General features: G+C 36.8%; 2 protein-coding genes across 2 annotated transcripts; one reads left to right on the forward strand and one right to left on the reverse strand.

Annotated features, from left to right (window-relative positions):
- Positions 1-11,612: 11,612 nt before the first annotated feature.
- On the reverse strand, positions 11,613-16,885 carry LOC124643731 (40S ribosomal protein S3a). Its single transcript, XM_047182787.1, has 7 exons — positions 16,726-16,885; positions 16,326-16,422; positions 15,615-15,700; positions 14,487-14,582; positions 13,607-13,754; positions 12,313-12,474; positions 11,613-11,779 (listed from the first exon to the last, which is right to left on the reverse strand). Exons 1-7 carry the CDS (start codon positions 16,785-16,787, stop codon positions 11,636-11,638), a joined length of 795 nt encoding a protein of 264 aa, XP_047038743.1. The 5' UTR covers positions 16,788-16,885; the 3' UTR covers positions 11,613-11,635.
- A 3,378-nt stretch (positions 16,886-20,263) lies between these two features.
- On the forward strand, positions 20,264-54,651 carry LOC124643657 (sphingolipid delta(4)-desaturase DES1). Its single transcript, XM_047182675.1, has 7 exons — positions 20,264-20,545; positions 34,030-34,206; positions 41,932-42,071; positions 44,867-45,080; positions 50,328-50,393; positions 52,247-52,392; positions 53,286-54,651. Exons 1-7 carry the CDS (start codon positions 20,464-20,466, stop codon positions 53,424-53,426), a joined length of 966 nt encoding a protein of 321 aa, XP_047038631.1. The 5' UTR covers positions 20,264-20,463; the 3' UTR covers positions 53,427-54,651.
- Positions 54,652-54,859: the final 208 nt, after the last annotated feature.

Raw genomic sequence — 54,859 nt, forward strand, 5'->3', positions numbered from 1 at the left:
TAAAGGTCGCTGGAAGACGCTGGATGCAGGTCGCCTCCAACAGGTATCTGTGGAGATCTAAGAGAGAGGCCTATGCTCAGCAGTGGACGTCCTACGGCTGAGATGATGATGATGATGATGACGGCTAAAGCCTTTTTCCTTGATATAAAATAGTGAACATATTTTACCAAATGATGCCTTAAAATCAAAATGTCCTAAAGATAATTTCATTGTTTTGTCAGTTTACATGTTAATTAATCATTTTTGGGACAATAAGATAAAGATAAACAACAAACAAAATACGCGGTTGTTGTGACCTTTCGGTGACCAGATGAATAGGTAAGTCTATTCATGAAATCGGACCATGGTTTTTAATAGAAAAATACACAGATTTGGAACGTTATTTCAGGAAATGTTATAGCATTAGATGTTATGTGCATGATATGATTACACCATCATATTGATGGTGTAATTTTTCATGCTATGTGACTGAAAGCATTGATCATAAATGTCCGCCTTTTATATTCATGACGACTTTTAATGACAAGTTTGTTAATGAACTATATATAAATACATATTATTTTATATTATGTCAATATTGCATATTGTATACAGCAATACACTCTTAGTATACCAATATTAAGGTTCTTCTAGCCTAGATACAGACAGGCATGTGTTGCTGGGGAGTTTGTTGCACCACTTCTTCTCAGCAAAAACACATAGAAAGTGGTGAAGGGTGGGCGTTTTGGGGGCTGTCTCTTGTGAATTAGGTACCTGACGTTCAAAAAAATTACGACTCCAAACAAACTATCGGCCGACTAATAAGTAGTTGCCTAGATTCACACATGAGACGTTTCTTAACTTGAAGAATTGATCTAGGTGCATTTCCAGATATTAGTGGTTAGAACCGACTGACAGGATGTAACAATTTATCCTAGTGCATTGCAATAGACCAATGCGTGGCTGTGGTCATTAGGGCATTGACCGCTACTTGAGTTTGTTATACCGTCCCGGCTGATTGTCGGCCAATGCGGCTCATCATCATCGGTCTAGCCTTTTCCCAACTATGTTGGGGTCGGCTTCCAGTCTAACCAGATGCAGTTGAGTGTCAGTGTTTCACAAAGATTGACTGTCTATCTGATCTCCTCAACCCAGTTACCCGGGCAAATCAATACCCCTTGGTAAGACTGATTGTCAGACTTACTGGCCTCTGACTACCCGTAACGACTGCCAAAGATGTTCAAATGTCAGCCGGGACCTATGTACAGTTTATCGTGCTTCCGGAAACATGGATCCTGACCAATCCTGCAATCCAAATTTGTGTGTTTTAGATACTTTTAAAAAGCAGGCTGGAGTTTAGAACTTGGCGATGCTACACCCCCGTGCCTGGGAGGGTTCGTAAAGCCGGAGTCTTCGATCGTCGTTGTTACAATTCCACGTAAGAGGCCGTCAGGCGGATTTGAGAACACTGTGACACCATGACTTGTTGGGTGATTAAACCTGCAGCTCACTCGATAAGAAGACTGTGGTGTCCTTGGGAATTCCTATAAAGTCCTGCGTAGTGAAGTTATCTAAGCTATTTAACGTAACATTTGTGCCAAATTTCACGGTTTTAGACCTATATTTAGGCTTAGTTGTTCGGTAATCAATGTCATGCCCAGTTCCTTTAAACAATACCCAGATGATTTATTTTGTTTATGAATAATAGTTTTTTGAGATTACGATGTATGTACACACATCAAAAGTGTCTAGGGATCAAGCATTTTTATGCGGATTTCTTGAGATTGAGATGTGGCTTTGTAATAAATTTATGATTTTATAAATTTATATGGATCCTTTTTGGTGCATTTCATAATTTGAATCAGGAACTGTGAATCAAATTCGAGTAAAAGATGAAAATCAGCTGTCAATATTTTCCCTATAAACACATACAACGCATTGAAGACATTATTAGTGCTACTGTTTCCCTACTACTGATTAAAACCAACGTTATTATGGAGCGGCGACGTCATTTAAGCAGGGAAGAAATGCTCAGAGCCGTGGGAATGATAGAAGCTGGTTCCCGGCAACGTACTGTGGCTTTAGCTCTGAATACAAGTCAGAGTGTTATCAGTCGACTTTGGACACGTTACCGAAGCACTGGTACCGTAGCTGAGCGCCATGGAGGACGGTATCGCTGCACCACACGGAGACAAGACCGATACATTCAAATCTTAACTCGAAGAGCTCCAACAATAACCGCCATGATGTTAGCCGTGAGGCTTCATCACTCTTCAGGGAACTTAATTAGCGACCAAACAGTCAGAAACCGCTTGCATGAAGTGAACCTTCATTCCCGAAGACCGCTACGGGTACCACCTATAGCAATGCACAATCGTAGGATTCGATATCAATGGGCTCTTGAACACAGAAATTGGGCAGAAGAACAATGGCGTTTCGTGTGCTTTTCTGATGAGTCTCGTTTTGGTATGAGACCGGATACAAGACGTATACGACACTGGAGAACCCCTGGACGCCAACAGCGATTAAAATCCTGCCAGGAAGTCCATCCTTATAGTGGTGGAACCATCATGGTATGGGCGGGTATTTGGATCGGCGGAAGAACTGAGTTGATTTGGATCAGAAGCAACCTCAACGCTCAAATTTATGCTGAGACGATTGTATCAGACGTCATCGTTCCTCTACAAGTGCAAATCGGTCCCTTATTTCAGTTAATGCATGATAATGCACGACCGCACACCGCAAGAGTTGTAAGACAGACTCTCGCGGCAGCTAACATCAATGTCCTGCCCTGGCCTGCTCAGTCGCCAGACTTGAACCCGATTGAGCATGCATGGGATATGCTACAGAGAAGAGCTCTGCCGAATATGGAGGGTATCCAGTCGCAAGAAGACCTTTTTTTGTTGTTGCAACGAACATGGGCGGCCATTCCACATCGTGATTTGGATGAACTCATTTTGAGTATGCCAAACCGATGTTCTTGTGTTGTTAGTGTTCGCGGTAGAAACACGGATTATTAATTGTTTAAGTTACCCAATAAACTTTTAAAGAAAACTGTTATTTCAGTCTTTTTTTTCGAACTTTTGTGTTAGTGTTTCAAATGTCAAAAATCCCTTTATTAGGAAAATGGCAAATTTCTTTATTAGTGCAAAGGTGACTTGGTTTATCGTTACTGTGACAAACGAAAACACTTTATTTGATGAATCCTTAAAGAAAATTTTAATTAATATCAATCAGGAGAAAAGTTATTGCAAAAATATATGTTGATCCCTAGACACTTTTGATGTGTGTATTTATATTGTGTATATTTAAGGCCGATTTTTCAATTGAAGGTTAACTTCTATCTGCGGAATAAATAAGGCGGTTTGACATATTTTCTATACAAAAGCTTTCAAACGTCAAACAATCGGCCCTTAATTTACTAATACTCAGCACTACTCGCACCCGACAAATATATTAAAATATAGCCTCTATTACTTTGTAATAATATCGCTTTCCAACTGTGAAATAATTTTTGAAATCGGTTCAATCATTTCGGAACAATTCAGGCACAAACAAACAAAAAGTTCCTCTTTATTATATCAGTATAGAAGTATAGATTATTTATTAACTCTTACAATTTCAACATATTAGTTTATAATAACAATTCTATCTTGTTTACACATTAAGTAGCAAACGCCCTGACATCGACTGGGAGAGGGGCTACTTCCGAACTCTTATCTAATCATTTGTCGGTTTGTCCGTCATTCATTCATCGGATGATTATGTTCACGCTGTTTTAAAAGGGTACAAAACTTTTGTAGGGCTTAATTTGTTTGTTTTGTGCCTAAAAATACTCAAAAAGGTTGGTATAGGTCGTACTTTTGTGAATACATCATCATCTGTCTAGCGTTTTCCAACTACATGTTGGGGTCGGCTACCAGTCTAACTGGATAAAGCTGAGTACCAGTGTTTTACAAGAAGCGACTGCCTATTAGACCTCCTCAACCCAGTTACCCGGGCAACTCAATGCCCCTAGGTAAGACTGGCTGTCAGACATACTGGTTTCTGACTACCCGTAACGACTGCCAAAGATGTTTAATGACAGTCGATCGAAATGTTCTTTAATTCGTCTCAAAACAGTGAGACAGATTACATAAGTGCTTATTTGTCATACTTAACTATTAATAGCGGTGTAATTTTTACAATGTCCAGTAAATTTGTATCGTCATATCCGCTTATTAAGTTAAGTCAGTCTTTGTAAGTAGTTATCACGTAGAACGGATTATTTTCCATCATTCATCGTTCAAAACTGAAGATTTGCAACATTGATTGCTATAGCAATTATTCCTTTTCCTTTGCAGCTTCGGCTCTCGCTGAAAATCAGCGCTGAGGCTTTTGTCCCGTATAGGGTCTCAGCATTATGCTGAGCGAGGGCCGTTTCACGTGGGGTGTGACACATATTTCCCGTTATTGTATTTCTTATTGTAATTCGTCTTTTTTATGTCAATTTTTAGTACATTTTTTTTGTAAGTCCATGTGTCACACTTGTGAATAAACGTATTTCTTCTTCTTCCTTTTTTTTAATCTCCTTCTTATCGAGTTAGCTGCAGGTTTAATCAAGTAATAAGCCCTAGTGTCAGCCTCACTAACGCTTATCGGGTTGTCTTGGTAACTGGGTTGAGTAGGTCAGATAGGCAGTCGCTCCTTGTAAAACACTGGTACTTAACTGCAGCCTTTTAGACTGGAAGCCGATGCCAACATAGTTGGGAAAAGGCTCGGGAGATGATGATCGTATTATTTATTCTAATGTAAATAACGGTTGAAAACTCAACACAATATTAGATATTACCTAAAATAGGTTGTAGGTTAAATACGTCATCATCTTTCTTATCCCAATTTTATTCGTGGTCGGCGCAGCATGTTTTCCCCTTCCATACTCTTCTATCTGCCGTCATCTCACAAGTAACATTTTTTCTAACTATGTCTACTTTCAGAGAATCCATCCATCGTTTCTTTGGTCGTGGTCTTCCACGTTTATGCTCATCACCTTCAACTCTTGAAGGTCAAATACGTCAGATACAAGAAAATGTGGTCTATTATTAGTGAATAGTTCTTACTAACGTACGTATTAACTATTGTGTATTTCTTATGTCGTGTTTGTGTACTTGAAGTTGTTATTTTTTGGGGTTCCGTCGGATTCATCTTGTCCCCTATACTTACTCTATTTGAGTAAGCACTTAATTTAAGACAAACAATACTGATCGATTTTTACATAAATACTAAACAAATAATCTGCTGCTCGAACCCAAGTGTATAACCTTCGTGGTTGATTTTTTTTTAAACAACTGTTATAGTGCTATGCATTTTCACGTTTTTCATAGTAGGTAAACAGTTGTTTTAAGAAAAACAGACGTTATTGAGGATGAAAATGGGCCTTAATGTAGTGATTCAATTCATTAAGTTATTGTTGTTAAGTATTACATAAACATAATTTTTTTGCCACATTTTATTTTTACGCTGAGTTCTTAAGTCGTATTAAAGTTGGTTATTTTTACATAGGTAGATTTTTAATTTAGTGACCTATCTATCTTTATTTAGTGACCTATCTATCTTTATTTTTAAGATTTTTTGCTTAAACTTATTTTATCTGATTTATGTTAATTCGTTGGGATCTTTCGAAGTCGTGCAAAACAATAAATAAATAAAAGTTGAATCTTCAGATCCCTAAATACGAAATCCGACTCGCTCTTGGTCGCTTTTTAAACCGAGACGTAATTCTTCTACTATGACGCGGACAAAACCAATACACTTAACTTAAGTATTAATAATATGACATAATGAATGAAAAACGTTTAGGTAATCATTTTAAGATGATTTTATATTGTAACCTCGGGCCGTGTCCGGGCTTTTATGAAATTCTAAAGACGGGCGTCGTTTGTGGCCCGAACGGGTCACGGATCATGCACGGTGTAATATAAACTGCTTCATACAAAATGTATGTAACGTTTCACATCCGTGCCCCGTACGAGCCACGTACACGGCACGCCCCGGACACGGCCCGGCCTAATATAAATCATCCCTAAGGCCTCTATATAGTTTTACAGGGAGTAGCATAAACTGTTTCCGCGGGAACTATTTGCTGCATATCGATAAAATATAGCCTTTATACCTAAATATAAATATGTTATCGTCAAATGAGTACTGAATAATAAAAATGGCCTCCAAGGCCGATTTCAACCACGGCGGCTGTTCTAATATAAGAAGATCAGCCAGGACATATTAAAGAGCACGCACATTTGCTTGGACACAGGTGAACTCACTATTCCTTCACTCTCATAGCACGATGGGACGACAATCCGACACCACCGGAGAGAGATCAGGACCGACATAAACATGATCTCCTATGCACAGGTGTATCAATCACACACTTCCAGGCCCCGAGCTGTTTTGCGAAAGTTTCTTAAACCAACTGACTCGGGAATCGAACCGAGACCTCGTGCACAAGCGACCGCGATTGCGACAGTTAGACCAACGAGGCAGTTACGATAGCTAATCCAATAGGGATTACGGAGCCATGAGCCAAAAGGTAAACGAACCATAAAAAAGATTCTTTATAAGTCACGATTGAAGTAGTGAACATATTTAAAAAAAATAACTACGGAAGTAACACACTGATAACATTAGAAATGATATTATCTTAGAACTTATGTAAACCTTTCAGACTTATTTGAAATCAAATATCATAAATGCCGTAAATTATTTTCTTAATTTTAATTAAATATGCATTAAATCGTTTTACATGTAAAAGAACCTAAAAAGACTTGACTGTCAAACATAGAACCCTACTAAATTGTAGACCACAGATACTGCGAACATTTTGCATAAAAATGTAACGTTTTGTCATCGGTCGGGTTATACCCGCCATCTTGAAAGTGTTGTTCTTTGTTTACATTTTGGCTCACGGCTCGGCGAATAGGATGTAGACCAATGTAATGTAAACGCAGCTTTAACAATCACGTTCCTAAGTTTAACGTTCGGAAAACTAACTTACCTATACCTACTTTTTGTTTTCACTACTACGAATAACTAATTAGTATTTACGTGCTATTTTCGCTAATTTATTATTAACAGAGGTCGTAACAAAGGACAATAATAAAGGAAACTAGAAAAACATTGTTTTTGTCTATTTTTTTGACAGTTCACGTGTCACCACGTGAGTTTAGAAATAGATAAGAAATACCTGCGCAAAATGATGTCCTGACGACATATGTTTTTGGCACTAGTTTGTTCCCTTAATTATCTGCCTAGCCTTTTTCCAACTCTGTTGGGGTCGGCCTCCAGTCTAACCAGATGCAGCTGAGTACCAGTGTGCCGCATGGAGCGACTGCTTATCTGGGCTACTCAACCCAGTTACCCGGGCAACTAAACTCCTTGGTAGGACTGGTTGTCAAATTTACTGGCTTCTGACAATCCGTAACGACTGCCAAGGATGTTTAATGACAGCCGGGACCTACAGTTTAACGTGCCATTCGAAACACAGTCAATGGTGTCTAAGATTTTCTTAGAAAGTATATATGTTACCGGAAATGTACGAAGTCTAGGAATTGTATACAGCTCCTAAGAAATGTATACAATTCCGAAGCTATGTAGGAAATGTATAAAATATTATTTCAATAATTATTTTATGAAATTACTTAGTTAACGATTCTATAAATAATTAGGTACCTACATGACAAATACCGAGGTATTATACTGCTTATGATCATCATGGAATTCACAGTTCTACAGCTCTCCAATTAAGTTTTGTAAATAGAGAATTTATAAATAAAAACTTCTGATAGTATTAATATAGGTACATTGAATACCCGTCGTGTTCCGTCGTAGGCCTTTTATGTACCAGGGCTGCGGTAACTTTTTCGAACAATCCCGCAGCCCCGGCAGGCCTTGACTCTGCTGGGCCCCGCTGGGGTTGCTGTTATTAGGTATCCTGAATTTTATCTAAACTTCAGTAATTGTGTCGCCCAAAAATGGCTCAGTTAACTTATTATACGATATTTTTTATTCTTTTTTTTTTCAGGTTACCAAGGATACGTTATTCGCGGAGTACCTAGTCCGTTTGTAGGTATAAGCCCTAGGGTTCGGCAGTGGACGGCAATTGGCTGATGTGATGATTTTGAAAAGGGGCATGACATAACATTTCAACCATAGTGATATATTTTTCTTTTTGTCTCTAATTGACTACCGCAGAAAAAAATAGTTTAATAACCTATTAAGTATCTTTCGTTTCGTTAGAAAACAAAAAAAAAATAGGAAACGTGATTTCCTAAAAAAATACTTCTTCGAATTGTCAGATATAATAGTTTTTACAAACGACAGATTATAATTGCGTGGAACAGATAAATTAATGATAAATAAGTTGACCTCCTTCGACCCGGTGATATGCGACAATTTTGTAATATATGTCTGTCTTAGCAAAACGCGGATAATTCACAATTAGGTACTTGTTTGACAAATCGTTATTATTTTTTTAATAACATAATAACTTGTTCTTATTATAGTACCTATTATTTTGTTTATTGAGTCGATGAATTTAGGACTCGTAATTTTATTTTTCTTCTTCTTCCCAGCAAAAACACACAGTAGATAGGTGGGTACATAAGCGGTGAAAGGCGGGCGTTTTGGGGGCTGGCTTTTGTAAATTCCTGACGTTCAAATTTTGCAGCCAAGTTTGAATAAACGATTTTGGTGGGCTCTTCAGGTGGCTGTCTTTCGTTTTTGACGGTTGTAAAGTGTTGATTTACCAGCCCGATTGGAATAGACGTCTTTGAATGAGCTTGAATTTTATCTGACTGTCTTCCTCAGATTAAATGAGTTAACCATACACTCCATTTGAGTACGTACTTAACTGAATTTAAACAATTTTGACAAAACTTTTTATTTCTAACACAATTCAAAAATAAATTGCGGCAAAAAATTATCGAAATCGGAAATGCAGTAATAACAAATGCAGCAAAATTCCTAAAACAATTGAATGATTATTTTAAGCAATAATTTATTTGTTTAATATGTATTTGTGTAAAAGTCGTATCAAGATTGTTTAATCTACTCAAATGTAGTGTAGGGTTGTTTTTATAAGCTAATGCGTGATGAGCATTAAGTTCAATTATACGCTTAAGTTAACCAATTAAAACCTGACAACTAGCAACTTCTTATTAATGACATACTTATGTTAATATCAAGTTCTTATCAGTGGACCACAATGGAATACACACTTGCAAAGATATAATTATTAGCTATTGTATTTAATAATTGAAAACACGGAAAGCTGACAATCAATTTATTTTCTATAAAAGTGTTTGAATTACATAAACTGAAATTAAACCAAGCAATAACTAGTTACCTATTTGCATGCAGATAATTATTTAATGGAGGTTGGTAATTAATTATTCGGAACACGGAAAACTGGGATTGACATTGATATAACATGTTTTCTATAAATAATATTTAGCCCATGAAGAAAATAAACCATGGAAAACTTATTATAACATACAAATATGCAGAGATACCGAACTTTAAGAAGCGAGTGAAAAATATATCTTACAGCGCCATCTATTGTCGAGTAGCTAATCTACTATTTTAGACATTGACGCTTGATCGCACACCTATTTATTTTACTTTGCCTGCCCTTAATCTAAACAAATACGACTACATACTCCAGTTACCTATGTATTTATTCCTGCAGCATTAAAGGTCTCTGCACACAGCGGGCGCGGCGCGGCGCGACGGGACGGCGACGCGACACTGAGCAGTTGTAATGTACTAGATATTACGGACGACGCCACACAGAGCCGTCCCGCTAACGGTAAAAATTTCAAAAGATAGTATAATGTTCTGCGTTTTCGCTTTTTCGAAACCACCAAAACTTGGTCGGGTTACCACGGTCATTCTTATATATAATGACTTTATAATCGTATTATCTCATTAATTATCCAGTGTACTGAGCTGAAATTTTACTGACATACACCTGATCTATATAACTAATTATTGAGATAACATTCAGTTCATATATCCAATCCTGTGGCCAAATAACACCGCGCGCATCAAGACCGTGCTCGTGAAAAACTGAATATCATCATAACTTGTTAACCTTTTCACCGCCACGCCATATCGGTATTCCTATGCCCTGTACGCCAAGCCCGAAAATCTTAATTAAATATCTACTAAAAAATACATAAAAGTAATGATTTAATAGGTTTATTTTGTATTTTTCTGCGACCTGTTTTTTGTCGAGTATAGCCGTCGTTGGCGCACAGGGCACGCTTGCTCATGTCGGCTATAGCCGACATTGGCGTTCAAAAGGTTATATAAATACTTACAGGATGCTAATGAAACTTCATATACATTTGAAGGCAGTTACAAGCTTTAAAATGACGTTTAAAATAAGTCTTTTAGACTTCTTATTGAGGGTGCTGGGACCAATTGAAACGTTTTTCCATTTAATGAAATAACCTTTAAGATATGCATTATTTTGGTTTTATTATTGACGAACAAATTTAAACTAATTCCTAGGAAGTCATGTACAAAATTTGATAAGAATTCGCTTAACCATTTCAAAGATCTAGCAAAACTGAAAACGTTACCCCAGCAAAATCTCGAATAAATAAATACAAAATATGGCACAACATTTACAACTAATTTTATAGGTAATATTTATTTAAATATTCCCATCAGAAAGAAAAAGGTCTGGCTGGGGTAACATTACTCCAGCAAGAAATGTTTTTGTGAAATAATCAAAAAACTATAAGCGCAACAAATTTAAAAATGTGCGCAACAATTACAGAAGCCGCACAACTAATTATCTATAAGATTAAAATTACCATCAATTGACAACATCTGGCCAGGGTAACGCACACGAAAATTAAAGTTTAGACGAAGACTAATCTCAGTCTCCTACAAATAGAAAAAGGGCACATTTTTGTGGTTGAAAAGGGCTTGCCACCGACGCCGAAATATTTACACAATAAACCAACCCCTATTTAGACGCTGAAAATAGTTTATTATCTAATCGTTCTCTAGGTGTAAGTTAAATAAAAATGCAGTGTTTTAATTTTAAAATTATATTCATTTAAAAACTGAAGGTATGACATATGCAACCGAGATACAACGATGCGTTGCGGTAGCTGCTTTGGCACCAAATCCTCCTGCAAAACAAAATACCTACATTAGTAAAAATTATATTTAAACAATATCAATTATGTATTATTGGAATAATTTCAGTCAAAATATCAAAAGGGAACAAGATTTTTCATCAGGTATGTATCATTGCGAGCTAGGTGGATCATCATTACAAACATTTCATATAAAAAACATATTTGATATTTTAATTGCCACCAGAATTTTACAAATAGTAGTATAACAATAGTTTCAAACTAGCAATAAAAAATAGCATTTTTTCCTAGGAATCATGGAGTTACAATAAAAAATTGTCTATTGCAAAGCTAATTAGAACTTTTTAGTAGCGGATACTTGAAGTCACAAAATTCTGGTGGCAAAATTCAAAAAAAGAACAACAAAAAAAACAAACGCTCACCTTTTCCAACATGGCCGCCTATACGACTACAGATAGCAAATAGTGAAATAAAACGCATAAATTCAGTTTTTAACGTATATTAACTTAAACGCTCTCTTGGACCGGAGGTTCGTAGCCCTCAGGGCGTTCTGACTTGTCACCAGCTTCGCCCCTCTTGCCACCACCACCTTCTCCGTGAAGCTCCATCAACTTGGAGATCTCGAAGCGAGGCCTCTTCAGTACTTTGACCTGGTGATTAAGGGTTACTTTAGACTGGTGATTGGTGGTAGTGGTGATTATAAGTTGGGTGGTTGTTTTCAGATAGAATATCAAAAGGGAACAAGATTTTTCATCAGGTGTGTATCATTGCGAGCTAGGTGGATCATCATTGTGGTTGAATATGGTGTTGGTTGAGTTAATAAGTCTTGCAGATTCCAAAACAAGTATCTACTTATGCAAAATAGATGTTTTACCTCACAAAAGCAGGTGAGTCGTATTGTGTGTGTATATATATGCACATAGTTATTGTATGACGCGACCACTACTGAGCTACTACTGAGCTCTCCCAAGTTTATGCTCTTAAAACTATCTGCCAAATATATTGCTATCTGAGACCTGTGATCCCAAACGTTTTAGTTTATCTTATTTAGAACAAACGTCAGTTATGTTCCTGACAATCTATGAGAGACTTCATCAGTATCCAGTGAATTTAGCCTTCAAAACACCAACTTATCAACCCAACTCAACCTTCAAATAAACTCCAAACAGTTACTGCAACCTACCTTCCTAATGCAGACATCCCTCAGTGGGTAGATGCCGTGACAAGCCTTCTCGATATCCTTGGCAATGGAGTCGGGGATGAGCTTGTTGACAACCTCACGGAGCTCAGAGTTGGTCACGTCCCGGGTGATGATCTCGCACATCTTCTTCCTGATGGCACGGACCTGGGTAGAACGGGATAAATATGCTTTAATACTTGGGGTTTTGGTATTCCATAGTATTATTTCATCATGTCAAGAGTGTTTATATAGAATTAGAAACGTTATGTACATCTAGTGTGCTACAATTTTAATTGATTTTAAGTAGTAATTAAGTATGTGAGTAAGTATGCAGTCTCATCGCGAATTTTACATTTGTAGATGTCTTCAAAATCTAGTTACAAATAAACTCTTATGTTGTAATGTAAAAACCCTTTATAATTTCGAGCTCAATTCAGATACCTCTTTTTAGTACTTTATAAAAATTGAAAAACTCAACAAAAATACAACTTATTAGTTTGTTTAGGTAATGTGGTGTAGAAAAATATAAAGAAAAAAACACATAAGGACAGGAAAATAATATAACACAGTATATTTGAGGGTGTTTGTACCAAGACCACGAATAGCCAACAGACAGACAGACCCGAAAGCCGCGATCGTGGTCTTGCAAGCCCCAATAATGTACGCAGCGGCGGGATGCAGTTATAAAGAGCAAGAATGCGACCTAGGCCCTTTATAGTGCAGACTGCGATAATATCCTCCTAAAATAGTATAGTTAGCTTCAATGCGCGCTAACCTCAAATACTGGACAGATTTGAAAAAATATTTCAGTATTAACCTCATGAATGCCGCTAAGGAGAGAACAATAGAAAATCCATTGCCTCGCGTAGATCTGCGCACCGACATACAGGGGGTTAAATAGCCTCAACTCTATACGGGTGAAACCATTGGCGGAAGGTATACTCCAGTTTAGTAACATCTAAAGTAAAAAATCTTTATATGAATTTTTATTAACTCAGTTGAAACATAAGATGTAGCTAAAAATCTATGTAAATACAATAACAACAATTATTTAACTAATTGAATCATTACTTAAAGCAGTATTTATTTGTTTAATATATGTATTTGTGTAAAAAGTTCTGCCAAGATTGTCAACCTTAAGATAAATGCCTACTCAGTGGATTGGTGATTCTAGTTACCCCATTTGAGCATAAACTACGCCTCGAAAATGTAATGGTCAACACTAATTCCTTCTCTATAAGAGAAGAAGCCTGATCCCAGCAGTGGGATAGTAAAATAGGCATGATGTTCAACCTACCTGAGTGTGCTGAGCATAGCAGGTCTTGCGCTGGCTCAGAGAGTCCTTGTTGGTGAAACCGATGCAGAAGACACGCAGCAGGTAGCCGTCGGTGGTCTTCACGTCGATGTTGGCCTCCACGAGGGTCTGCCATTTCTTGACCATCCATCTGTTGAAGAGGACTTGTTAATATTGTTGTAAAGAGGTAAAGTTTATAAGCATAGCCGGTATGCCGTGAGAAATAGCTCCGAAAGTATTTATACTATGCCTTGTTATTGAGGTATATGCATGGTTATTGAGGAGGCTGAAATTTATCTAAGGCCTTGTTTTAAAAGTGTCTATGGAGGTTTTCACTGAGTCTTCTCCATGAGACCAACTTTTTAGAACTGTGCACCTAGCTTTTGACTTTTCATAAGAAAAAGCTAATTTAAGAAAATAATGTTTGTAGCAACGACACAAGATACCAAAGTATATGAAATACAGAGGCGCTTTCGTGCGGCAGCATATGCTCTCTGCAGACTAAAACGATATGAAGACCATATGGTGTTCCTTCATATAGCTGGACTGCAGTATACACGCCAAACTTAATGGCGACTACGAATAACTTCCGAGCAGCGACTTGCGCGAATTTCTGAGCTGTCATTGGCATATGGAAATAGTCTACTTTGTCCATTACAACTCGTTCAAAGAACCATATCAAACTATACTAATATAACAGAAAACTATTCTTTTGTACATCCCTAAAGGCTCCAAAACATGTGAACTGCTTTGAAAAATAATTTCAATGAAGCTACACAATCCCCAAGTAACATAGGCTATTTTGTCCAAGTACAGGAAGTAGTTCCCTCAGAAAGCGGATGAAACCGCTGGTGGTAGCTAGGAGGACAAAAATGGTACATACCTGAGCTTGTCAGTGGTGAGGTCCATACCGTGGAAGTTGCAGAGCACATTGCGTCCCTGAACATCCTCAGCAATCAGACGGAACTTGCGGAAAGACCTGACAAACAATAATGTAACATTATAGTACATAGTTATTGTTGTATACATATAGACATCATAATATATATGTATACTATACATATATATTTGTTGTATACAGGACTTAATTTTATCCAGTGCGCAAACTTTGTCAACATAGAGTTAAATAAGTTTTATAGATACATATATTTTTTTAAGTTTTAATACCAAAAATAATAGTTATTGATTGTGAAAGATGTTTATTTTGTAACCGATTGTATGGTCACAGTCATCATAGTAGGCAACTGCGAAACCGGTTTACTGACGCGAGCCCTGCTCCAAGCGTTAAGAATAGTTAGTATCCATATTTTGCTGTTTTTGGGGAGGATAAAAAATATTTTTTTTTTAAATTACTGATGATGCAGATATGTTCCGTTAATGATTCTGGACCACCAGTTTTTTTTTTGTGCACTGCTTAAAATTAATTCCTGTATAGATGCTGCATAAATAATAATAATTGCATCTTATCCTGGCCTATTGTCAGCCATGGCGGTCTTGAATGTTATTTTGTAGCAACGACACGAGGTACCAAAGTATATAAAATACAGAGGCGCTTTAGTGCGGCAGCATATGCTTTCTGCAGACTAAAACGATATGAAGACCATATGGTATTCCTTCATATAGCTGGACTGCAGTAATTTTAACTCAAGAAGTTGTAAGTAATAGCAATTTTAGACTTGAATCTCATCTGTTGCTCTTATTGCAAATAAATAATACACTATAATATACTCTTATTTTGTGAGTAATACAAGCATAGTTTTCCTCTATGTATTTTATTAATGACTGAAACATATTAGTCAATCAGTAGCGTTCGTCTAAACTGAAAATCATTCATTCAAACTAGGCTACTAAACAGCACTATTTACACATAGAACTCTTCCTGTGTTTTTACTGGGGAGATATGGTGCAAAAAACTCCCCAGCAACACATGTCAGGCTAGGTTAGAAGGACCCTTCAACAAATGCTCAAAAAGACCAAAAAGTTAAAGATATGGTAACAAATAAGTACCTACCTCTCCGCATCAGTATCAGCTTGAAGATCAGCCAGCGAGACTTCAAAAACACGGCCCTTCAAACCCTCAGAGGCGATTTTGGTTCCCTAAAACAAAATTAATACACGCTTCAGTACATTTTTTACAATATTATAATTTGGGGAGAGTATTATTAGAATTTTCAGAAGTAAATCAAAAGGGAACATAAGTTTTCATCAGATATTTATCATTGCGAGCTAGGTGGATCATCATTATAGTTTCATATTGTATTTTTTGTATTTAAGAAGTACATGTTTGAGCTGTTACACTGGTATTTTGAGGTTTCTATTAATTATATTGTTACTTGTTGTACCGAAATGTTAAATACCACATATTTAGGTTGATAAAACAATAACAAGTACCTACCCGTTTGTCTAATAAATTAATGGACACACCTCTTTTCCGGTTATTCTTGAGAACCTTGGTCATCCACTTTCTATTCAGTAAGCTTTATAGATTTGGGGACTATGCACTGTAAAAGGATGAGGTTATACCTTGATTTTGAGGTATATATGAACCATTTCAAAAGTTTCAAGCACATGTGGTATTAAATACACTCAAAAATAATAGTTTTACAGCATGAAAAATGGATTTTGCCGCCGAAACGACCACAGCTTAGCACTTTCATCACCGGTAACAGCACAAGGCATGAACTTATACATCCTAGGTCAGAGGTTAGAAAAGTTTACATACCTGAGTACGGTTGACAAGGGTGGTTCCCACTTGTCTCTTGGTGAACATAGACGGTGCCTTGACATCGTACCAGTCTTTACGGGTGAAGGGATCGACACTGAAAATGAAAAACAATTTAACATAACCTCAAACTATACCACTACAAAACTCACCACAATGTACAAGAAATATATATTGCTGCATGCCATTTTCTTTACAACACGAGGAATAACTCAAGAAATACACTGTAATGAGTGCACCACTAATAAAATCACGGTGTAGTATGAAAACATCCTGACACGAGACATGGAACTTATATCCGAAAATATTTGTAACATCACATTTAACACAAGTCTGGAAATATTTTTAACCGAAAGATTGATATATTGCGTGCTTAATTTGAGGTTTATTGTAGACTTACATCTTCTTCTTAACACCCTTTTTACCGCCTTTCGAGAGGCCTTTATTTTTACCAACCGCCATGTTCACTATCTAACTTTAGAAAGACTTTATTTTGTTTATGGATGCGCGAATGCGAGTCCTAGAGCACCAAAGATAATATAGAGTGCTCAATGGTTTTAGTCGATTTAGTTTTGTTCAACTTCTATTTTTCAAAGTTATAGTCGAGTTAATATTCTTTGGGTGGAAAATAAATTATTTTCGTGACAACGGAGAACTAGAAGTACAAATAGTTAAATGTTAAATATACAAAATGGTTTAAAAATTAAAATAATATTTTTTCAAACAAGTTCAGGATTACAAAATTCACAATAGTCTTAAAACTAATAACAACATCTCATCTTGCTCCTCACTCTTGAAAATCTACCAGAACTTGTTATAAATAAGAAAATCTTACAGAATTTAGGTTTTCACTTGGTTTTCATAGTATTTTTCGCACAATGAATCAATGAATCCCATCAATGATTGACGTAATGTAATGACGACTGTTATTTCAAAACAGTAGAATGTATACCTACAAAAGAGGATTTAAGGGCTTATTACACTTGACTAATGCCTGTAGCACACCTCCGCTGCGAAACCCAAAAGGCGAAACCGCCATAGTTTCGCTGTGAGTTGTGAGTTGTTGGGCGGCGAAACAATAGCGGAATTCCCTGCTCTAACGTACAAAACTGACTATGACGTTGTCTCTTTCTAACATGATTTCGCTCATTTGCTTAGGCGCCGTCTACATCTCCGCTCGTTGTCCGCCAGTTGTCCGCCAGGGCGGAGATGTAGACGGCGCCTAAGCAAATGAGCGAAATCATGTTAGAAAGAGACAACGTCATAGTCAGTTTAGTACGTTAGAGCAGGGACTTCCGCTATTGTTTCGCCGCCCAACAACTCACAACTCACAGCGAAACTATGGCGGTTTCGCCCTTTGGGTTTCGCAGCGGAGGTGTGCTACAGGCATAAATTCAGTCGTCTAAATGATTCAGTCACTGAATTCAGACAAATGTAATTGCATTTAGGAAGGTATGTTTCATTAAATCATATACAGCCAGTTTCTTCATCAAAAGTTAAAGCCAAAGTAATGTCTAAAGTAAAAGTAACGGTCAAATTCAATTTTTCTATTAGTTTTGCTGTCACTTTAGCCTTGAAAAAACGTATTTGACCGTTACTTTTACTTTAGACATTACTTTAACTTTAACTTTTGATGAAGAAACTGGCCGTTAGAAACCTAATTAGACAAACCTAATTATTATAGACGACTGAATTTAGTCAAGTGTAATAAGCTCTTTAATTACAACGTTTATATATTTTCGATAATGTATCAAACTTTTACCGACTTTAAAAAAGGAGGTTTGCAGTTTGAAATCCATGTATTGTTTATTGTGTAGGTACGTGATTATCTCGTTGGGGTGAATCAATTTTTGTTTTAAACAACACAGTAACTATTTGTCAGGAGAAAGTTTTATAGGTAGCTATATTAACCGACTATAAAAGCTAACAATTTTAAAAAACGTCTTTTAAAAGCACTGAAAAGCAAAACGAAAAAGGGTATGATTTAAGCTGTCACCAATTTAATTCATTTTGTGTTTCTTAAATAATAGGGTTTGCCCTCAAAATAGTAGATTTGTCACCAAAATGTAGTCACCAAACAATATAAAATCAATTCCACAATAAATTACCGAAAATCATGGAGATATGGGGTCAAGTACCAAATAAATGGTTTTCTATGTATTATAATAGATTTGTCCTAATAGTATTTAAGCAAACTAATTTAAAGAGATCACCAATAAATCATATATTTGTCGGAGACGGTCAATAGTACGGACACTAAACGAGACGCAAGCGCGCCATCTGGTGGTGCTTTTAGTGAAACAACATTTTGGCGCGCTTGGCAGAGTCGTGGTGGTCAGCGTGGCGTCGACGGAGCTCAGTGTTCGTTGAGTCGTCGTGTTGCACACATCTCGAAACTGCCCTACGTCACGTCTAGTGTACCTAGTGTTATTGCCTAGTGTTGTAGTACCGTTGTAGATCCATATTGTAAAGTGTGTAAAGTGTCTTTTGAAATTAAAGTGTAAAGGTTCTTCTAACCTAACAGACAGACATGTATTGCTGGGGAGTTTGTTCCGCCACTTCTTCTCCCCAGCCAAAACACATAGGAAGTGGCGAAGGGCGGGCGTTTTGGGGGCTGTCTTTTGTTCTGACTAATTTGAATAAACGTTTTTGAGTTTTGAGTCCTTTTTAGTTATCTCTTTGTGCGATTACCCTAGCTGATGTCGGGCAATAGTGCCATCCTGATGTTTCGCCTATCCGACATATTATATCACTAGAAAATTTCATGAAGGTCTAAAAATGTAGGGTGGTCGTCATCATCCTTTCAACTAAAAGAGTCTACTACTTAACCGGCCATGTGCCGCCCCAAGGGTCTTAATTTCCACAGGTAGGTAGTATAAATATATTTAAATTAAATCTCTAGCTGAATACTAAATAAAACACTTAATTAAAGTCAAAATAATCAATATTTATTGTTAAAAATAACAATCATTGAATAATCAGCGCTAGTTTGGATTTTGAAGGGCTACAACCTACAACCCATTCGTTGAGGCCCGAAAGCGCGCCAATTTGTCTCCCTTCCCTTCCTCTTCCATTTGAACATATTTTCATTAAAATTATAAACTGATGTATTAAATTGGTAACGAATACATTATTTTAATAATTGAACGAAATAAAATGTAACTACTGTATTGGTGACAAATTAACAAATAAAAAGGAGTCGCAGTCAGGGATCGATTAATCGATTTATTTGGTGACAGATCTACTATTTTGAGCACCAAGCTATTATTTATTATTATAAAAACGAAGTTTATATTCATGTAATGCACTACAATTTTATTGGTAATCCATCTCATATTTTACACATTATATTAACAATAATTTGGTAATTCATACCTGGGAACACTCCTTGTTTATCTGAGAACGAAAATATTTCGTGGCGATAGATCTATTTATTAGGTGATACAACTTGATGACAAATATAAAATTTGGTGACAAAAAATATAGTTCCCAAAGAAAAATACCTTTACTTGCATCGGTCTAGAAGTCGGTGGCAAAATAAACATAGCTGCATCCACTAGACACCAACTTTTAGACCGATGCACCTAAAAGTTTCCTTTTGCAAAGGAAAGTTCTTGTTTTACGGTAAAACGTGAAAAGTAACGGATCGTATCCAGGGTCATCGACCTATTGACACAAAACCATACCCATGGCACCGTTGTCAAGGTTGTCAATGTCAACTACCAATTTCTATTTCTCTTGATAAAGACATCGTTTTTAATGTGTTTTGTCTTCTTCTAAACGAAATTATAAGCTTTCGTTTATATCGTGGATAGGATAAACTAAAATATAGACTTATCGATGATTCATTTCCCAATCAACACCTCCTTGCGATGATCGGTCGCTCTCGCTCTTCACAGTTCATTCATTTCCGCATATCATTCTTGTACTATTCAACTATTCAATCAATCAATTCATTCAATCAATCAACCGCGGCGACAGAGAGCTGTCGTGTCGCATGAATTTAATTCGCTAAAAAGCTATAATTTCGTGTTAAACCGTCTCCTTATAAATTTATAGGGAGTGACCCTTAAAATCGTGCGCGGTGTGATGTTAAACTAAAGTTCTAGAAGTAACAGTATCTAATAGTGTATCAAAAATGGGTGCCCGGGTTTCCAGAACAGATTTCGAGTGGGTTTACACGGAGGAACCTCATGCGAGCCGCCGGAAAATAATCCTAGGTACGTTATTACGTCACGTATCATATATAGAAACTCTTTGAATGCACGTACATGTAGTAATGAGCGACTTTACTGGGCTGCCCGGCGTTGTCTTGTGCAGTAGACGAAATCTATGAAAAAAAAGGTCACGGCCTAAAATTTTGGTCGGCAACAGTTTTTACTATAAATATTTCGTAGTTTATTTACTTCTAATGAGTTTGAAATTAGAAACTGAACCTTCAATAACAATTTATGAACGGTAGCTACGCCCCTTTACTGAAATGTGAACAAAAATTAGTTCCATACGATGTTTAATTTGATAAAACATTGTGTAATATTGACATAATAGTTCGCATACAATTATATTCTTTATCACTTTGACCCTGAATTCATGTTTAACAAATAAATAAATATGTAGATGTTAATATGTCCTGCTTTATAAATACATTTTGGATAGCAACAAAATATCAAAAAGTGATAGCATGTATTTGTATTAACCATCAAATAGAGATGATGACTAATAGTCATTCCCAATTTTCAACCTATCGATTGATTAACTAACTGTAGATAGAATTTTGGAATTAGTCCCATATAAGTAATGTCTATAGTCCCTTATAAAGGTCGCCGGAAGACGCTGGATGCAGGTCGCTTCCAACAGGTATCTGTGGAGATCAAAGGGGGAGGCCTATGTTTAGCAGTGGACGTCCTATGGCTGAGATGATGATGATGATGATGATGAAGTAATGTCTAATTCCTATTCCTTAGTAAGCAAGATAACAGATAGAATATTTTGAACGGCAATAAGTGTATATAAATTGTATATATCAAAATAATGACAATATATAAAGTTATTAGAATGTCTTTTACCAATAATTTTTGATACACTTTTTTATGTATTTTTATGAAATTAATTTAATGAACCCATCTTACTATCTCAATAGTCTATAGATGATTTAAAGTTACCAAACAGGTTTGTTGTACCATAGAGGCGAGACAAACATCATTTGCATTTTATCTACTACTTCATAAATATATTAGATACTTATCAGACTTCCATATCAAATTCTATAATTATTATCTTCTTTTAAATGATTCTCAAATGTCAAATTTTGGTATACATCTTTTATAGCAGTTTTTCCCGCGGTTTCACCCCTGTCCTAGGAACTACTGCCCGTACTGGGATAAAATATAGCCTATGTTACTCAAGAAGAGTCTTTCTAATAGTGAAAGAATTTGGAAATCAGTCCAGTAGTTTTGGAGACAAACAAAAAATGTTTCCTCTTTACTAGTAAAGTTATTTCTTTAGCATTAAATAATAATACTCCTGTATTATTATTTAATGCTAAAGAAATATTATATAATATATATTTATTAAATAATAATACAGTAGTATTATTATTTAATGCTAAAGAAATAACTTTATATATATTAATGCTATAATTCCTCCATGTCTGTCTGATCTGAACTACAGAACTGATTTTCTGTAATGTTTTCATATACTTACAAAATGTAGTGATTCACAACTTATGTAATTAGTTATAGATTCAACCTAATTAAGACCTGTATTATCAAATTACATCAAAACCCGTTCAACAATTAAACTTGAACTTGTAAAAAACAGATAAACATAATTTCACTCTACAGTGAAGATATGGCTGCATGCCAGGCAATTCTATGCAAATATATTAATTAACAATAAAGAATGATAGCTCTATATTATCCAAGTAATTTACATACAATTTGATTGTGGGTGGCTACAATACGAGATTAGATTAAAGGAAATATTGCTTTCTGAACACATAGGTAATTATCTATTATATAAAAATAAGTCGGGTTTTCCTTCCTGACGCTATAACTCCAGAACGCAGGAACCGATTTCCACGGTTTTGCATGTGTTGGAAAGGTCTTGGGCTCGTGAGGTTTATAGCAAAGAAAATTTCAAATATAAAACAAAAAAAATATATTTCTACCATTATTTTATACTAACATTATTCTATCAAACAAAATGTAACATAACACGAAACCATCTGGTGGCGAAACGGAGTTCGCCAGGTTGGCTAGTGTTAACATATTTCAGTATGTAAAAATAATTTTAGTGGATATTGATTTCTGACACTTACGCGAATATTAGACATTTAAATAAAACTACTTTTACGGATTTTATCGCGATCCTTTACAGCATCCAAGGTCACGAGCACACAGTCTGCCCGTGACCATGGATGCTGTAAAGGATCCGAAACGTCGGGATTAAATAATATTAATAAAACGCGATAAAATCCGTAAAAGTAGTTTTATTCAAATTTTAGTGGATTTTTGTCATCATAATTACCACAAAAACTTTTAAACGTCTGTTGAACACATGGAAAAAAAAATACAGATTATGACGTTGAAATAAGGTCCATTTTGCAGTAACCCTTTTTGTTGTGTGTTCAACAGATGTTTAAGTTTTTGTAGTCAGGCTGTTAGATATTAATTCTTTATTCAGCAATTTCAGCTTTAAAGTCACACATTTAACCTCTCTATAAAATAAGTAAAGATAAAGGTAATATTTGGTAGGTAGTTCATTTTAATTCCACACACAGAAAAAATATTTATCATTAGCGTCAAGTTTGGTTATATCGCGTTTCTCAGAGAATTCTTCAAAAGTCCGAGGTAAAAACTATCCTATTTTCTTTCTCAAGGTCAACTCTATCTCTCTGCCAAATTTTATTAAAATCAGTTCAGCGGTTTAGAAGTGAAAGTGTAACAGACAGACAGAGTTACTTTCGCATTTATTTAACCTCTCTATAAAATAAGTAAAGATTAGGATGATATTTGGAAGTTTATTTCATACACAGAAAGACTATTCATAATTCAGTATTTTCAGAAATGACAGCCATAGGAATGAAGTAAAAAAAATATGAATCATGTAGTTTTTCTCACAATTGATACTGTACATAAAATTCTTTAGAAATCTCAAGTTTATTCAGTGTTTACTTTTTCAATAGATAGATAGTCTCCGTATAGATGTTTTATTTCATGATAGTAGGTGAGCCATACTTTATTTATTTATTTATATTTATTTAAATAGAACTGCCAAAGCCAATTGCACTATTTAACTTATAACTAATTTTAACTCAGTCATGCCTCCTTCTCACAAAAATTCTAACATTATCACCTGTGTGTGTAAATGTACATGCACGTTGAGTTTGTATGCAGTTTGGATGCATAAGCTCGGGAGTAGTGGTTGAGTTTCCTATTCATACAAAGATAGTATGCATGTGCAGACACCAACAAGTCAACCTACCCGAATATGCAATTTTACCAATATGAACATTAACAGCCCTACTTATAAAAATCTCCAATCATCTTCTAAGCATAAAATCAAAAAAAAACAAAATCAAAAGTCATTTATTCAAACTTGGCTGCAAAACAGTACTTTTCGAACGTCAAAAAAAAAAAAAAATTACAAAAGACAGCCCCCAAAACGCCCACCCTTCACCACTTCCTATGTGTTTTTGCTGGGAAGAAGAAGTGGCGCAACAAACTCCCCAGCAACACATGTCTGTCTGTTCGGTTAGAAGAACCTTAAACATTGTTTGATATGTACATTTGTATACAATTTAATTTGTATACAAAAGAGGACAATACAGTAAAAATAATGTATACACCACATGCTAGCTAGCACTCACCCTACATACCTTAACTAACTCAAGCATTGAATATGTTTGATGAACAGAAAATTATAGCCTCCAAATATTTACACTTAATAGAATATCAGGGAGTGCCCACCTACATGTGCTATTCTTTTGTAAACTAGTAAATTAGACCGCTCAGCCAGAACATATGTAAAATAAAAAGAGTTTACAAATAAAAACAAAAAAACTAATAGATAGTCAGTAAGACGACCTGGCACCACAAGCAGCACCCGTTCACGAGCATAACGCGAGGATCAGCCATCGCCCCCCTCGCACATTTTTGAGGGAGGGAGGCAACCCGACCGCCGACGCTACCGCAAGCAGTGCCGTCTAAGGGAGCATGACGTACTCACTGCTACACAACTCAATATCAAGATTAAATTATCAGTTCCCGCTAAGTAGTATTATTTACTAAAATCCAAAACATAATTTTAACTAGTCACTGACCTTGAGTATTGATTAAATGTTAGTTAAGACATGCTTAAGCAACGCTTATAAGTAAGAATTTTCTTAAACAAACCCTAAGTATTACTTCAAAATCAATCAAATCAAAAATCATTTATTCAAACTTGGCTGCAAAGCAGCACTTTTCGAACGTCAAAAAATTTACAAAAGACATCCCCCAAAACGCCCGCCCTTCACCACTTCTTATGTGTTTTTACTGGTAAGAAGGAGTGGTGGAACAAACTCCCCAGCAACATTAACCTTCCACTATTGTGATAAGATTGAAAATCTAATGAAATGTTTGACAAATTTAGGTAGGTTGATGTACTGTTGTCTGTAAATTTACACACATGAGTATGGCTTGCCCACTTTCGTGAGGTAAAATGTGTATAACTGTGAATCATCATCCTCCGAGATGTTGGGGTTGGCTTCCAGTCTAACCGGATATATATAGCTGAGTACCAGTGCTTTACAAGGAGCGACTGCCCTATCTGACCCCCCCTCAACCCAGTTACCCGGGCAACCCAATACCCCTTGGTTAGACTGTTGTCAGACTTACTGGCTTCTGACTACCTGTAACGACTGCCAACGATGTTCAATGACAGCCGGGACCTACAGTTTAACGTGCCATCCGAAACACAGTCATAAACATTTCAACTCATGTGTATAACTGTGAATAATGCTCTTAATTAGCTTTTGGCTTCTAATTGTCTTATATTAACTTGTTACAAGCAGCTAACTAGTTAGTAAGTGCTTAGTAAATGTGGAGTAGTAGCATTAGTCATGCTATTCGAGGCTTGGGGGTACATTGACTCTTAGTAATACATATTATGTTCAATTTATCTTTATCTTTAGACTATTAAATACTGGTTCTCTCGGTTTCTTGGGGGAACTACTGCTCGTACCGGGATAAAATATAGCCTATTTTACTAGGGAATAGTGTAGCTTCCTAACAGTGAAATAATTTTTCAATTTTGTTTACCTAGAGGACATAAAATGTTTCCTCTTTACTATACTAGTATAGATTTAGGGATCTGTAACTCGAAGGGAAGAAACAAAACAACAAACTCCTTCGCCACGACTGTTCGCGTGACTCAAAAACTGCTGTATAGCTTTCCATGCCTTTTATCACAATTTATAACTAAGTATTTATATTCACTCAAATTCAGGGAAAACCCGGTATCTCCAGTCATTGTTGTCACAGCTTAAAAAGTCCAATGCTAGAGCTAAGGCTACCTTCGTTTTGCCCATACTCACCGCGCTGGGCATGCGTGGTTCTTATTGCTGTATGGACTTCATCATCTCCCGAGTCCTTTCCCAACTATGTTGGGGTCGGCTTCCTGTCTAACCGCATTCAGCTGAGTGCCAGTGTTTTACAATGTGCGACTGCCTATCTGACCTCAACCCAGTTACTCGGGCAATCGGTCTTGTAGTGTGGACTTGTTCTGTATAAATTTGGTTCTTCCAACCTAACAGACAGACATGTGTTGCTGGGGAGTTTGTTGCGCCACTTCTTCCCAGCAAAACACATAGGAAGTGGTGAGGGGTGGGCGTTCTGGGGACTGTCATTTGTTTTTGACGTTCGAAGTTTGCAAACCCAACCAACCCAACTGCAATTTGCAGTTCAAGGGCAGTTTGAATGCCACGTGTCGACGGCGCGCGTTGTTCCACGCGCTCCTCAAAAAGATGTCAGCAACCCCAGCGGGGTCCAGCAGGGCCAAGGCCTGCCGGGGCTGCGGGTTGTTCGAAAGAGATACCGCAGCCCTGGTACATAAAAGGCCTATGACGGAACACGACGGTTTTTAGTCAGTAATAGTCTGACACTCCCTCATCGGTGCTAACCCACAGCGGGAGGGGTCATTTGATGATTTTTGACTTCGGTAAAAAAAAGGGCAGTTTGAATGCAGTTGACACGACTGCAATCAAACGTGCAGTCCGATTGCAGTTGGATTGCAGTCGAAATGCAGTCCGTCAGTCTAGGGCCTAAGCCTAATTTCAATAAATGTTTTTGAGTTTTGTGTATCATGAGTCATGAGCGCAGTGCGGGATATATTTAAGTATTCCTAGTACCTATCCACTTACCTATCTCAATAGATAATTATCAGGTGGTATTTAATTGTTGTAGAAAAGCTCTATCGAAACGTGACTGCATATCTTCTGTATCAATAATTAATCACGCGTTTGATAAGCCTGGCGCATAAATGACGATTATTGGTTTTACGTGGTCTAATTTATTATCCTTATCCCACTATCGAACGTGACTGTCTCGTTGGTCTCAGTAATACCAAAACTTTTGGCCCTTCCACTGCTATTTCTCCATCACCCAAAGGTAGACTGACAGAAAACACCTAAGGCGCTAAGTCCGCCATAGTAAAAAATGTGCAGAAAGTATTAAATAAATAAATGAATGTTCGAGAAATCCTTTTGCAGCCCTCTCAATAAAAAAAAGAATGTCGGGCAAAGCTACATTACCGGCTGACGCATATTATATAGAGAACCAGGACTTCTCATACTAGAACTGTTATAGACATTATTTTTGTTGGTATAGGGTCCAAAATCAATTACACATTTTGGCATACATACTTGCTTAAATCATAACCACGGCACTAGGAGCGTCAAATTGCTAGGTCATTTTTTTTTCATGGGAAATCATCAAATGACCCCGTTGTGGGGGCAGCGTGAGGGATTGTCAGACTCTTACTGACTAAAACCCATCATGTTCCTTGCTGGTGATTTCTATGGAAAGAGCATATGTCCACTGCTTATTAGCAATTAGCTTCTGCCAGCGGTTTCACCCGCATCCCGTGGGAACTACTTCCCGTACCGGGATAAAAAGTAACCTATAGCCTTCCTCAATAAATGGGCTAACTAACACTGAAAGAAATTTTAAAATCGGACCAGTAGTTCCTGAGATTAGCGCGTTCAAACAAACAAACAAACTCTTCAGCTTTATAATATTAGTATAGATTTAAAAGACTTCAAAAATGCTTTAGCTTACTGTACCTAAAATATTGATATTTTAAAAACCTACAGTTTGTCAAAATTATTAAGCCCTCAACTGTAGGTACCTAAAACATTGATGTTTTAAAAACCTACAGTATGTCGAAAATAATTCGGTTTAGCAGACATGATAGCTTATTAGTACAATCATAATCTTGAAGATAATACTTATCAGTTATTTGCCTGTGAGTCATAAAACCATCGCACCTGCGCGCTATCTATAGTTTAGTCGTAAATAATAAACATACTACGTAGTGGTTTTCCTGTGAAAATGACTGATTAATCTATCCCTACTAATATTATAAATGCGAAAGTAACTCTGTCTGTCTGTCTGCCTGTTACGCTTTCACGTCTGAACCGCTGAATTGATTTTAATAAAATTTGGTACAGAGATAGAGTTGACCTTGAGAAAGAACATAGGATAGTTTTTATCCCGGACTTTTGAAGAGTTCTCTTGGAAACGCGATATAACCGAACTCTATGCCGGCGAAGCCGCGGGCGGAAGCTAGTTGAAAATATGTCCACGTATGTAGGTACCTATACCTGCCTACAATGATATGAACAAAAGTGATAATATTTGTTGTTGTTGTTGTTAACTGTGGTGGTTACCTATAAAATGTCTGCGTCATTATGATGATACTACCCGTTTTCTGTAGGTCAGGATTTGATGATGGAAACCCTGAGATATCAATGCGGTTGGGAAGTTTAGGGAACTCCTTAACGGTTGATAGCAGCTACCTAGCGTTTCGGCATATTTTTGATATTTTATTTAAATTGACAACTAATATCAGAAAGAGGTATTATGGTTTCTTTGTCAAAGTCAAAGTCAAAAACGTTTACTGAAACTAGGCTAGTTTTAGCACATTTCACGTCTTTACAAAAGGACAGCACCCCCAAAACGCCCCCCTTTCACCCCGCCTTTGTACCCTAAAAGCTCTGAAACTACTAAACTGATTAGAAAAAATATTTCAGTGTTAGAATGCTACACTCTTCCCGAGTAACATAGGCTATATGTTATCCCGGTGCGGGCAGTAGTTCCCACGGGACGCGGGTGAAACCGCGGGAAAACAGCTAGTATTGATAATACATCGAATGACTAGAGTGTAAATAACAACAAAATAATATCGATAAATGTCTACGTGATTGATGACACGTTAAATAATCGATTTCGATAATAATCGGATAAAAGTATTAACCACAATAGCGTAATAGGTATATATATATATTTGATTATGTTACTAATTACTTAGATCAAAAGACATGCGTCATTTTGTACCTATTTTTACCAACTTCCCAAAAAAGGGGAGGTTAATTTTTTCGAGTTATTCCCAATTTGTCATTAGTACCGATTGGTCACCAACTATTTTTTCCATACCCCAAATCCCGATTGGTCATTCGAGCAAAATAAATAATTTAATATTTAAATTTTGAGTTCCGATTCGTCCCCCGCATAAAATTTCACGTATCAGAGTACCGTCAGAAATAAAAGTGTTAGAAGAAATTTTAAAAGAAAAACTTCGATGTAGGTAAAGGTTTTAATAGCTCTCATATAAATATAATAAAATGTACATTAAAACACAGGTGAAGACAACATGGGCATTTTATAAACCCGAAAATGTGACTCGATACTTTTTGTACCGGTAACAAAAGTACCAGGGGCCCATAACTAGCAAAGAGATTGTATACATAAATATAAAATTTAATTAACAAAAATAATTTGAATGTAGTCTGCAGTTGTGTTGTACATACTGCAGTTTTTCTTTTAAATTGGTCCTTGTCCGGTTAAACAGAACGTTTCAGTTCAATTATCTTCTTAAACTTCTTGTTCTTACTATCCATACACTTCTTCCTCCGAGCCTTTTTCCCAAACTGTGTTGAGGTCGGCTTCCAGTCTAACCGGATGTAGCTGAGTACCAGTGCTTTACTATCCATACACAATTGAGAAAATATATTTATTTTATTTATGTATATGTGCTTAAGTTTTGGTCACAAGTCACATACACTTCCAGGGCACTCAATAACCAACTAATAATGCATTTACACCACATGTTTTTTTGCTAATACCGATAATAGTAAATAGTTACTTACACAAAACAATAGAAACCGGACCATACTTTGCCCCTTCTATATATTGTCTCTTTCTAGAAAATAAAATTCTTCTGTTTTATTACCTGATTTTATATATAAAAAAAGTTATACCGGGATTTTCAAAAAATTGGTTCACATACATAAAATACAATTCATCGACATGGTGTAAATTGGTATGTTTATCTACAATTAGGAAAAAAACGTAAAATCCTGACACTCTTGACTACTATACTCCTGTAAGTTATGCGGTCCTAGTACACGGTGGGCAGTTCCATGGACACTCGTTGATTGGTATATTACTCATCTGATTTATGCGATCCTGGTATTTTGGTTTTGGCCGTACGTTGTGTGACGCCGTCTTGTCATATTCGGAAAAAAACGTAACCAACATAAATAAAAAAAACATATTACAATATTGTAAAGCTTTTCTTGATGACAGTACTTTTTACAAAATAAAGTACGGATGACGAATCGGGGCTAAGCAAAATAAAATATTTTATGGAATGACAAATCGGGACACGTTTTTTATGGATGCCAAATCACTAAAATGACGAATCGGGCATAACTCATTTTTTCTTCCCGATGACTCATCTTTGACTTCCCTTTGTCTTGTAAAAAATTGTGCTACCTATGTGGAAGAACGGGTTTTTTGTTTTGTTCATTTTCTTTTTTATATTTATTTATTTATTTATTACATTTAAAGAAGGCTTACACACTAACAAAACAATTAGGGCCTTACTACAAAAACTTTAAACCCTGTTTTACACTTGTCTAATAAAATTTTGGCTGCAAAATGAACCATATGTCAACGTCATAATTTGTCATTTTTTTAGACAAGGCATAAACTGACGTTTAAGAGTTTTTGTGGTAAGACGGTTATTATCTCCCTTTAACCCGATGGTAGGTACTGGTAGAGAATGCCTTGTGACATTAAGTTCGCCAATGTACCGTTTTTTGTACATAAAGTATAACTAAAATAAAGTTCGCTATGCCTTCAGGCTTTAAACTATACAGGTGTATACGAACTTTGATTTAAATCGATTCAGTAGTTTTTGTGTAAAAGCGCACAGCTTTCGCTTTTATCATATTAGAAAGGGATTAATAGTTTAACCTACTTACGAATAATATTATTAAAAAACTGATTGTAAAAAGAAGCGTCATACTTATTCATCATCAATTATTTGTAATCTTTAAATCTGTATCAATTGCAAGAGTTTTTTTAAAGTTCGTTTGTCCGTAAAGGCTTCGAAACTACTGAACTGAACTGAACTGAACTGAATCTTTCTCGGATCTCGGAAAGGTATACTCTTCCCGAGTAACGTAGGCTATATTTTACCCCGGTACGGGCAGCAGTTCCTACGGAACGCGGGTGAAACCGCGGACAAACTGCTAGTATCACATAAAGTAATTATCTGTCACGCATTGGCGATATATCAAAACTGTAGTGGGATCCTAAATCAATGATTTTCATCGATTAACATTCGTTCTTAGTTGTAGGTTTTAAAAAGCAAATGAAGACTGTTCAGTTAAAGATTCTACTACTTAAATTCTGCTAATTGATTCTCATTTAGAACAATTAAAGTGACTGTAGTAAGTAATGAAGTATTCTGTTCAGCTAATTAGTAGTACTACGAGAAATATGCTAACTTATGTTTTGTTAAGAGACAAAGGTGTATGTTGTAACAGAGGTCGGTTGTAACATGTGACAGATTGACGTCAATTATGCAAATATGGTTTTAAGTTCCAGTATTGGTTTGCCCGGGCTACTGAGTTAAGGAGGTCAGATAGCCAGTCGCTCCTTGTAAAACACTGGTACTCTGCTGCATCCGTTTAGACTGGAAGCCGACCTCAACATAGTTGGAAAAGGCGCCTCGTCGAGCTATAAGAGTGAAGGACTAGTGAGTGCACCTGTGTCCAAGCAAATGCTTGTGCACTATAATATGTCCTGCGCAGCTGTCTGATATCCTTATATGAGAACAACCGTGGCCGACAATCGGCTACGACGCCATTATTATACCACTCAGCCGTATATTTTGCGAATGACCTGAACTGGCTTATTTGCGAATAATAGAAGCTTCCACAAGATAAATCAAATATTTTTATTACATCATCAAAAAATATATATCATATCGACTTTACAAAGCCGACATTATGTAATTCTTTTATCGTATAAAATATTATCTTTATTAACAGTTCATGTACCATTGGAATGTGCGGTAGAGGATAAAGTAGGTCATTTCAATTAAAGGACACGACAACTTATGGGTTGGTGATCGCCATATGTTTGATGGAAAAATTTTGTATTGATTTGCCGTCCTCCAGCATCGTAAGACAGTATAAAGCACGCACATTTGCTTGGACACAGGTGCAATCTCTATTATTTCACTCTCATAGCGCGATGGGATGACAATCCGACACCACCGGAGAGAGATCACAAGCAGGACCGACATTTACGTGCTCTCCGATGCACGGGTGTATCAATCACCAACTCCCAGGCTCTGGGCTGCTTTGTGAAAATTTCTAAAACTTATACAGCGATATCGGCCTGGCCCGGGAATCGAACCCGAGACCACGTACAAACAGTCGTGCTATGTAGGTAACTGCTAGACCAGCGGAGCAGTTGCATCGAGTTTTTTTTTTTTATAATATAATAGTCCGGTCAAATTAGACCAAAAAAGAACCAAGTGGTCGGAATCGCGCACGAAGGATTCCGTACCATTAATTATAAAACGGACAAAACAATCACGTTTGTTGTATGGGAGCCCCCCAAAATATTTATTTTATTCTAGTTTTCAGTATTTGTTATTATAGCGGCAACAATAATACATCATCTGTGAAAATTTCAGCCCCCTAACTATCACGGTTCATGAGATACAGCCTAGTGACAGACGGACGGACGGACAGAGGAGCGAAAATAGTACGGTCCCGTTTTACTCTTTGGGTACGGAACCCTAAAAATGAGTGTGAAGTTTCATTAATTCACAACAAGCTAAAAATTGGTAAATTGCAGCTTGTTGTGAATTTATGTAACTTCAAATTAATGTCTAAATTGACTGGAGTATAAAGTACGTAATAAAATGCTAGGTTTATAGTATTTTTATGGCAAGGCTGTAAAATATCCGCGTTTATTATATTTTATGGACGATACCTATAGTTACTTTTCTTATTGTTCTTGAGTAGGAAAATCTTGTGTTCAATCATCTGTCTAGTCTTTTCCTGACTATGTTGGGGTCGGCTTCCAGTCTCACAAGATGCAGCTGAGTACCACTGCTGTCTTACATGGAGCGATTGCCTATCTGACATCCTCAACCCAGTTACCTGGGCAATCCGCTACTTTTTAGTAAGACTGGTTATCAGACTTTCAAGCATCTGTCTACCCGTAAAAACTGCCTAGGTAATCAAATGACACCGGGACCCATCAATTTCACGTATTCAACGTGCCTTCTGAAACACGGCGGAACTCCACATCACAAGATAGCCATCCATCCACGGACCGACTGATTCAAGCGTTGCTTAAGGGTCAATTCCCACTGAAAGAGCAGTGGCCGGCAGCGGCCGTAAGAGCACGGACAATGTAAGAGCGCGGCGCGGCGCGGCCCAGCGCGGCGCGGCGCGGCCCAGCGCGGCGCCGCGCGGCCCGCCGCGCTCGCGCTCAATCACTTGCATTTACGGCCGCTGCCGGCCGCTGCCGGCCGCTGCTCTTTCAGTGGGGATTGACCCTAACCTTATGATCGATCGACCCTTGCGGCTGTTACTTAGCCACGAGCTCCTCCTCTTTATGTCTTCAGAGTGGCAAAGTTATTCGGTTGGAGCTGCAGTTTTAATTCGTGAATTTTAATTAATTAGATCAGCCAACTTCAGAGCGGCATAGATATTTAACGAGAACTATTACATGGTTGGTATGTAATAGTTCTCAATGGAAGCCGAAAATCGATCTCAGTGGCGTGCATTTGGAGAGGCCTATGTCCAGCAGTGGACTGCGATAGGCTGATGATGATGATGTAAAATAACCAATTTTATTTATTTATGTAACATGGAAGACTTACAGCTAAAATAACTAGGAAAAACACAAGTTTAGTTAACAGGGAGCCAACGACAAGCCTTCACTTATAGCAATAGTGTAACAATTGTAAAAAAATCGGTAAAAAAAACTTTTAAGTTAAACGGTTTTATTTCATGTGGACTGAAAACTAGTAAATAAATAAATAGTTAATTACCTATCAACCTACGTAGGTGGTCCCGGTCATACTAGACTAAAATAAAAACGTTTAAAAAAAATGTTTTGTTTGTCCACAGAAAAATACCCACAGATCAAGAAGCTCTTCGGTTACGATCCTAACTTCAAATGGGTGGTGACAGCTATGGTGCTCATTCAGATCATCTCGTTACCCTTCGTGGTGCAGCTCAGCTGGCCCGTGATGCTGGTGGTGGCATACTGCTTCGGAGGAGTTATTAATCATTCACTTATGTTAGGTAAGTTTGAAGCTAATCGTAATATTGAAATTGCAATTTTTAAAAGAAAATTCCTCTTTTTGGTATTACCCCAGCAATAAGCTGTTTTTTCAGCCTGCTAGGTACAATTCGCTGTTCGCACTACATAACTTTGCAATGCTAAAGGTAGCTATTTGAGGATCGTATATAGAGATAGCTATAAGAGTTGAAAATTTGCACTATTTGGGGATCAATTTTACAAATGACAGGCCCCAACGACATTCGCCACTTCTAAAGTGTTTTTCTGAAAAGAAGGAATGATGAAACATACTTTTCAGCAACACATGTCTGTCTGTATGTTTTGAATAACCTGGGATATACAATACACATTAGTTATTTGTTGGTTCGGTAGTTCCCTCAAGAAGTGAAACCGCGGGGAATAGGAGTTTTAAGTGTTCATAAGCTATTATATAGCAATGACTCAAAACACTTGAAGTATGAAGATTCCCATTAGGAAAGGTCTAGATATTCATACTTCATTCGTAATCAAGTAATCGTGGTAATCATGGCACTTGAAGTGAAACACCGGCCATATCTTATCTGTGCCGTGTGGAGAGGAAATAAGCAGAATGAATTCTTTAAAATGTGATAATCATGGTATTTGCTTCAAAATACTTGAAATAAGTAATGATATGCACATAGTTGGCGTATCCTCCTCAAGGTATATCTGAAAATACACTCGTGCAATCGTCATCTGGCTAGCCTTTTCCCAAATATGTTGATCTTTTCCTAACTATGTTGGGGTCGGCTTCCAGTCTAAACGCATGCAGCTGAGAGATAGGTAGTCGCCTATCTGACCTCCTGAACTCTGTTACCTGAGCAATCTAATACCCCGTGATAGCACTGTCAAAATGTCTGGCTTCCAAAGATGTTCAAATGTCAGCTGGGACCCATCAATTTAACGTGACTTCCGAAACACGGAGGAACTCCTCATGACATAGTACCGGGCCAAGCATAAACCTTATGATCGATTATGATCGGCTAGTCTGAAACCGCTGTTATGCAGGTGTTGTCAGTTCCGATAATAATATATATTTATTTCAAGTGAACGATGTCAAGCGTACTAGAGATAACCATTTCGATGACTTTATCAGCTAAGTAGGACTCAATGGTGTAACTTGCACGTTATGGGCAAACAATGTGTTTGCACACAAAATGTTAGGGTTTTAATGGTCTATGGAAAGTGACTTTATAGCCGTTTCACTCGATTCCCGAGGAATCTACTTCTCGTATCTGGATAAAATATAGTCTAAGTCACCTGGGAATAGTGTACCTTCCCTCATCATCCTCCGAGCCTTCTTCCCAAGACGGGGTCGGCTTCCAGTATACCTCCCCTATAGTGAAATAAATTTAAATCGCGTTTTCGCTTCTATTGGGCACAAACAATATAATGCTTCCTCTTTATAATATAAGTATAGATGTTGTTGATTTGGTGTTACGAAATCTAGACACACGGCAGTGTGTCCGCCAAGTTCGAGCAAAAAAGCGACACACCGGCCGTGGGTTATATTACACGAACCATTTCGGGCCAAATTTGACCCCCCTATAACTCAAAATCTATTTTATTTACACATTTCAAATTTCTAGTATCTGTTGAGACCCCCTCACTTATCTAAAATACAAAATTTCATTAATATACCTATTGTAGGTCTTGAGATATTGACGTCAGAAAATCGCTATTTTTACTATACACTCACTGACTGACTCACTCATCAAAAACCTAGACCACTTCCAATGGTCGTATTGACTTGAAATTTGGCATGGAGGTAGGTCTTTATGTCAAGGTAAAGGGAAAAATCTGGAAATGGCCAAGTGTGAGTCGGTTTCAAAATAATGAAGGTGTAAAATACCCAGTGTAAAATACCCCTAAGGAACTAAAACGAACTAAATTTATCTATATTTATATAATATACCTTCGAATGGTCGTACCGATCTGAAATTCGTTACAAAGGTTTGTATTTAGTCAAAGTAAAAATCTGAAAACGGCCAAGTGTGAGTCACTTTCGAAAATAACGAATGTGTAACTTTGATCCACGAACATAATATATGATAACATGTCATGTCAGTCAGTTGGTAAATCTAGTCCATTTAGTTAATCTAGTTCATTTCTTTGTAAGAAGCATAGTGCATATTCAAAAATCTGAAAGATAGTATAAATGAGACATTTCCTTAACTAACTTAATCATAAGAAAAAAATAAAATAAACAACCTTACAAAAATAAATGAAATCCCACCCAAAACAAAAATGTGAAAGGCTGCCAAGTTCGATAATATGGAAATCCTTCGCCTATAAAAGAAGCGAGATCTGAATAAGTACCAAGTTCCATACACATACCTCAGTTAAAAATAGTTACTTTTTAATAATGTTACTTGGCAAGTTTTAATAGAAAATTAAATACTTGATTCATTGCGTTTAGTAGGTTTATAAGAAGGTGTGTGAAAACTTGCCAAGTAACATCATTAAAAAGTAACTATTTTTAACTGAGGTATGTGTATGGAACTTGGTACTTATTCAGATCTCGCTTCTTTTATAGGCGAAGGATTTCCATATTATCGAACTTGGCAGCCTTTCACATTTTTGTTTTGGGTGGGTAGCAGTTTTCTTTGATTACTGGTTAAAACCCATCCATAATTGTCCTGGAGCCTTCAAACAATTCCTCAGCAAGTAAGACTCTAAAAGGTTGACCTTGAGTTCGGCTGATGACTCTGAGCTAAAAAAAGTCATATCACTAAAGTGGATGTGCCTCTTATCTACTATTTCACACAGCCATCTGAAATTTATATCCGCTATGAATATACAAAATCTTGAACGTACACGTATCTTATTGAAATCTGTCTGTATCCGCTAGTATGTCTTTATAATCTTGAAGTTGTCACAATCTCTTACTAAAACCTATATTCGTTGAGTGAGCTCATCAAGTCAATTAAAAATGTTGGAATCAATCGTTTGTTTTTCTGATTCAGCAATATGAGCATAGCCTTTTTTATGGGAAATCATCAAATGATCCCGGTCGCCGTGGTTTAGCAGCGTGAGGGAGTGTCAGACTCTTGCTGACTAAAACCCACCATGTTCCTTCTGAACCCCTTTATGTACCAGGGTCGCGGTAACTCTTTCGAACAATCCCGCAGCCCCGGCAAGCTTCAGCCCTAGTGGGTGGGTTTTGCTGTCTCTCTTTGAGGAGCGGTAGGAATAAGGACCATGTTATGTGGAAGGAGATGAGCATGAATGTGGATGGATAAAGTGGAAAGGGACGACCAAGGAAACGATGGATGGACTGTGTGAAAGCCGGCATGGCTAGAAAGAATGCAACTTGTGCGATGACGGCAGATAGAAGAGTATGGAAGAAGAAAACATGCTGCGCTGACCACGAATAAAATTAGGTTAAGGGCAGGACGATGATGACGAATATTAGCGAAGTATAGGAACCATGTCAATCATTTACTCATAGTATGATTCATTATCAAATCAATGATGAATTTCCAAGGATACCAGGTGTTCATAGATAGCCTTATCTATGAACACCTGGTATCCTTGTTGACGACCACACTTAACACAATATGCATTGTTGATTCATTTGCTAATTCATCTTCTATGACTATTAAAATATAAAATATATGAGACCCTACTTGGTTTAAAATAGAACCCTCTGGTCTCATAAGATTGGCAATCCATTAGTACATAGAATCTGAGCCTAACCTTAACCCAACTATGTTGAGGTCAGCTTCCAGTCTTACTGGATGCAGCTGAGTACCAGTGTGCCACATGAAACGACTGCCTATCTGACCTCCTCAACCCAGTTACCAGTACAAAACTCTGGTTTCTGCCTAACGACTGCCAACGATGTTCAAATGACACCAACAAAGAAGATGGATCAAAATTGCCCCACGTCCTATAACAATGTGACGTATCTCAAAAAAAAGATAAAAATGTGTAAAAAAATATGGCATACTCTCTAACTTATTTTTTTTACACCTTCATACGAAAAAACTGCTTTAAAAATTGTTCAGGCGCTGTTATGAAAACATCGTTAATAAGATTATTTATGGAATATTTTGTTTCATTATTTTTTTGTTTGATAGGGTATACCTCACAGGTGGTTCCATAATCATCAGGTCAGGATCTGATGATGGAAACCCTGAGAAATCCAGGGCAACTTTTGAAAGTTGTAGGCATGTGCAGGATAAAAACTTAACAATGATGATAAGTCTGATAACACTATGCAACAGTGAAGGTCTGGAGCAGACCTGATGATGGAGACGAAAGAAGGTCGAGGGAACTCGACAACTGAATATGGAAACGACCTCGTGTTTGGGCTTATATTATTTGTATTGAATAGACCTTTGCAATAGTGAAGGTTTGGAGCTGACCTGACGATGGAGACCTGAGAAAGTCGAGGGAACTCGACAACTGAATATGTAAACTACCTCGTATTTAGTCTTATATTAACCGTATTGATGAGAACTTTCCACTAATGCAGATAGTGACAACTATGCTTGTAACAAAAAGGCAAAAATAAATCATCATTGTTAAGTTTTTATCCTGCACATGCCTACAACTTTCAAAAGTTGCCCTGAATTTCTCAGGGTTTCCGTCATCAGATCCTGACCTGATGATTATGGGACCACCTGTGAGGTATACCCTATCAAACAAAAAAATAATTTAAAAAAATGGTCCATAAATAATCTTACGAACGATGTTTTCATAACAGCGCCTGAACAATTTTTAAAGCATTTTTTTCGTATGAAGGTGTAAAAAAAATAAGTTAGAGAGTATGCCATATTTTTTTAAACATTTTTGTCTTTTTTTTGAGATACGTCCTATTGTTATAGGACGTGGGGCAATTTTGTATGGATTGTGATCCGTCTTCTTTAACGTGCCTTCCGAAATACAGTGGAATTCGTCACCTAGCCACAGACCGCCTTACTTCACCTTACAGTCGATCGACCCGTGTGGCTATTACTTAGCTATTAGCCACGAGCTCCTTAGTACGTACATAGAAGTCTAGTATTCATTCATTATGCATGTAATACAACTGACCATGACTCTTCAAGGTTACTTTCTATGTTTCGTGCGTGGAAACCATTAAGTTCAGCAGTTTATCGTATCTCTATTGTTAATGCTATGTATATCAGTGTTTGTAGCTACTGAAATAGTCACTATGTCCCCGTTTTTACTAGCTGTTTTACTCACATCCTGATTTAATTCATGGGAACTATGGACTTGACGTTCATCGTTCATCAACTTGATCCAGTTAGATTCCAGTAGTCCAATTCGATCAGTATAGTTCGGCCATTCAGAGAATGCGTTCCTGACACGTCGCGATTGAACTGACGACGTAACTTTGCAATGGCGTTGCAGTTACGATAAAAATATTTTTGCTGGTTGTTTACCGTTTTAACAATTGAGGAGCATTAAAACAACATTATTATATCAATAATCAATGAATGTTATAATTTTGTGCCAAACTGAGTGTCAAATAACTTGGTAAACAATATTTTTCTAAATCTATACTGCGCTATTACAAGGTTATGTCAGCGGTTTATATTTTGTAGTGCTGTGCTAAAAATAACAGGCAAGTATCGTAATCTGTTCTTATACAGTTATAGTATAAAATAATACGTTTTGATTTTCTTTTTAAGAATTGGAAAATAATGGACTATAAGACTTAATTATAACGTTTATGAAATATAAAAATAAAACTATGACCAAACCGCATTTTTATACTTAGATTAAAAATGGTAACCCCAAATGGCGTTATGGGCCGCCATTTTGTGACGCTAAAACAGTCGTCCGTTGTCGTTTCGTGCGCATAGACCACGTTTTTCAAGTGTTTTCGATCTGTTTTTATTTGATTACCCGGCTTTTGTTAGACCGAGATATCAGGATTGATTCTGTTATTGATAATAATATAATTATACATGTAGGCGAAGATGATGATGAAGACACCACCTCCTCAAGCAAATCGGAGTCTGATTAATATTCTGTTCGCACATTCAATTCAATGTACTTGTAACAAAGAATAAATAAAACAATTTTATTATATGAATATTACCTTCTTTTGGTTTCCACTTAAATAACTAAAATATAAAACAAATGATTCCGCCAATTTAAAACGAAAATAATCTTAAAATAATGCGGCGGTTCATTTTGAAGGAACGGTAACGAACTCAGTGTTATGTTGTGCCCATCACTAGTCGTGACTAACTGATAGGTGTCAGGAACGCATTCTCTGAACGGCCGAAGTATAGTATTACGGTTCCGCAAGGGTAAAACGGGACCCTACTACTGAGACTTCGCTGCCCCTCTGTCACCAGGCCCTATCTCATACGCGTGATAGTTAGACAATTAAAATGTTATTGTCTTCGCTGTACAATAACTTCTCAAATCCAAAATGAAATAAGTAGATATTTTAGAGGGCCCGTATACATAAGATGCCTGTGATTTTTCGGTCGTTGTAATACCGGCGGTACCATCCAAAAATTACCAAAAACATAGTCTAACTCGTTTCAAATTCAGCAATTCAATTTATCTGAAAAAAATCAACGTCTGATATAACAAAATTTTCCGCTGTTGACATCTCGAAGCAAATTAGTACGTACGCTTTCGTCTAGCAAACGTCGCTACAAGGTCGCTTGAATTACTCATTATGGTGTATGACTGATGCGGTGCAACGTTTTAACAAGTTTGTTTTGTTAAGGAAAAGTAGTCATTGTATACTATTATGTAAGGCTAGCCGTTTTCTCGCGGTTTCGTCCGCGTACCGTGGGTTCTACTGCCCGTACCGGATAAAATATAGCCTATGTTACTCGGGAAGAGTGTAGCTTTCCAACAGTGAAGGTTTTTTTTTTCAAATCAGGTTCAGTAGTTTCGAAGCCTTTATTTAGGATGCAAATAAGAAAGGTTTCCTCTTCATTAAATTATTACCTATAGAAAACATTATAGTAAGGTTCCTCTAACCTACAGACAGACATGTGTTGCTGGGGAGTTTGTTGCGCCACTTCTTCTTCCCAGCAAAAACACATAGGAAGTGGTGGAGAGTGGGCGTTAGGGGGCTGTCTTTTGTACATTTTGACGTTCAATAAGTGCTGTTTTGCAGCCAAGTTTGAATAAATTATTCTGAGTTTGAGTTTTCAATAAGGTTTGTTTATGTAAACTGTGTGGTTAATGGATTTATTTTTAGAAAGAAATTCCAACCGCACTTTATAATTAGAACTATAATATACTAGCTGTTTCACCCGCAGGAATCACTTAACGTACGTACATTTAATGAAGCCTTTATGATACTCTGATACATAAGGCACTATCACTGCCAAGTTTCATGGAAATCTATTCAGTAATTTTAGGGTGTAATACTAAAAGGACTTTAATCATGCGACTAGTAGACAGTAACAAGGCTGATAATAATGATCAGCCTCATTACACTGTACAAATGACAGCCAGAAGACTGAAAATCTTTGGCAATCGTTATGGGTAATCAGAATCTGAAAAGACTGACAACCTGACTTAACAAAAGGTTTCGGGTTGCCCGGGTAACTGTGTTGAGGAGATCAGATAGGCAATCACTCCATGTGGTACACTGGTACTCAGCTACATCCAGTTAGACTGGAAGCCGACCCCAACATAGTTAGGTACCTAGCAGTAGTAGGATACATGGGATTTGGTGCCTTACGCACAAGTGTTAATAATTCTTTTTGTATTTGTTTCAGCAATTCACGAGATAGCCCACAATTTAGCCTTCGGTCACAACCGGCCTTTAGCCAACAGGCTATTTGGCTTCTTCGCGAATTTACCCATAGGGCTGCCAGTTTCAATCAGCTTTAAGAAATATCATTTAGAACATCATAGGGTAAGTTTTCTTAAAACATTTTTTTTTAAGACGACAAATTGTTTGTTATTTAAAAGATGAAAAATACGTGTGCGTTCTCGGCAAAACGGTCTGAAACAGGCTTTTCATCATGTATACTATCAAAAAGGACTTTTTTAAATAATAATAATTCTGCATCATCAGCCGTTGTTTGTTATGTTTTCTTATACATGTTGGCGACGGAACTTTAATCACCACGTTAATGACTGGACTCCAAATTCTAGACTTCCTCAAGATGTTTTCCTTCACGTTTGCTCAGTCATTAAGTCATTAGTGCCCAAGATATACTTAGAAAGTACATATCGGGTGTGTTGTACCTAATCACATTAAATCCTATCACATATACTTTATGTTATTCTATGGCGGATTGTAAAAAAAATAACCTAATCCATTCAGTGGTTTGGCCACAGGAGTCATTTTTCGTTTTCATAATTTACAACATCATGTGTAAAGCAGAGATAAAGTTAGGAGTATCGAACGTTTTGATCAGTTGTCAGCTGTCAGTTTTCAAGGGAGAATTTCAGTTGTTTGTAATGACTGACTCTTACAAACATATAGATCGGAATATAAGCAAAATAATTATGGCACGCCACAGGGAGGCATCATATCCCCACTTCTTTTCCTAGTCTACATTAACGACATTCCAGATGCAATAGGCAAAGATTGCATCCTATTCGCTGATGACACTACAATAATAATTAAGAGCGACAATGACATAAATTTAAAAAATGAAATCATCCAAGCTCTGGATAACGCAATCGATTGGCTACAAAAAAATAACCTTAAAATAAATATGACAAAAACAAATATAATACAATTTCAGACATACAGGGCTAACATAAATAAACTTGACATTGATTATAGAGAATCTAAACTGACCACAGTCGATAATTGTGTATTTTTACAAGCTTTTATTTAACTTGCAATGTATGTATGTATGTATGTATGTATGTATGTAACTATGTGTGTTCGGGTGGAATTTTCCAACTCAATTTTAAGGCACTTGCCCTCAACCGATTGAGCTGCAATTTTGCATACATGTTTAGTTTGGATGACAATGCATGTTAAGCTATGTGACGTCATCCTAAATCCAACATGGCTAAATATACAAGATGGCGGACTAGTTATTTTTAAAGTACCTATACAATATGGGTATCAAATGAAAGGGATTGACTAGTAGAACACATTGCACTTTACGAAATAAAATCCAAGATGGCCGCCGCTACAAAATGGTGAATAACCTATTTTTTTCAATTCCATCCATATGGGTATCCAATGACAGGCAAGTAAAATAAAGTGCACTTTACCAAATCAAAACTAAAAAGTATAAAATAAATTGAGGTAAAAAAATCTTTAAAAACAAGCTTTTATTTAAATGCGCTAAAAATAAAAAATAAACTTTTACTGTAACTTTACTGATTTATGTTTTAAAAGCTTGTCGCGATTTTACTAAGAAAGTAAATACGAGTACTTAAATCTCGCGACAAGCTTTTAAAACATAAATCAGTAAAGTTACAGTAAAAGTTTATTTTTTATTTTTAGCGCATTTAAATAAAAGCTTGTTTTTAAAGATTTTTTTACCTCAATTTATTTTTAGGTATAACGGTTGATAAAAATTGTAATTGGAAAACACACATTGATAAAATCCTGACTAAAATAGATAGGTTTATATATGCCTTGAAAAGAATCAGACAAACAGCAAACTGCCATACTGCGATGCTGGCTTACCATGGCTATGTATCATCTATACTGAGATATGGCATTGTGATATGGGGCAATTCAGTCAACTTTGACAGAGTCTTTAAAGCTCAAAAAAAATGTATTCGAGCAATTTGTGGAGCTCATTTTCTAGATAGCTGTAGGCCACTATTCCAAAAGTATAAAATTCTACCTTTACCATGTTTATATATCTTCGAAATATGTATTTTTGTAAAAAGGAACTACAACTTATTTAAAGAGAACATGGAAAGGCCAAATAGCCGATCACGCCATAAAAACAGACTTCAGCTGCCACCGATAAAACTAGATTTATTTAAGAAAAATGTTTACTGCATGTCAATTATTATTTATAATCATTTACCAAATAGCTGGCAAGAGTTACCGCTCACAAGATTTAAAAAAAAACTTTTCAATCTATTAATACAAAAATGTTATTACGCCATTAAGGACTATTTAGATGACAAGACAATAGATTCTTTTGACAAGACCTAGATTAAGACATTTATAACGCTTATTTTGACATTTGCACGCCATGTTATGGCAGGATATGCTGAAACAAATTTATTGTAACACCTTATGTACCATATTCTAGCAAATAAATATTTGAATTGAATTGAATTGAATACATGGTGTCTTAATTCTCACACATTTTTATTCCATTTACTTCGTTTTGAAAAATTCTTTTTTTTATATTTACGTATTTTATTTTTGCTTATTGACATAAATGAACCAGTATATTTACGTATTTAATTTAATGTGATTAGGTACGACACACTCTGTATAACTTAGAAAAGTTGCATTTTTAGGTACTTGCCTAACTCGGGATCGCTTATACATTTTTTCAATGTCATTTTATATATTTTTCAATTTTATTTATGTATTTTTTATTTGATATGTTAAAAATGTGTTGTAGGATAAATTAATGAGAATTCTTATGTATTTCCCTACTACCCAGGAAACATTTGTTACCACAAATGAAGGTCTACACTTACAATATATGTACATACAAAAATAAAATAAGTAATTCCCTCTAATAATAAAATACTTTTTTTTTTCAGTATCAAGGTGACGAAGTCATAGACACTGATCTACCAACGTTATTAGAAGCAAAATTATTCTGCACGACCGGTGGCAAGCTAGCGTGGTTGTTCCTACAGCCATTCTTCTACAGCTTCAGACCTCTGATAGTCAGACCTAAGCCCCCCACGCCTATGGAGCTCATCAACCTGGTTATACAGTTGTTCTTCGATGCTATCATTATTAAATTATTTGGTAATTGAATTTTGCAATATTAATAGTTAAAAAGATAGTCAGACTTAAGCTCACCACGCTCTTAGAAGCGAAGTTATTCTGCACGACCGTTGGCAAGCTGGCGTGGTTGTTCTTACAGCCTTTCTGCTACAGCTTCAGACCTATGATAGTCAGACCTAAGCCCCCTACGCCTATGGAACTCATCATTTTTTATTTTTGCAATATTAGGTCTATTTTTTACTCGGCTGCAAAGATGTGATTTGGGTTAGCAGTTAGCTAAAGATACACAATCTTGATATGATTTTTTATTTAAAATCTCTGTTTATACTGTTATTATTCAATGAATCATTATTTTAAGTAGTAGGTAGTTTATTTGTTCAGTATTTGTGTAAGTAGTCCTGTCAAGAATGATACCTATATGATAGCTAAGTAAATGCCTAATCAAATAAATACTATCAAATAATAATCAAATTACCGCTAGGTATAGGTAAATTAATAAAACCTACCAAATAAATACTTTCAGAATATATAACAAGGAAAAGTTTTCCTCCTAATATCTAATCTAAACAATTATTTTAATGTAGTTAACGTTATATTATAAGTGAAATATACTGTGACATTCCACTACAAGTGTATTGTGTAGTAGTGAAAACAGAACTTAATAATAACAAGTGGTTCTCAAGTTATAACCATCTTTCGATTGCAAGTTTTAAAAATACCCTAACGATCATAAAGAAGAACACTGTGTTAATTAGTTGGAAAGAGTCGCGATCTGTGTCGCTCTGTGTCCGACAGCGCAGTAGCTCCGCCCACTGTACACGGTGGCGCTCGGTGTCCGCTAGTTGGAAAGGATCGCATCCTGCGTCGCGCTGTGTCACCTCACCGTGCAACGCTTGGCGTTACACTCACATATCCACATATTTTTGATTGATAATTCAAAAATACATAATGGAGAAAAAGTGCGGCGCTTGCAGTTCAACTATAACAGATAACTTTTTTATGGAATGCTCAAATGAAAAATGCATGAAGGGGTATGATTTGAACTGTCTCAAAATTAACCTGGATGCTTTTAAAACATTTACCCTAGCATATAAAAAGAAATGGGTATGTCCGGAGTGTGTTTGCTTAAACCCAAAGCGCGGAAATGTAAATACACCAGTTAGAGGGGATGCCACCAGACTACACACAACCACGACACCTGATAATGTGAACACTCAGCGAGGTAGCCGGGTCCAATTCTCGCCGACAATTTCAAGGGACATAGATTCCCTGTTGCTGGATGAACTTAGGCAGTTTCGATTGGAGGTTATGGCCCGCTTGGACTCTCAGGCCAACGCGATTACGCTCATGCAAGATCAATATATGCAAACAAAAAATGATCTGGACAAATTAGTTAAAATAATGACGGTAATAGAAGAAAAAATCAACCTTCAATTGGCTCGCAATATCCAATCTCAAACATCATCCACCATCGTACCACCACCGAAAGAGGCGTCCACTAGCTCTCATTCTACATTAAAATTTGCTGAAGCCGTTGGTCAAAATAAAACCAAAAAACCTAAAAAAAATAACGATAACCATCTAACAGCCGAAATCCATAATGCAAACAAGCGTGGGGCCACGAAATCTGCTACTACGGTACTTGAAACACAGGCGAGTTATACTGGCCCTCCAGACTCTGTTAAACAGTCGGAGCAGGAAGAAGAAACTGGCTGGACTACTGTACAATATAAAAAACCTAATCGTTTGTCTAAAAGTGTGACTATTGGAAGAAATACGGAAATTAAAGGGATTGTGGCTATGGAAAGAATGAAATATCTGCATGTATGGCGCTTACATCCGGAAACCACACAAGAAGCTATGACTGATTACATAAAAAGTCTGTGTGGGCCTGACGCGCCTATGAAAATTGAGAAGATCAAGCATAGAACAGCACGAGATTACTCATCTTTTACTATAGGCGTATCCGAAAAACACTATACCTTGTTGAATAATGCGGAAGTATGGCCACTAAACGCTGAATTTAATGAATGGATTTGGTTTCGGAAACAATCAAATAGCCAGTTCTATAAGTAATAATGTAATTGAAATATATTACCAAAATGTAAGGGGTCTACGCACTAAGCTGGATTACTTTAGAAATAATCTAATGGCCTCCGCCTCGGACTTATTCGCAATTACTGAATCTGGCTGCAGTGAATCTATACAAGACGCGGAAATTATTCCACCAGGATATAATATATTACGATGTGATCGAGCGGATGGTCGAAAGCAAGGCGGCGCGCTTCTAGTGGCCACACACCGGTTCGAGCTGCGACAACTTCCTATCTTGGACGCGTCAATAGACACTTGTGTCTTCGAACTGGTTTGTGCAACGGTACACTTAAATAAACGTTTTTTATTTGTGTGTTGTGTTATCTATATTCCGCCAGGTAGCTCAGAAAATGATTACATGTTATTATTTAGAATAATAGAAAAATTGTGCGATAAGTATAGAGAAGTTATTGTAATTGGCGATTTTAATTTGTATTCTTGTCCTGCTAATATTAGTAATTATTACGAATGCTTTTTGTCATATTGCGAATTCACTCAAAGTAACACAGTACATAACCATTTAGGCCGTCAGTTGGATTTGGTCCTGAGTGCAGGCATTAGCGGGGGGGTGACAGTGGCGGCGGCGGATGAGACGCTGGTGCCGGTAGACGCGTACCACCCGCCACTAGCGGTAAGCGTGCGCCCCGCCGCAGCCCCACCGACACCCGCCGTCACCCGCGATTCTAGTACTCACCATAGTAGACCACAGTGGAATTGGAATAAAGCTGATTTTCAATTGTTATATTCTAGGATTCTTTCCATTGACTGGAGCATGATGTATGGAATGCATGATTTAGAAGAAATGTTGAACTTCTTTTATGATAATATTAATTGTACTATTAATGAATGCGTACCCCGTAAAAAGCTTTGTAGTAGAAATTTGCGGTACGTTTACCCAGTATGGTACACAAGTGATATAATAACAAATATACAAACTAAAGCCAGACTTCACAAAAAATTCAAAAAAACGAAGTTGGATAGTGATTATTATAAATTTGCGGAATGTAGAACTCGTATAAAAAAGTTAATAGAAATCGCGCATATAGAACATAAAAATAAAATTCAGTGTCAGTTTGTAAAGGATCCGAAATTATTTTGGCAGTACATTAGATCTAAAAGGAAAACACTTAGTAAGCAGAGTATCATAAAAGAAGGTCAACATCTGTCAGATGATGAGTGTGCAAGGCAGTTTGCAGAATTTTTTGAGTCTGTGTACAGCAAGGAACCACCCAAATTAGACGCGTGCGCTGCGCTGGCGGAGGCCGGCGCAACCAGTGCACGGGTACACATTGAGACACTCAGTCTCGCAGAAGTCCAGCAGGCGCTTAGGAGTCTCAAGCCAAAATGTTCGTCTGGCCCGGACGGTATACCAGCGTTCCTGTTTCGAGACTGTGGGAGAGTTCTGGCGGAGCCATTACATCACATTTTCAATGCATGTTTAGAACAAGCAACGTTCCCTCATAGGTGGAAGATCACGCGCGTTGTTCCAGTTCCTAAAGGAAAACCAACTTCAGATACCTGTAATTATAGACCGGTCGCTGTACTCGCCACACCTGCTAAAGTACTAGAGTCGGCTATTCAGCGCTCCGTTCAGGAACAAATGCGTGCGCGTCTGTCGGATGCGCAACATGGATTCAGGCCAGGACGCAGCACTGCTACAAACCTTATTAACTTTATGATACAGGTGGTGCCGGCAGTGGACTCGGGGATACAGGTGGATGCTGCGTACTTTGATTTTAAAAAGGCGTTCGATACGGTGGATAATGACATCTTGTTAAGAAAGCTCGCGAAGGTTGGATGTACACTACCTCTACTAAAGTTCTTCGCCAGCTATATGAAAGATCGTCAGCAATACGTCGACTACAATGGCTGTGTATCTCAACCGTATTACACGAGATCGGGCGTGAGCCAGGGCAGCAATGTAGGGCCTCTAGAGTTTATTATAATGATAAACGACTTGCCAGAAGTTGTCAGACATGGATCTTGTTTATTGTTCGCGGATGACCTGAAATTGCTGCTCGAGGTTCGGGATCACGCGGATTGTGAACGACTGCAGGATGATATCAACAGAGTGGTCGAATGGAGCAATGACAACAAACTGCATTTTAATGTTGCTAAATGTTTGGTGATGTCGTTCACTCGCTCGCGGACTCCTTTGAGTTATCAATACAAGGTTGAGGATGTGCCGATGCAACGGGTGTCTCAGGTACGAGACTTAGGGGTAGTCTTCTCTCAGGAACTAACCTTCCGTGAGCATATCAATAAGATATGTAAGAAGGCATACAGAAACCTGGGTTTCGTACTCAGGCAGTCGCAGGGGTTCACCAACCTAACGGCACTTAAGGTATTATATGACGCATTAGTCAGAAGTCACCTCGAACATAGTGCATTTATCTGGGCTCCTCATGAGGCAAAATATAGCGGTATGTTGGAACGCATCCAAAATAAATTTACCAGACACTTGTACTACAAGCTGTATGGAGTATATCCATTGTTTCCATTGATGTACCCTACACTATTCGTTTTGGGTATGGTAGGGTATAACACTTTAAGGGTGCGACGGGAGTTTTCACTCGTAGCGTATGTGGTGAAGCTGTTACGTGGCATGGCGCATAACCCGGGGGTGCTGCGGCACCTGCAGCTATGCGTGCCCGACCGGTACGTGTGGAGGCGGCGACGCCCACCCCTGCTCGCTGTGCCTGCTGCCAGGACCAACCTAATGGCAAGAACTCCCCTCACTAGAGCCATACGTGTGGTCAATCATATTCATGAGAGGGTTGATGTATTGTGGTGTGACTTGAGTGAATTCGCTAAAGTTGCATTATATATATTAAGTTACTTAGATTAAGAATTAAGTCTGAAAACTATTTTTATAAGGTGTACATTTAGGATTTCGTTTGTAAGGCCATTCTGTCGCATTGGATCATAGATCTGTAATGATAGTTTTTAGGTAAGATTAAATAAATAAATAAATAAATAAATAAATAAATAAATAAATAAATATTACATCAAATCGGATATTTTTGTTGGTATAGATTTCATTTCCTGATAATAGTCTGTTTGCTATGTAGGGTTTCTCAGCATTAAATCTATATCTGTGTATACATAACTTTCCTTATCCTTAATTTAAGAGTATTTTTTTATTGTTTTTCAATTCATTCCTTTTATTCTCAGGATGGAAAGCGCTTGGTTATCTAATATTCGGCGCGGTGATGGCTATGGGCGTTCATCCAGTCGCAGGTTTGTAATAAATACTAGTCAACATTTTAGGGTACAACTCGAATAAATAACGCTAAAGTAGGGTAGTTTCCAAATAGTCTGAAATGGTTTTTGATTTTCCTTTACTTCTTTTAAAACTACCTCCTACATACTTTCTTTGCGATTTGTGTGAAACGAAAGCTGTGACATCACATATTTGTCATATCAAGCTGTATACTTATTTTGCTTGTATTATCCATAAAAAATGAAATCAATTTTCCATCAAATTGATAAAGAATTTATTTTTGAGCTAGTCGACTATCCAGCTCTCAGAATAGCTAGGGTCATGCTGAAAACACTGACCATGTGTGACTGAAATGTAACTTTTAAAAATATGGTACAAAAACATCTATACATAAATAGAATTGAATGCCACTTTTCGTTGTAATTTTACCTATAACTCAAGAACGGGTTCACCTATCCAAACCAAAGAAAATGGATCAAAATTGCCCCACGTCCTATAACAATGTGACGTATCTAAAAAAAAAGATAAAAATGTTTAAAAAAATATGGCATACTCTCTAATTTATTTTTTTTACACCTTCATACGAAAAAAATGCTTTAAAAATTGTTCAGGCGCTGTTATGAAAACATCGTTCATAGGGCTATTTAAGGACTATTTTATTAAATTATTTTTTTCTTTGATAGGGTATACCTCACAGGTAGTCCCATAATCATCAGGTCAGGGTCTGATGATGGAAACCCTGAGAAATCTAGGGCAATTTTTGAAAGTTGTAAGCATGCGCAGGATAAGAACTTGACTATAAGGTGTATGTTTTATAACAACATGCAACAGTGAAGGTTAGGAAGTGACCTGATGATGGAGACGAGAGAAGGTCGAGGAAACTCGACAACCGAATATCTAAACTACCTCGTGTTTGGGCTTATATTATTTGTATTGAATAGACCTTTGCAACAGTGAAAAAAAAACTTTTTACAATAAAATAAAACTGACTCCCAAAAACACTGAAAAGCAAGAAAAACTATTCTTAGGAGCATCGGCCTAGAAGTGGTGGTGGGAAAATAAACTTAGGTTACATCCATTAGACACCGACTTCTGAGGTAGTTTACATATTTTGTTGTGGAGTTCCCTCGACCTTCTCTGGTCTCCATCATCGGGTCAGCTCCAAACCTTCACTGTTGCAAAGGTCTATTCAATACAAATAATATAAGCCCAAACACGAGGTAGTTTAGATATTCGGTTGTCGAGTTCCCTCGACCTTCTTTCATCTCCATCATCAGGTCAGCTCCAAATCTTCACTGTTGCATGTTGTTATAAAACATACACCTTATAGTCAAGTTTTTATCCTGCGCATGCCTACAACTTTCAAAAGTTGCCCTGGATTTCTCAGGGTTTCCATCATCAGACCCTGACCTGATGATTATGGGACCACCTGTGAGGTATACCCTATTAAAGAAAAAAATAATTTAATAAAATAGTCCTATGAACGATGTTTTCATAACAGCGCCTGAACAATTTTTAAAGCATTTTTTTCGTATGAAGGTGTAAAAAAAATAAATTAGAGAGTATGCCATATTTTTTTAAACATTTTTATCTTTTTTTTAGATACGTCTCATTGTTATAGGACGTGGGGTAATTTTGTATGGATTGTGATCCGTCTTCTTTATCCAAGACTATTTAGAGTACATAGATAGTTTATGTGAAGTTTACACAAAATAGGTCGAGCTGTTCCACATTTATATTAGTATTCCATGGGAGCCATATTAGGGCCATTAGTATTCCATAACAAAGAATATTTTCCTTCTAGCACCTAGGTAAAAAAGAATGCGATCGATATTTTTCTTTACTATAAATTATTTTCTGTATCTTTCAGGGCACTTCGTAGCTGAACACTATATGTTCAAGAAAGGCTACGAGACCTACTCGTACTATGGCCCGCTGAACTGGATCACTTTCAACGTGGGCTACCACAATGAGCACCACGACTTCCCGGCCGTGCCTGGCAGTAAATTACCTGAGGTATGTATTACAATATACTCCATTTGGGAAGTTCTGGATTATACTGGGTGTCCCATAAGTCCTTTGAAATTTAAATTTCGAATAACATTCAAAAGGCGCGCGGGAATGGCGCGCGGGGTGCGGGGTAGCACCAACGGTGTTTCGGAATTCATTCGCCATGGAAAGTTTTACCGGAGCAGACTGTGAGATACAGCCTGGTGGCTGTATCTCATGAACCGTGATAGTTAGAGAGCTGAAATTTTCACTGATGATGTATTTTTGTTGCCACTATAACAACAAATACTGAAAACTAGAATTAAATAAATATTTTGGGGGCTCCCATACTACAAACGTGATTTTTTGTCCGTTTTATAAGTAATGGTACGGAACCCATCGTGCGCGAGTCCGACTCGCACTTGGCCTTTTTTTTTAATGTTTTACCTAGGTTAACATTCGATCTAAGGATCAATTATGCGGTAATAATATGACTCAAAGTATTTTATGTTTTTGTTTTATTTTGAAAGTTCTTACTATTTAAATACTTATAAAAATTAAGAAAAATTCGTATCTACTTTGGATATCGGGTGAATCTAAAAAACGTGTATCTTTCGCGTATTTGTGTAAAAACAATTGTATTGTTTTTTTTCTGCTTAACTTGACGATTAAGAAATCAGGTAGCGACTAAATTTCGCCCGCGACTACGTGTGGTTACCAAAATACCCGCTTAGCCGAAAGGGGGTAAAATGGTACCCTCATAAAAGGTCAATTAAATTAACAATAATTTTAAATATCTACTACATCACAATATTTCCCTAACCTTGATCGACATAAACCTCTTCGATCAGCCATTCGGCTGTTACTTACCCACGAGTACCATTTCCCCACATTTTAAGATATTTCTCCCACTTTCCCAGGTACGCCGCATAGCGCCGGAGTTCTACGACAATTTACCCCACCACGACAGCTGGTCTAAGGTCCTATACGACTTCGTAATGGACCCCGACATCGGACCTTACGCCCGAATGAAGAGAAAACACAAGGGACTCGACAGTTAAGTTGGCAACACTACTTCTGTTATGTTGGCAACACTGGTTTTGTGTAGTCTGTGGTGTTTTGTTTTTTTATGTTGGTAGACGGCGTTTGCGATGTTTTTTAGGAGAGCGACATCTGTTGGTGGGAATTTGTATTTTTTACGGCAAAAAAACAATGTTTTGAATATAAAAGCTAGTTTTCAAAAAATTTGTATCGTTGTCAAAACTGTTTACTTTATGAATCTTTCCTTAACTCAATGATGAAAACCGCATAGAAATCTATGTAGTAGTTTTTGCGTTTATCATGAACAAATGTGCCTGAAAAGTATTGAGACTGCATACTTTACGTACATCCCTCTATTTAATCATCCAAATCCCCATGAAAATCTATGTAGTAATTTTCGAGTTTATGACGAACAAACAGAAGTGTCTGCTTTAAATTGTATGTATGAATGTACGGATTCTTTAATAATATGTATATGTATGTTTCAAAATACATTAAAAAATCATGTATAACGCATCGCAAGCGCTATCTATGAACTGCAAACAGTAATTCTAAATGTTGATCTTGTTTTTATATTAAATTATGGATTTGATTAGAACGCTATGTATTATTATTTTAAAGTAAGTTGTAATTGTATAGAAATACATTTGTTTTTTATAATCATAACATTATGCAGAATTTTTCTTCTAAGAATACTACGTTTTTTTTCTATGTAGAATTACTGTGGATATTAACTTATCATTATTTATCTACTATTGTAAATCTGGCTTGGGATGTTTTGTCACATTTTTATATGAATTGAAAAATTGGGGGCAACTTTAAATAAATATTTTGGGGGTCAGAAAAAAATTATAGATATAAATTGAAAGCATTTATGTACCTATTTTATCAAATTAAAATAACTATTGTTAAGTTAAGGTACAATTTGGGAGCGTACCTTTACGTCATTAGATTATGTTCCATGTTTTACATGATATTAATTTTATCTTACTATGTATAAAATATATTACATTAATTTCTATTACTATAATATTTCATGTATCCCTTCCATATGAGAATTAAGTACGGGGGTACCTTACCCAAAAAAGTTAGCTTTTATATTCATTCTTAGTCTATCCTTGAATTAGCATACTACAGGAATATGGGTATTAAAATACCACGGTGATAATAAAATTGTACATTTGAATATTGTAACTTGTTATACATATACATTTCTATGTAAAAATATATATTATAGTATTAAAACCTAATGATTTTTGATGGGGTAACCCGTGACCCCGCAAACCAATTGTTTTTAAGCTTTCACATTTTTTATATTTTTGTAAATATTTTCAGAATTTTTCGTTTGTTAGTGTAGATGATAGATTCGTAAAGCGAGAATGTTTTGATCGCATTTCCTAAATAAAGAAAAACCTCATTACATTATATTGCTTTTCACAAGTAGATTTCATAG

Source organism: Helicoverpa zea, chromosome 28 (genome assembly GCF_022581195.2).
Source record: "Helicoverpa zea isolate HzStark_Cry1AcR chromosome 28, ilHelZeax1.1, whole genome shotgun sequence".
NCBI lineage: Eukaryota > Metazoa > Arthropoda > Insecta > Lepidoptera > Noctuidae > Helicoverpa > Helicoverpa zea.

Bases quoted from the DNA above. Each gene is read 5' to 3' on its own strand.
- LOC124643731 (XM_047182787.1), bottom strand. From the start codon at position 16,787: ATGGCGGTTGGTAAAAATAAAGGCCTCTCGAAAGGCGGTAAAAAGGGT. The intron at 15,701-16,325 runs GTATGTAAACTT...ATTTTGTTTTAG, and splicing joins CCCTTGTCAACCGTACTCAG to GGAACCAAAATCGCCTCTGA. The intron at 14,583-15,614 runs GTAGGTACTTAT...ATTGTTTGTCAG, and splicing joins GCTGATACTGATGCGGAGAG to GTCTTTCCGCAAGTTCCGTC.
- LOC124643657 (XM_047182675.1), top strand. From the start codon at position 20,464: ATGGGTGCCCGGGTTTCCAGAACAGATTTCGAGTGGGTTTACACGGAG. The intron at 45,081-50,327 runs GTAATTGAATTT...TTTTATTCTCAG, and splicing joins TATCATTATTAAATTATTTG to GATGGAAAGCGCTTGGTTAT. The intron at 52,393-53,285 runs GTATGTATTACA...CCACTTTCCCAG, and splicing joins CTGGCAGTAAATTACCTGAG to GTACGCCGCATAGCGCCGGA.